The 69921-nt window shown below is 48.2% G+C and overlaps 4 protein-coding genes across 12 annotated transcripts in view; 2 read left to right on the forward strand and 2 right to left on the reverse strand.

Annotated features, from left to right (window-relative positions):
• Window positions 1-7815: 7815 nt before the first annotated feature.
• On the reverse strand, window positions 7816-19391 carry Prss55 (serine protease 55). Of its 3 annotated transcripts, XM_048421966.3 has the most exons (5): window positions 19270-19391; window positions 15520-15712; window positions 11754-12001; window positions 9657-9799; window positions 7816-8437 (listed from the first exon to the last, which is right to left on the reverse strand). In XM_048421966.3, the coding sequence occupies exons 1-5, from the start codon at window positions 19322-19324 to the stop codon at window positions 8111-8113; spliced, it is 966 nt and encodes a 321-aa protein (XP_048277923.1). In that variant the 5' UTR covers window positions 19325-19391; the 3' UTR covers window positions 7816-8110. The 3 variants fall into 3 exon arrangements, with proteins under 3 accessions (XP_048277923.1, XP_085554768.1, XP_085554769.1); XM_085698642.2 differs by lacking the exon at window positions 19270-19391 and having other exon boundaries at window positions 15638-15713; XM_085698643.2 differs by lacking the exon at window positions 19270-19391 and having other exon boundaries at window positions 11754-11937; window positions 15520-15631.
• Window positions 19392-25705: 6314 nt separating this feature from the next.
• Window positions 25706-29506, forward strand: Prss51 (serine protease 51). Of its 2 annotated transcripts, none has more exons than XM_048422194.3 (5): window positions 25706-25812; window positions 26955-27046; window positions 27769-28028; window positions 28896-29038; window positions 29202-29506. In XM_048422194.3, exons 1-5 carry the CDS (start codon window positions 25795-25797, stop codon window positions 29496-29498), a joined length of 810 nt encoding a protein of 269 aa, XP_048278151.1. In that variant the 5' UTR covers window positions 25706-25794; the 3' UTR covers window positions 29499-29506. The 2 variants fall into 2 exon arrangements, with proteins under 2 accessions (XP_048278151.1, XP_048278150.1); XM_048422193.3 differs by having other exon boundaries at window positions 25712-25812; window positions 26955-27141.
• A 9601-nt stretch (window positions 29507-39107) lies between these two features.
• On the forward strand, window positions 39108-53559 carry LOC125392429 (serine protease 52-like). 4 transcript variants are annotated; one of them, XM_087912179.1, is made up of 5 exons: window positions 39108-39249; window positions 44257-44455; window positions 45518-45768; window positions 46931-47073; window positions 52986-53559. In XM_087912179.1, exons 1-5 carry the CDS (start codon window positions 39168-39170, stop codon window positions 53031-53033), a joined length of 723 nt encoding a protein of 240 aa, XP_087768305.1. In that variant the 5' UTR covers window positions 39108-39167; the 3' UTR covers window positions 53034-53559. The 4 variants fall into 4 exon arrangements, with proteins under 4 accessions (XP_087768305.1, XP_087768304.1, XP_087768307.1 ...); XM_087912178.1 differs by lacking the exon at window positions 52986-53559 and adding an exon at window positions 47871-48158; XM_087912181.1 differs by lacking the exons at window positions 44257-44455; window positions 52986-53559 and adding an exon at window positions 47871-48158 and having other exon boundaries at window positions 39137-39249.
• Window positions 53560-55522: 1963 nt separating this feature from the next.
• The window catches only part of Msra (methionine sulfoxide reductase A), a 313151-nt gene continuing 298752 nt past the window's right edge, over window positions 55523-69921 (reverse strand). For all 3 annotated transcript variants that reach the window (XM_048421858.3, XM_048421857.3, XM_048421859.3), the window contains one exon: window positions 55523-56288. In XM_048421858.3, coding sequence (XP_048277815.2) covers window positions 56124-56288 — 165 coding nt within the window. In that variant the 3' untranslated portion in view covers window positions 55523-56123. The remainder of the gene's footprint in view (window positions 56289-69921) is intronic.

Here is a 69921-nt window from a genome sequence, read left to right on the forward strand (position 1 = left end):
GGTAGGGGGTGGGGCTGGCAACTGTTCCTCACAGGTTACATACTTTTCTGCTATAACCCTGATAAGTTGTGCTTCCACAAAGTCGGTGTGGACCATGCAGGTTGCCAGAGATTGGGACAAAGTTACTCCCCTTTGTGAATTTCAGAGTTAGCCAGGACATACAATCAGAACCTTCCCATGCATGTGCTGGGAAGCTTGGGTGGAGACATTCTGTATAGCTTGGCAAGGGGAACCCAAGGTTCGCTTTCTGATGCCAACTGCAACTCAACCACCCTGCTAAGGATCTCTGGGTCACCTGGTTGCTCTATTTTTTTGTCATTTGTATTACTACTACTACTACTACCACTACTACTACTACTACTAGTACTACTACTACTATTATTATTATTATTATTATTATTACTACTATTACAGTGCTGTGGATCAAACAACCCAGGACCTCATGCATGTTAAATAAGCATCCTACCCCTGAACTACAACCCCGGTTTCTATTTTATATTTTTGAGGACCCTCCATGCTGTTTTCCACATTTGTGAAACTAGTCTACATTCCTATCAACATTGTACGTGGTGTCTGTTTCTCCACATCCTCGCCAACACTTACAATCTCCAGAAGCCATCATTCTGGATAGATGGAGGTGTTAGCTCATGTGGCCTTGACGTATTTTGCCCTGGTAACTAGTGATGCCGAGTTTTCTCAAATATACATTGGCTGTCTTTTTATTTTCTCAGAAATGTATATGCAGACACTGCTCACTTTAAAAATCAGGTTGTCCTTTTGCTATTGAGTTGTTTCTTCCTTAAATACTTGGGTAATGGTCAATGTCATTTGTGAACTGGACAAAATCTACACTCACCTGGGCAAGGGGTCTCCATAAGGGATTGTCTGGATTAGGGAGGCCTGTGGGTGTGCCTCTAAGGATGTTATTAATTGGGCCCATTGAAATGGGAACTTCTACCTGACTGTGAGTGGTACCATAAAGGAGAAAGAGAGACAAGCATTCGTGATTCTCTGGTCCCTGACTTCATCACGCTCCTGCCACTGTGACTCCCTTGCAGTGATTAGCTGGAACTTGGAACTGCATACCCTTCCTGCCCTGGGCTTTGCTTTTTTTTTTTTTCTTATCACAGCAATGGGAAAGAAAAGAAATCTGGGCAGCTAGTAACCTCTGGCTGGAGATTTGCCAACGCTTCTCATGGCTTCTTCACTGGGTGCGTGTTTTTCCCTGTCTGGTCAGAGCGTGTCTGTGTGGTGGAATTCTCTTTGGTCTGTCTGCTTGGATTGCCTGAGCCTCTTGACTCCAATGCAGGCTTGATTTTTTCATACAGTGCACAGTGGTCTAGAAGGAGGTTCTCCCCAGAGTCTCCTGCTGTCTCTTTGTGTTTATCAATAGGATGTCTCTCTCAAGGACTTCCACTCCAGAGACAAAGATTAGAATCTTTATCAAATAGTCCCAGCTTTACTCTAAGGGGACCAAGAGGTTCTTCATGACCATTGGCTCCCACTGCTCTTCCCTGCAAGATATAAGGAGCTGTCTCTTGAAGTGAAGTTGTTAAGCCTCGCCGAGGTAGGCAGGGCATGCAGCTATCTCCTCAGGGACCTCAACATCTTTTGAAGCATTTTGAAATACCTAGTGACCTTGTCTAGCTGCTATTTAATGAAGGGTGAAAGCCTATTATTCATCTATCCCTTTGGGTAGGAGCACCCGAAGGCAGGGGCTTCTTAAAGGTACTACTCTGAGAAATGGTTGGTTGGCACAGGCCATGCCAAGGGCATCATGGCGAGGACAGCAGGTCCCTACTCAAAACTCCCTCACACTCAAGAACACTAGGTCACTGCAGACCAGAAGACCCTGCACCGTCTCCCAACCCCGCTGTTCCTCCTAGTTCATACCCTGGACTCAGATGCCAGCATTGCCTGGAAGAGGAAGTCCCTTTGTAGGACAAGGTGTTCCAGTATAGTCACAGGACTGCTTATCCTTGGTCTTTGGGGACACAGTGGCCCTTGGTTTGTACCTCTGATGGCACTGCATGCACAGATAAGAAAATTGGCAGGTATTGAGTTACCCTAAGACTGAAACTAGGAGCCACCTGTCTGTCCTCTGTTTCCTAATACAGAAACGGACACACGTACCACTCCTCTGACTTAACGCAGCACAAGGAAGAGAAGGAAGGAGGGAGGGTGTGAGCATTTCTTAAAGTCAAGGTGCGCTCCGTTTCCCAGGGCAAGCAGGCTGGAAGGGGTCAGGGAGAAGCTCGAAGTGTCCCAACTGTTTCCTGTACCTCTTGACCTCTGGCTAGGAGGCACGACCTTTACCACTTGTTGAGCACAGATGGCTTCTAAAGGATATCCTCCCACAGCCCTCCCAGAGGGACAGTGTCCCAAGCCCTCGCTCTCAGGATCTGGGACCCATGCTCTGAAATAAGAATGCACTACCAAACAATGACAAGAGCAAGGCCTTTAAGGTGGCCTTGGGAGAAGGCGGGGTCATTTCTGGCTGTGGGGGCCTTAGCAGGAAAAGGTGTTAGTAGGAATCGCTGTGATTTAATGGCCTGAATGTGACAGAGAGAGGACCACTGAGGCCACACTCCTACTGCCTGGCGTCCCTCACTTCATACATGGCCCCGCACATATGCACACACGCACACCCACCCTCTTCTTTGAAGCGCTCTGTGTGGCCTGCACATACATGGCATGGAAATTGCTTTTGGGGAAGGGTATGCGGAGGAACCTCAATGCCTCATCCCCATCCAGCTAAGGTCCCCGTGTTCTCATGAGGCAGGCAGGGAAGTGCAAGGCAGGCAAGTGGGGAAACCACAGGAAACCCTGACTCCACACAGTGGGAAGCAGGGTTGGGTAGCTGTGCTCAGACACCAAAGGGGTTCAGGCTGGGGAAGTCCTAGAAGCTACATTAGCATTCCCAGCACAAGTCACAGAACCCAGAACATCTTGGCATTTTTCTTTTCTTTCTTCTTTTGAAACATGGCAGTTAGCGGGGAAATCGTGGTTCAGCCTTCCAGAGGTTGAAAGAACCAAGTTCAAGGTCAGAGCAAACAACATAGTTAACACCCATTTAAAAACAAAACCAAGAAACCTCACACCATGAACAACAAAACCCCCTAAGACCCACAGTTAGTGACTGCCACCAAGTGGTGGTGAGCAGAACAGCAGACCCTGTATCCGAGGCGCCTGGATTATCTTTTGGTGCCTCTGCTGCAGCCCTGCCTGTATGTGGAGGCCTTATGTTCTCCACTCCACGCTGACCTTGTGGTGACTCTGACCTGACAGTTCCTCTCAGAGCCATGTGCCTCTGAGGATCTGGGATGCCTGGAGGTTACTGCTATACTCCTTCTCACCGGCACAAAGCTGGGGCCAGGCTGCGCCGACCTCTCTATCCTACAGGAAAGAAGCATGCAGTTCACAGACTTGCTGAGAACGAGCTTCTGGCCGCCATATCCTGCTCTTTTCTGGCTCTAGCATGCTAGTTTTCTTTTCTTCACTGATCTGAGACACTCCAAGTGGACACAGGCTTGAGATCAAGGGCATTGAGGTCAAGCCAGAGGTGAAAAGGTTGGGTACTTGCTGGGCCTGGCCCCATCAACCCAGGACTTCAACCTCCAGGGGCAGTATCCCTATGAAAGCAGAGAGAAACCTCTGCGTTAAGGATGACACCAGCTGAGATGCAGTTCAGCTACAATGGAACAGGGCCGGCGCTGGCTTGTGGGATTGAGTGGAGGCTGCTGCAAAGCTCCCAGCAATTGCCCGGCACAGCATAGGACCTCCTAATTCCTTTTTTACTCCAGGGCGGGTCTGTCACCCCTTGGGTGTCCTGTCACTCAGAGAGAGTCCTCATTGATAGGAACCAGAGTTCTTCCCAAGTAGGCTGGAGAAGACTGCCTGTCTTGAAGCACTCTGCCATCTCGTGGCCTCTTTTGGAAATGACAGCCCCGCCAGGCCGGTCTTGGCAGCTTGTTGGCCTAGTCTGTCCTTAACTTCCCCCAGACTCCCCTCTCTTTGTGAGCTCTCTCTAAGAACCACTACAAAGGAGTTGTCCAGCCCAGGCCCAGCCTTTCTCCCCTCTCCTGTGCTGTCTCTACCTGTCACCCGCAGTGACATTTTTGCAATATGTCTGTCCCCCTAGCAACATGGAGGGCAAGCATCCTGCTCCCGGCTTCATCCAGGTGGCTGGCACAGAGGGACCTGATTCAGCAAATGTTTGATGACTGACTCACGGCCATCAGATATGTTTTCTCTAGACAGTTACTATTTGCTGTAACTGCTTATGCTGTCTCGTGGGCAGTTTTACTGTGTATATCTCTATTCTTGCCTTACCAAAACAGAAGCTCAATAGGCTACCATCATTAATACTCTATAATACACACACACACACACACACACACACACACACACACACAAGGCCCCGTTTGGTCTCCTCTGCCTTTGTATGGCAGATTAGCAAACAGATGTGTTCATTCTATTTTGGGGGCTCAGAAACTCAGTAAAATAAGAGACTTTTTAAAGATCAGCTCCTGAGTGGGGACACTCTGCAGAGGGTGCTTCTGGCTTCACACTGAACAGTTGTCTTATGCTTTCTCTTCTGGGCACCCGAGAGGCCAGGAGACCATCCCAATGACATGTTTTGGGAATGGTGACAATGCAGTGTGGGCAGAGGGAACAGTGCCATGAGCCTATGGTCTAGAGAATCATCAGTTCTCAGCACTGTCCTCTTGCTGCCTGTCAGCTGGGCAGCCAGACTGGGGGATGACATTGTGAGTAGGGTCATAAGATCCCAAGCTCTTAAATTGGGGCTTCAACTGCAAATTCACTCCTGCAAGTCTGAGCTCTTGGTCTTCCCTCTCTCCCTGTCTGGGTCCAGATTTCCTCTTTAAGGACAAGAGCCACACTAGACTTGGTCTCCTTCGTGACCTCTTTTCACCTTAATGGCATTCTTAAAGACCCATGCGCTGGTACGGAAGATCCGACAGAAAGGGACTTAGGGAGGGTTAATTCTGGCTCAGAGTTTAAGGGCATAGTTATCATGGCTAGACGGGCACAGGGGCAGGAGGAGCGGGAGGCAGCTGGTCACATGGCATCCACTGTGAAGAAACAGCAATGGATGCTGGTGCTCGGCTCACTCTCCTTTTTACTCAGACAGGCCTCCAGCACTTGGATCTGAGCCATCCATATTCAGGCTGGGTCTTCCCATCTCAGTTAGTGAATGTGAAAGCTTCCTCACTGACCTGTTCAGAAGTCTGCCTCCCAGGGATTGTTTGATTAGCCACACCCCCAATCAGACACATGCCACCTTTCTGCACCTGCCACCTTCTTTCTCCACTTGCCTGTTCACTCTTTGGAGAACCTGAGATCTGCCAGCCCAGAATACGTCCCTGGGGTCATTGGCCAGGAAGGCAGAGAAACCCAAGGTGCTCTGGAGTCCTCTGCAGACAGAGAAGCCCACAGGTGCAAAGGTCCCCGGGCTGCACAGTGTTATTTCTGCTGATGCATCAGCAGACTCCTAAAGTGAGGACTGCCTGTCTACGGCTGGGTCCCCACTGAGTGACAGGAGGGTTTCCTCAGAGAGCTGACTGAAGCCCGTGGGAAGCTCAGTAGTTATCACAGGCTCCAAGTCGTCTTCACTCATTTAGAGCGAGTCTCTTCCCAATCCCAAACCTCAGTTTCTTAACCAGATGAACAGGGGGTTGAGATTAAAGCCACCAGTTAGATGTAAAAGCCATGTGACCTCGGTCAAGTCACTTTACTCCTTTGTGACTTATTCTCCCATTTCATAAATAAACATTTCTAAATTCCCTTTGGTTTGACTTTTAAAAAAAAGTCTATGTGTGTGTGCCTGAGCGTCTGAATGTGTACCCATAGTGTGCAGGAGCACACAGAGGCCAGAAGGGGGCATTTGATCCCCTGGAGCTAGAGTTACAGGTAGTTATGAGCAGCCCCGGGGAATACGGGAACTGGACCAGGGTCTTCAGCAAGAGCAGCTGGCACTCTTCACCGCAGAAAGATATTATTGGGCATGAATACTTTTACCACCCAAACAGAGGAAGAAATTATAGACATATGTGGATAAGGTTTCTAATTTGATTCTAAAAGGAAAATTAAGACTTTGTCAACTGACAGGAATGGACCCTGCAGAAAGTACCTTTTACTAAAGAGAAAATTTCCTCTTTATGGGCAGAAAATGAAAACTGGCAAAGAGCTTGCAGTATTTTTTGGGGAGAGATTAACAACAAGTATCCCCAAAGCGAGAGACTTAAGCTCATAAAAAGAACCAGTTTGGTCCTTCCTCACGTTATATGGGGAACACCAATCTCTGGAGGTGCTATGTTCTATAGTGATGCAAATCAATCAGGAAAGGCAGTTTACAAATCAGAAAACGTAAGTAGAGAGGCGTACATCCCCTATGATTCTGTGAAAAAGTCAGAATTGTATGCCATTCTCATGGTACTAATGGATTTTACAGAACCTCTCAATATAGTTACTGACTCTCAATATGCAGAAAGAGTTGTCTTACATATTGAAACTGCTGAACTTATTTCTGATGAGTCAGAATTAGTTTTATTATTTATACAATTACAAGAAATCGTCAGGAATATGAATCATTCCATAACGACTAGACCTGGTCCACAATAATGTCATTAAACTGATAAACACCTCTCGAAGATTAGCTTTGGACAACAAACTATCCGTGTGGGACTGCCCAACTGCTCAGGACAGTTATAAGGTGACTAGCTGAGATGGTCCACCTTCTTCCAACACTCTAGCCAGAACTCCAGATAAGACTTACCTGTTAATCATTACTCAGAGACTGGCTACAAATGTTACAGCTAGTCCTCATGAGACTTAACCATTATTTTAGGTTTTTTTTTTTTTTTTTTTGTTTTTTTTTTTTTTACAGGACCCCAAACCATTATTTTAGTTTTTTTTTCCAGGATCGCAAAGAGATATAATCACCCCCTAGACAACTGGAAGTAATTCTAAGAATATGACACCCCCCTCTCCCAACAGTTTCTGATTTCTCTCAAGGTTGGATAATTGTTATCTGTAAGGGTAACTTATAAGTTCTTATAGGGTTGGAGGTGGAACAATACAAATTATACTCAGGAATCTCATTTGGTATAGAAAAAGGGGGATTAGATAGGATAGGATAATAAGGTATTGTATCTACTTGTAAACTATATTAATAACTATTGATTTTAGATAATTTGCATTGGTATGGATTTTTGTATATCCATACAAATGTATATTTTTGTATTCCTGTTTAAGATAATTTGTATATTGATACAAATTCAAAATTATATTTGTCATATTGTATATGTTTCTACTTCTGTTTATAACATTTTTGTATATTGATACAAATGTAAATTTATTTTGTCATATATGTTTCTACTTCTATTTATAATATTTTGTTTATTGGTACATATTAAGGACATTTTTGTCGTATTGCACTATACATTTCTACCTCTGATTAAGATTTTTTATATATTCTCACAATTCTGAGATCATTGTCCTTATGCTGCACATCTGTCTGAAGAGTGTTTGTTTTTATAATGTGAAGCTTTAGTCTTTAAGCTATATAGCTTATTAAGAATTACAGGTTAATAGTCACTGGTGGCATCTAATCTATTCTGTACCAGTGTTTATCCCCACTTTATACCAAAATACCCTGATTTTATATCTGAATAAATTCTTGAGATCTTTTAACAAACTCAGGTGAGTTCACATTACGTGGTTGAGCCATTTCTTCAGCCTCCAAAGGTGATGGGTAGAAAGGGACTTCAGAATGAAAAGTCTCACAGTTACTATCTGAACAAATCTAGAGATTTATTTGTTCTAGCTAGAGATGGTCCCTCCCACCAGAAGTTACCTGGAACCTGACAGGTGACCAAGAGTGAGAACCAGGTTCACCAGAGTGAGCTGTCACTAGTATATTCCATCTGGCTGTATCTGCATTCAGTCCCTGAACCAGGGCTCTAGCCTATCTTTGGGGTCCTCCTCTTTCTGTCCTCCCCCCAAGCTTCTTGATGTCAGCTCAGGTTTGTAGCCAACCCCAAAGCATAGTCTCACATACATGCCAGGGGTTAGAGACTGCATCTCTCTATTCCCAGTTGGACAGGGCTCTGAGCAACACACATGACAGAAGATAGGGCAGAAGCCAACTTTGGGGATAGCTCAATGCTGGACATTTGGAGAATTGACTGTGATTTCCGGCTTTCTTCTTGACAGAGACCCTCCAAGGCTCACTATTCAGGGGCTTCCCCTCTATTTGGGCTATTTTCTCAATCCACTGGGTGTAGTTCGACAGCACGGTGTATATTCCTGGGGAGCCTTTTTGTCCACAGCTCCTGCCCCAGCTGATGATGCCCACCTGGTACCACCTACTGCCAGGCTCTGCACTGCAGACAAGCGGTCCCCCACTGTCTCCCTGTGGGCAGAGAACACAGCGCACTATTAAGTCCACCTTAAGTTGTCCATTGAGGCCAGGCACAGCTCCATTGGCTTTGCCTACTCAAATTTGTCAGATAAATTTTGTTACCACTGACCAAGGTAACTACTCCATCCTGTGTTACCACTGACCAAGGTAACTACTTCATCCTGGCCCCGTGGGAGAGATGTGCTGCTCACGAGTACCTTATGGAGTCATGGGGGCACCATCTAAGGCCAGCAGTGTGCAGGGTCCAGGAAAGAGGACTTGATGAGAAAGAAACTCCAGAGAGTCCAAAAGATAGGCAGAAGGAAAAGTGGTTCAGGGATGTGAGTTTTTTCAAAGCGGGCTCTGGAAAGGGCAGAGAAGCAAGCACACGCACGCTGTGGGGAGGGCTGTGTCAGGACAAGACTAGACTTTGACTCCCAGATTCTACATTAAGAAAGCGAGGCATGGTGGCATAAGTCTGCAACTCCAGTGTCAGGGAGGCAGAGACAGGTGGAAATGGTGGAGTCCTGTGACTTAGTGACCCTGAAACCTGAAATCGTCTGTGGACTTGTTGCGTGCTGACACGCAGGTGGGCGTCAACAGTGTCAGGGCTTACTGCGTGCACAGCCTTCACTCAAAGACTCTAAGTCCCTGTGGCTCAAGGCCCCATGTCCATGTGTTTTTCAGACTCTGTGTGTGTGTGTGTGTGTGTGTGTGTGCATGCATGCATGCATGTGAATGTGTGTGCATGCATGTGCATGTGTGTGCATATAAGTACTTCTGAGTGTACACATAGGCTCAAGCGTGTACAGAGGCCAGAGAACAACCTCAGCTCTGGTCTCTCAGACATCGTGTCCACTAACTACTGTCGGACTTTTTGTTTTGGTTTCAGTGTGTTTGTTTTGCTTGGTTTTGTTTGTTTGTTTTGTTTTGAGATAGATCGTTCTCTCGGTAGCCTGGAGTTGCTTGTTAGGTTGGCTGGCCTGGGAATCCTAGGGAGTCTCTTACCTTCTCCGTACTGAGAATACAAGTGTGTGTAACCATGTCTGTCTTGTTTTCCATGGGTTTGGGGGACCGCACTTAGGTCCTCATGCTTGCTTTACTGACTGAGCCCTTTCCGGAGCCTACAGTCTAGAATCTTAATCTATTCCCAGGGGAGGGAGACACTCTTGCAAGGAAGACACCTATGGGCTGTAGGTTGAGGGAGGGGCTGCTGGCAGGTTATGATTACCTGGCAAGCATCATAGCTCTCGTTATCATACGCAGCACACAGCATGTTGTTGGTCAGCATTGGAAACACCTTCGTGCATTCCTTCCAGTCCGTAATACGCATTGGCACCTTCATCAAGTCGGTTGTCATAGATGATTTGTCGTCTGGCATAGAGAGAAAGCACATCGGGAAAGCCACCAGGTGTGTGTGGGGTCCTTATGCAGACAATGAAGCTGATTTGGTCTGGGGAGAGCCACATACCCTCCTGAACCAGCCCCAAACACTCTCCTTCACGCTAATCATAGACTCAGTATTCACAGCCTTCGGATAACCTATACCTGAACTTTATCTACCATCACCTAAGCTGTTCTACTTAACCCTGCCTCCTGCCTCCTCTCATTTAGAATCTGAGTCCTCTTCCGGATCATCTCCACCCAGCTCCGGGATTTGACAACCCCAGGAAATTTCCATCCCAATCATTTATTGCGTAAGTACAACCCTCCATTCCTAGTCACCATCTCTGCTACCAGGCCATTGAGAACACATTTTTACCATAGTGAAAAAAATTATGATTATGATTTCCAGCACTGATAGATTGGTTGGATTGTCTTTTGCAAAGATCTAAACTATATATATACACACACATATATATATATATATATATATATGTGTGTGTGTATATATATATGTAGTGTGTATGTACATATGTATGTATGTGTGTATCTGTATCTGTGTGTGCACAAGCACAAGAGTGAGTGCCCACAGGGGCCAGGAAAGGGCATCAGATCCCCTGGAGCTGAAGTTCCAGGCAGTTGTGAACCTCTCAGCATAGGTGCTGGGAACTGAACTCAACCCTCTACCCCACCCCTCACCCCACAAGAGCAGTCTGTAACTTACCCACTGAACCATCTCTCTAGCTCCTGGCTGGATCTTTAGGAGGTGCACAGTTTAAATATGAACTGTGTCTCAGAATAGACCCACACCTGAACATTTGTTTCTCAGCAGATGGGGCTGATTTTGGAGGCTGTGGAACCTTTATGGGGCTGGGCCTAGCCGGTAGAAGTAGGTCTCTTGGGCCAGGCCTTTGATGGTGATTCTTGCTCCCTGGTTCTGTCCTGTTCTCTTCTCCCTGGGCTTATGGCACTGTACCCCATGCTTCCTATCACCCCTGGGCTCAGAGCTGCTATGCCCAGCCTTTCCCAAATAACGGACCAAGACTCCTAAAACCCTGAGACAAAATAGCCCTTTCTTCTCACACATTTCTGGGTGATATTTTGGTTCCACACAAAAATTATTAGAGCAGAAGGGGTGACAGGAACCAGTGTCTTGGCCTCCAGGAGCAGGAATTTGCCTGAATGTCTCAACTCTCACCACAGAAATTCACAGTTGCTTCCCTCCCAGGGGCCTATAACCTTGTAGGTCACCATCTACCTCCTTCCCTACTTCTAAGTCTTGTCTGGAACCAGCAGCCATGTTCTACCTGTCTCCCTCTGCTAAACTGCTGAGAGAAGCCAAATTCCAGGCTCAGTTCATGGGAGGCATCGTCGCGGGCCTGAGGCTTGCTTCAGCTGTAGGCTGTGTGGTTCCGATCTCCTACTCACTGCTTGACTTTTGTAGGGGTTTCTTACAGGGACAGTCAAGTGGGGTTTTCCTCACACATTCCTGCTCCACACGTTTCCTATTTTGACTAAGTAGCAGCCTGACCTGTCGCAAATGTTAACATTAACTTCTAAGAGTGACTGGACAACATTTGAGTAGCATTAGAAGCCTAGCCTGGGGTCGGGCATCATGAAAACCTGTAGGAACCAGGTAGGAGACATTACTATGTGAGAACTAAGGATAGAACACAGGGGCCTTTGGACAACTATGGTGGTTGAAATTCCATTAAACAGGACCATTCTGTGTTGGCTGACCACACCCAGGGATTGGTCCAGAGCCGGCATCTCAGCCACAGCATCTCTCTAGCACCCAGAGGAGACTGAGCCAAGGCTCCCAAGAGCCCAGGGTGTGGAGATTTCCTTCCCTGAAAGCCTCTCCACCACCCTCTCATCTTTCTTGTCCTATATCACAGCTCCCCCAGATCCTGTAGTTCCCATGAAGCCCCGGGCAGTCACATACCTGAGTTGGTTATGCCCCATCCTGCCACCCAACATTCATGCCAGCTGGAAGGGGCAGGATGGAGAGGCAGGCAGATGGGCACTGTCAGGTCGTTGAAATGGATAGGGCTGGCCAGCAGCAACAAGGCAATATCGTTGTCCATGTTGGCTCTTTTAAAGTTTTTGTGGCGAATTATGTTGGCAACCTGTATTTCCATGGGTGAGGCAGCTAAGTCATTGGTTCCCATTTTGACCGTCAGTTCTATCGGGCTGGGGGCACAGAACAAGAGGGAAGGAAGAAGAAGAAAGGAAGCCCGAATGAACAGAAGTCAAGGGGTCCAAAACCTCTACACCCACTGTAGTTCTAGAAGCCTCCAAGGCCTTGTCCTACTGGGGCAGCTGCTCAGCAGGTTTAAAGATTGAAAGAATGCAGAAAGGGCGCGTTGTCTACTTTCCTTGCTGTTGTGATTAAGTATTTGACAAGAAACTCTGAGAGGGGAAGCTGATTTGGCCTCAGTTTAAGATTTGGATCACAATCCCTGACTTCAAACTCTACTACAGAGCTACAGCACTGAAAACAGCCTGGTATTGGCATAAGAACAGACAGGAGGACCAATGGAGCTGAATAGAAGACCCAGATATTAATCCACACACCTACAAACATCTGATTTTTGACAAAGATGCAAAAAGTATCATGCATGGAAAAAAGAAAGCATATTTAATGGTGCTGGCATAACTGGATATCAACAGGTAGAAGAATGAAAATAGATCCATATCTGTCACCATGCACAAACTCAAGTCCAAATGGATCAAAGACCTCAACAGAAAGCCAACCACACTGAACCTCATAGAAGAGAACGTGGGAAGTACACTTGAACGCATTGGCACAGGAGATCACTTCCTAAATAGAACCCCAGCAGCGCAGACACTGAGATAAACAATTAATAAATGGGACCTCCTGAAACTGAAAGGCTTCTGTAAAGCAAAAGGCATGGTCAACAAGACAAAATGACAGCCTACAGAATGGGAGAAGATCTTCACCAACCCCACATCAGAGAGAGGTCTGATCTCCAAAATATACAAGAACTCAAGAAATTGGTTATCAAAAAAACAAATAATACAATAAAAAATGGAGTACAGACCTAAACAGAGAACTCTCAAAAGAGGAATATAAAATGGCTGAAAAACACTTATGGAAATGCTCAACATCCTTAGCCACCAGAGAAATGCAAATCAAAACAACTCTGAGATTCCATTTTACACCTGTAAGAATGGCCAAGATCAAAAACACTGATGACAACTTATGCTGGAGAGGATGTGGGGTAAAGGGAACACGCCTCCATTGCTGGTGGGAGTGCAAATTGGTACAGCCCCTTTTGATATCAGAATGGCAATTTCTCAGAAAATTAGGAAACAACCTTCCTCAAGACCCAGCAATACCACTTTTGGATATATATCCAAAGGATGCTCAATCGTGCCACAAGGACATGTGCTGAACTATGTTCATAGCAGCATTGTTTGTCATAGCTAGAACCTGGAAACAACCTAAATGCCTCTTGACCAAAAAATGGATAAGAAAAATGTGACATATTTACACAATGGAGTACTACACAGCAGAAAAATATAATGGCATCTTGAAATTTGCTAGTAAACATCATATTGAGTGAGGTAACCCAGATCCAGAAAGACAAATATCCCACATACTCACTCACTCATAAGTGACTTTTAGACATAAATCAAAGAAAACCAACCTATAACTCACAATCCCAGAGAACCTAGACAACACTGAGGACCCTAAGAGAGACACACATGGATCTAATCTACATGGGAAGTAGAAAACGACAAGATCTTCTGAGTAAATTAGTAAATGGGGATTATGGGAGAGGGTTTAAAGAGAGGGGAAAGGAAGGGAGGGGACCAGAGAAAAATGTATAGCTCAATAAAATTAATTGACAAAAAGATTTGGTCCACTATGACAGAGAAGGCATGGCACGAGAGGGTGAGGCTACGTGCCTACATTTGTATTAAAGAGGAGCAGATGAGACTGTGGCTGGAAGTGGGCTGAGTTCTCAAGGTCCACCACCCAGTAACACACTTCTTCCATTTACTCTCCCATCTCCTAAAGGTTCCCCAATCTCCCAATACAGCACCACAGCCTGGATACCAAGTGTTCGGACACATAAACCCGCGGGTGACATGACACATCCAGACAGTAACACAGGGAGTAGACTTGTGACCTTCAGGTTTCCAGACCTGAATGAGATTTTTGTGTTTAACAGAACAGAAACAGATTTCAGTATGGGCTCTCTGAAGATTCCCCACCCCTCACTTTGCTGCCTAGTTTTATGTCACCTTGATAACAAGCAAAAGTCATCCAGAGGCAGGAACCTCAGTTAAGAAAATGCTTTCATAAGATCAGGCCGTAGGCATGCCTATAAAACACTTTCTTATTTATTGATAGGGGAGGGACAAGCCCATTATAGGCAGTGTCATCTCTGGGCTGGACCTAGGTTCTGTAAGAAAGCAGGTTGAGCAAGCCACGGGGAGCAAGCCAGTAAGCTACATGGCTTCTGCATCAGCTCCTGCCTCCAGATCCAGCCCTGTTTGAGTTCCTGTCCTGACTTCCTTCAGGGAAGGACTATGATGTGGAAGTGTAAGATAAATAAACCTTTTCCTCCCCAAGTTGCTTTTGATTGTGGTGCTTCAGTACAGCGAGAGTAACCCTAACTAAGACACCCCCAAAGCACCGATTGCTATAGAGCAAACCAGCTGTCAGAGTGCCAAGGTGCTGTCACGCAAATCAGCAATCACTGTTGATGTCATTAGATCCGCCGACCATTTAGAAATGAGGACCAGAGTTTCATCTGGAGCATGCACTGGCCACACAGAAAGGACTTCCTGAGCAAAGCAGCAATCAGGTGAGATGGTCCGGGTCTTTAGCTATCCTAACCAGTCTCTGAGTCTCCTTCAAGAGTGGGAGCTAGCATCCTTGGTTTTGGTGGGTCTCGAGATAGAACCCCTGAGATCAAACTTGTTTGGCAAAATCATGACCTCTGTACCGTCCTACATCCCATTCTGTATCTTATTTTATTATGTTGAGACAAGGCCTCTCTCACTTAGCTGCCTTAGCTGGCCTCAAGTGAGTGTTCCTCTTGCCTTGGGTTTCCAGTAGTTGGGATTACAAGCTATGCCTCCTTTTCCTGCAGTTTTCTTAACTTTATAAATGAGTTGAAGGTAAAAGCCAGAATTTCCTTCCTGCCTTTGTCTACTGGGTATGCACTTGGGCAAGCTATATACATTTATCAGACCTTGGTTCTCCTATCTACAACATAATGGTTTCTTTCACCACTTTTCAGAGGTCATTGTACAGTCAAATGAATTAGTATCAAAGAAAAGTTCAGGCAAAGACCTTGGTGCATGGGTAATTGCCAGTCAATCCTAGGTGCCCACTGATGGCCTAGGACAAATCAGTCTCCATAAGAACCAAGAAGGGGGCAACAGACAGCCAAAGAGACCAGATGGGAAGTGTTAGAACTTCCTTCTAGGAGCACTTGAATGCCTTCGGAGAGGTAAGGGGCCAAGCCATCTGACTCTGTCAGCTGCAGGGGTCCCTGAAAGGGACAGGGGGTGACCACAGGCACTGTCTCAGTTTGGTGTCCAGACTGATACTGGGGAGGAAGGGAGTCATTTTTGTCTGCCTAGGAAGTAATTGTACCAGGATTCTTCTCACAGCCCATGTGTGGCTGAGAATGTGCCACCCCCGGATGAGCTGGGCCCTCAATACTTACGAAACCTCCTCATCATAAAAGCAGTGGGCCACGGTGATGATCCACCACTCGCTGAGAATGGAGCCGCCACAGAAATGATGTCTCTTTTCTTGAATGCTCACCTGCCATGGAAACTCACCCACCTCAGCCTCCTGCCCTCCTATGATCCTGGAGTGTCGAGTTTTGCTGTCATACAGGGGTCTCGTACCACATTCTGCAGGAAACGAAAACCAAAGGTAAAACCATATCATCCGTCAACCTCTGTCAGGACTGGCTGGGTCTAGCTATGGGGGAGAAATCCCTGGGGATGGTCTGAGGCCAGGACACCAAGGTTTCCCCACTGTGATAGGAAGGAGCCCGTGGCTCTAGATGGAGTGGGGGTGAAGGTGTTGGCTGTGTCTACATTCTTCATGGGGTCTCAGGCTGGCAACTTTACCAAGCCTGCTTCTACCCAGTGAGCCTGGAAGAAAATGCTTTTAAAGGCCAACTCCAGTGTGGGGAGCAAAACGTGATGACCAGAGGGACACGCCAGGTCTAGTAGCCATGTCACAGGACTGGCAAATAGCTCCCCTGCCAACGCAACAGAGATTTGTGGGGTGAAATTAGTCTGCTGACCCTCACATGGCTAGTGACATGGTCTTGTCACCATAAAGGCCCTGAAGAAAATAGAGGCAGGGGTAGGGAGTTGGCAAAGTTCTCACCATGCAAGCACAAGGTCCTAAGTTGGAACCCCTAGAACGCATGTAAAAAAATCCAAGTATGGTGGTGTGTTTCTAATATCAGTGCTGGGGAGACAAAGATGGGCATAAACCTGGGGGATCACTGGCCAGCGAGCCCACCTACTTGGTGAGTTCTAGGCCAGTGATGATACCCTGTCACAAAAGACAAGGTGGACAGTACCTGAGGCACAACACTTGAGTTTGTCCATGACCTTTATACACATGTGCATACATGTGTGCGCTGCCCTGAACATACAAACACACACACACACACACACACACACACACACACACACAGGAGGGAGAGTCAATGAAGAGAGAGAGAGACTGCAAAGCCGGCTCCAATGAAGGAAGCAGAGGCCCAGACAAGCCACTCAATGTCAGGACACAGACAGGGGCAGTTCTACCCCAGTGCTCAGACAGGACACAGTCCCATCCACGGTTGCTTTCACCCTGGGATCCCCACACTGCACTTCTACCCTACAGAGCAGTGAGGCAAAATTGGTGTGACTTAAACCACTTAGCCTGTGTTGATGGGACAGAGTCCCGGGTAGGGAAGAGGTTCATAAGACCCCCAAGAAGTCATGAAAAGTGCTGGAACCCACTAGAAGCCTTCATTAGTGCCATCTGGTCCATGTTGTGCCACTCAGCAGCTGGGGACAGAGATGGCAACTACTGGGCTGTGTGAGGAAGCCTGGCTTCAGCAGTGCTTGTCCAGAGCCTTAAGCTGTCTGTAATACATAGATATTTTCTTGGGGCTTTGGGCCTCACCGTTCATTTTGGTCGCCAAACACGCTCGCGGTGCTCACCTTGTATCTGGCACTGTTCTAGGCACTGTAGGAAGATAAACTCAAAGTTCTTGTGATCACCCTGAAGCCGTGTGACCCCAGACATAGGCTACGTAACTCGTCTAAGGGCACCCAGCCTGGTCAGTAGCCTGACCGAGACCTAAAGCCAGGTCACTCTGCCTGGAATGTTCACGCCTCGACTGCCCGCTTGCTCTCGTTGTTTGGGCTTCCCCCGGAAGCATCATTTCTTCAGTGATGCCTCCTCCGGCCTGACCTCTGCCCTGGCCAACCTTTTCGTCTATGCAGCCTCAGGTGTTGCCGTTGCGTTACAATGATTGTGCAGTGCTTCTGTCTGCCACTGACCCCAGAATGCCAGATCCAAGTGGAGAAGGCAACATGCATGGCTTGGTGATGCTGTGTCTTGAGGATGGGCCATACTTGTGAGAGATGCACTCAACAATCAAAGGACTCGAGCCTCTGACTGAAGGATCCTATGCTAGAACTGTCTTAAGGGGAAAAATCTGCCTATTGGAAGATGTCCCTTCTGGGGGTTTCATTATAGCAACAGATGGGAGACAAGCTGATGTCATGGTATTTGTGCCCTGAACTATTTCTCAGCTGTGAAAATGAGGCTCGTGGCGAGTTTCTAATGATGTGGGGGAGGTACTTGGGATTAAAACGTGAATGAAAAGATCAGGATAAAAATCAGATTTGAGGGGGTCAGTGAGAAGGCTCAGTGGGTAAAACCACTGTTGCCGAGTCTTCCCATCTTAGTTCCACCCCAGGGGAAGACAGCGGATTCCCACAGCTGCTCTATAACTTCCACATGAGTACTATGAGACACAGCACACCACACACACACACACACACACACACACACACGCACACACACACACACACACACACATTAAAATGTAATAACTTAAAGAGAAATCCTATTTGAGCCTTATGTGATTTATCTTGATACAAATGTAGATGTGCGTGTGTGGGAGCCAATGTATCAGGATATCCCCACAGAGGGGCTTGCCTGACTACTGAGTGCCGATGCCAGGCCTCTCTCTGATGCAGCTACAGAACTCGCTAGGACCCTAGTTGCAGACAGCAGAGGCTGGTTTGTGATCTCCTTGTCCAACGACTCGAGGAGACACTCCTTAGCCCTGTTTATCTCCTCTCTTATCTCATCCCTAAAATGGGTCTGAAGCACTCCACCCATCAGGCTAGCCTACGGCTCAGATGTGACGATGGTATTTGAAGTGTCTGTCAAAGTGCTTGGCACAGAGCACAATCCTCAAGCCACAGTTGATTCAGAACTTCTTGGAACCACTTTGCGCCGAAGTCCCCATGGGACTGCCAGACAAACCCCACTTTCCACATCTTTGGTCCTGGGAACACCCCACGAGGCCAACATGGAAGTCGCCAGAACACAAAGCCTGAAGGTAATGTCAGCAGCTTCCACGGTGAGAAGTCATTTGGCAACTTGGAGTCTTTTCCCATTGGACTCCGGAGGGACAAGTTCTGCCAAAGGTGTCCCATGCCTTATTCCATGATGTGTTCCCAGGCCACTCTGAAGGCTGGGGAGAGACAGGTTGTCTCAGCTCAGAGGCAGTGTAAAGAGCACCAGAAGGAAGTCTGGGTGTTGCTCAGACTGGTGCAAGTCAACGCTGTGTCCCTGTGGTTGTGGCTTTGGGCTAATTTCCTCCACCCTGAAGTTGTAAAATAAATCTGGATTGTCTAAGAGGAGAACGGGGTTAGTTAGCAGCATGCTCTCATTCTCTTGGACTTCTCTCTGCAGGTGTGGTATGACCAACTGCCCCAAGTTCCCAGCCCCTCGGCTTCCCATCCATGATAGTCTGTGCACCCTTGAACTGTGAACCAGAAGAAGCCCTTTCTCCCTTAAGTGGCTTTTGTCAGAGTATTTAAGCGTAGGGCGGGGAGTTAAGTCACTTGATTACTTCCTGGCCCAAGCTCTGGGAACTTCCTCATTCATTGGTATTGGTGGGGTAGAATTTTAATTTTCCAACCTAAAACTTGGAAACTCCAAGATTAGACAGGTATCCCCAAAAAGGGGTGGGTGAGGGGTCTGTGCTCTTGGAGGTGACCTCCTGGTGGCCCACTAACTAACTCATGGGTCATGGCCGCTGTTTCCTTTGTCCTTAATGCTCACCACATAGGATGACAGGATGAAGGAAGGTGAAGAGAGCAGGTGTCCTGGCTGGCCCTACTTGGGTCAGCAACTCTGGCCAGAGGGAGAGAAGTCCACGTACCAATATTTGCTCCTAGGGTGTGGGCAACAAGCAGCAGAATGGAGGGCAGGATCATGGCCCTGGCTGGGCTGTGTGCTGGATGTTAGGAGGCTGAGTCCATGGTGCCAGCTGGCTGCTCAGATTCCTTAAGCTGCCAGGCTATTGATGTCACAATGGCTGTGTTGGGACCTCACACGAAGTCACGAAGTCTCCTCTTAAGTCATAGTCTTTCTGTGATGCCTCACCGAGGACTTCACCCTTGAAGAATTTCCCCTTGGAACATCCCTTACAGTTGGCCTGATTCCCATCCTTACCACCCAGCCCTCTTCAGACACTTGGTGTTTGGTCCCGTTGTAACTGTTTCTTCTTAAGGTTCATGAACTTCTCTTTCTGGGGAGCCTACCACATTGGGGTATACCTGTAAAAAGTCAGGTGAGGCTTGCAAACTGGCCGCTAGACTGGGCACTAGATAAGCCTTGCTGAGACAGACATTCTTGTCGACTAAATAACTACCAGATTCTCAGCCTCTTTGGCATGCTGATAGCCGTTGTTGGGCTACACAGCCCACACTGTGTCAATCTAAGAAGTTCCAGTTTTGATACACATGTATTCATTTTTAATACACATGTATTCATTTTTGATACGCATGTATTCTATTGGTTATGTTCCTCTGAAACCCTGATACACCTACCACCCATGTCCACAACGTAGGAAATCTCCATCATCTCTCCATGTCCCAGGGAGCAGAGAGCCATGGGACCCAGTCCCATGGAACCCACACAGTCCCATAGAGTACAGTATCAATAAACCATAGCTTCTTAACCTGAGGGTCATGACCCCAGGTGGGGGTCACATGACTGAATGTGGGAGCTGTGAAAACTTGAGTAACAGTGAATGAAAATAAAAGAAGTTGTGATCAGAAGTCTTTCTGACAGAGCTTGTCTATGTGGCCCTGTGAGAGGTGGCCATGTCTGTGGTTTTCAACACATGACATGTATGCTTTGCACTGTGTGTGCCACGGTTCACAGCGTTAACATCAAGGCTACTACATGTCACGGACTGCGGTGTGTTTATTGCACCTACAGTTTTCAGTTCTCACAGAAACAGTTTTATGGTGGGGAGCTGAGAGCTTTGATATTTCCCTGCCATTGTTGTTCTGCATGTAAGTACCAAATTAGGATATCTTTGCATTGTATTGGGCGAGAGTATTTGACTTTTTAAAAATTGCTGTTGAAGTTAATGAGTTTGACGGGTTAGTCAGTGAACTTCGGCTTGGGGTTAAGGCAGAGTTTTTGGTGGTTTTCTGAAAAAACCCGTCTGCCATTTGTACTACAGGTTTACGTGAAGTTGCATTCTTAGCACTGGACATTACGCAACAAAAATGTTTATCAACCTTGAAAAACATTGAAGATAGTTTGTCAAATGTTCAGTCAAGATTTTTTTTTTTGAGGCTCAGTCTTGCTATACGACCCTGACTACCCTGAAACGCTTTCTGTAGACCAGACTACCCTTGAGTTCACAGATGTGCATCTGCCTCTGCCTCCTGAGAAATGGGATTAAAGATGGGTACCACCACACCAGGCAAGATTTAATTCTTTGTATGAAACTAAGCAAGCTCACCCACCTCTCTAGTATACAAATTTGCTTTCATCTTTAGTAAATGGGAAAATCATGTGTATCCCAGAGTCATTTTAAAATAAACATATTATGTATATTAATAAAGATTTGATTTGTATATGTTTTATATACTTTGGTGAAAAGATATCACAGATAAAAAATGCTTACAAAGTGTGGTGGTTGGATAAGCATGCCCCCTGTAGGCTCATATATTTCAATGTTTGGTTCCCAATTGATGGAACTGTTTGAGAAGGATTAGGAAGGAGGGCCTTGTCAGAGTAGGCATGGCCTTGATGGAAGAGGTGTTTCCCTGAGGGTGGACTTTGAGGTTTCTAAAGATGCCCATGCCAGAGGCCCAGTCTCCCTCCCTCTGCATGCTACCTTAGGATCAGGATGCAAGTTCTCAGCTTCTGCTCTAGTGTCATGCCTGCCTACCTGCCTGCCTGCTACCGCAATCCCACCATAATTGTCATGGACTCACCCTCTGAAACTGTAACAAGTCCCCAATTAAATGCTTTCTTCTATAAGTTGACTTGGCCATGGTGTCTTTTCATGGCAACAGAATAGCAACTAAGGCAAGAAGCCTGCGGTAACCTGTAGTGCACACCTTCCTCCTCCTCCCTAGAACTGGATGAGCATGAGGCTCAAAGTAGAGGAAGCAATCTTAGGGCCTGAAAGAACCTACAGAAACTCAAAAGAAGGTACAGGATAAGCCACATCACTTAGGGACCATTGTCTAGCTGATGCTCCAGAGGCAACTAGAATGACATCCTCCTGGCGGTGTCACCAAAGTCCTAGCCAGTGATCTTCTGACCTTTGAAGACCAGCTTGGGGCATTGAGAAGGATGTGGAGAGGAGTAAAAATTAGTGATGCCCTTTTCTTTTGCTTTTTTTTTTTTGATACAGAGTTTTCCTTTGTAGCCTAGATTTGCTTGAACCCACTAAGTAGCCCAGCCCATCTTGAACTCCCAGCAATCCTGCCTTAGCCTCCTGAGTGCTGGGATTATAGGTGTTAATCACAATTTAAAATGATGTGTTTTTTTTTTGTTGTTTTTTTTTTTACATTTAAGTACATCCCATGCATTGGTTAGGACATTCAAATAGAAAAAAAAAAGTTACTACTGAAATTCACATTTAGCTGATGATCCATGTTTTATTTGGGAATCCTTGTGTGCAAACTTCCAGGCTTAGCCTGCAGATTTTGACCCAGTGAGTTTAGAGGAGTGGAGCGGGGCAAGCATCAGGGCTAAGCATTTCCTGAAGCTCTTTCTGAATGTCTATAGTACCATCCCAGGGCTGGATGCTGGCTTATTCCTGAGAAATCCAGAGTATGACAGGCTGAGTTAAAAGGGTTGTAGCTGGGTAGGGTCTTCTCTTAGCTTCTGGTTTGTTTGGGGACCCAGTGGGTGCTGGTAGGGGAGAGACACTTGCGATAGTCTTAGGATGGATCCATAAATCTAGGAAGATGCAGGGAATCTTTAGAAGAAGAACACAGGGGATTCACAATAGACACTTGGAGCCTGAGAGGAGAATGGGACCTTGGCACCACGAAAGCTTCTCCTTGGCCTGCCTGAAAGAGTGAGAATCTCACGCACATGCCCACCTGCAAGAATCAGCCATAAGTGGTCTTCAGACCCAGAGAACATGGGTCTACTGTGTAGGCTAGCTCACCTGCCAGCATTCTTCCACAGCTTTGGCCCTTGGAGAAGAGGGAGCAGAGCCAGCACTGAAAAGGAATTGGGCCTTGGAACTTTGTCTGAGGAGGGAGCGGAACATTCACCCAATCAGAATAAAAGTTCTGACTCTGACCAGGGAAAACTGAAGCTGGGTTTGGGTACAATGCCTGTAGGACCTTTGCGTGAGACTGGTGGAGAAGCCATGAGGCACCTCAAACATTTGTCAGAGCACAGCAAGTCATTCCCCTGTATGGTGTATAAACAGAGCAGGAAGCTCAGAGCTGTGGTTGATCATGGTCCTAAGCTGCTCTGTGCAAACACTGCCATATGATTACCCTCCCTTTGCTGGTGCCTTTGGAGCACGGTTGGGATTTCTTATCTAGTGCTGGGGGAAATATGAGCTGAACAAGTGACCTGATGTAGGGAGGCAGACATCAAGTAGGAGTGACATGTTCCATTCATGCCCAAGCTCTTATGGCATGTGGCCACCTGGTCACATGGAGCTTCCAACGGAGCTAGAAATTGGCCCCACTGTTCACAGTGCCCATGACTAATGGACAGGTTACAAAAAACCGACTCTGCTGTCAGATATGCAAACCACCCACCTTCAAAGGCAGCTTCTACCATGCCCATAAGGGACTGGGGATACTTCATCTCTGAGGGATTTTCCAGAAACAGCCCTCTCAACTGGTGAGAGGGTGGCTGTGGTCACAGTGACCACATTCACTGTGACAATGACAAGGAAGAACAGAGGATGTAAGAGCAAAAAAAAAGGAAACGACCCTTGCCCTCACCAGAGTGATAATCTAACAGGGGAACAAAGTGATAATGCTGAGGATGTGTACTGTGTTGATATCCATTGGAGATAAGACAGGGCAGGCAGAGGATGGAGGGGGGGGGAGGAGGGAGGGAGGCTTGGGCAAAGGCAGTGTGATAGCTAATGCTGTCTCAATGACAGGATCTGAAATCACCTAGGAGACAGCTTCCAGGAATTATCTAGATTCAGTTAACTGAGGTATGAAAAGCCACATCAACTATGGGCAGCACCATCCCTTAGGCTGTGATCCTAGACGGAATACAAAGGAGAAAGCAAGCTTCAGCCAGTGTCCATCTCTCTCTGCTTCCCAACCACGGCCATGTGGCCAGCTACCCCACCTTCTTACCACTATGATTTCCTCCCCATGATGGACTGTACCTGCAAACTGTGAGCCAAAAGAAACAAGTTTTCTTTACATTGCAGTTAGTAGGGGCATCTCTTTATAGTAAGAGAGTAATTATCCGGGCAGGACTCTTTGACCAAGCAACTGGAACCTCGAGGAAGTTGAGAGGCTTCTAGATGACTTAGGAACCTCGTACACGCCACTGCTTCTGATGCAGGAACTTCATCTCTGCAGTCAGTGTGCACTCCTTCCCTGAGAGACAGGACAGCTGATGAAGAGCAGGTATGGCAGCATCTTCCAGGAAGCTGAAGGTGCATCCTGGAGCTGCTTATTCTGCCAGCTTCAAGTTAGGGATGACTAGCATCTTAAAATGCTCATGAAGAGATAGAGGATGTGGAGAAGGTAATGATGGATGATGGACAGGTGGCAAGACGGAGAGGGGGGGGGAGATTCAGAACTCCCAGAATGCTATTCCCACACATGCTAATCCTCTCTCCCCGCCTCTCACCCAGTACCACCTCTGACTCTTCTCTGCTCCCTTGCCATCTCCAGGTTCCTGCTGGTACACATCAAGGTAGACAGGCCATTGCCGCTCAGTCCTCCTTTATCTCTGCGTGCTTCCCCTGGCATCGTTTTCATCCTAGGACCTCAGAGATGGACCCTTTCCCAGGTTATCTATTCCCTGAACTTCCGATCTGCACTGTTTTCAGACATGCATGCTGTGGAGCCAGTGGCCATGGCACTTCAGTTGTTATTCTGTGTCTCAGCAGTCAGGACACCAGCATCCCTCACCTGGATGACTTCCTATGTGATAGTCTCTGTTCTGGTTTTACCTGCCCCCCAAATAACATCCATGTTTCCATGGTGTATTTAGAGCTCTCTCTCCCCCCCCCTTTCTCTCTCTCTCTCTCTCTCTCTCTCTCTCTCCCTCCCTCCCTCCCTCCCTCCCTCTTTACCTCCCTCCCGCCTTCCCTCCTCTTGCTCTCTCTATTCTTGTGCGAGTGTGTGTGTGAGGTACACATGCAGGTGCATGTGGAGACTAGTGCATAAGCTTTGGGCAAACTTGGGTTTCATTTCTCAGGCTCTATTCATCATTTTAAAGTATGTATTTCTTTTCATTTTATGTATATGAAGGTTCTGTCTGCATGCGCAAATGTGTACCATGTGATGCATGGTGTTCCTGGAGGTCAGAAGAAGGTGTCAGATACCCTGGAACTTTACAGATATTGTGAGCCAACGTGTAGGTGCTGGGATTTGAACCCATGTCCTCTATAAGAGCACCAAGTGCTCTTAATTGATGAGTCACTTGTGCCAGGACCCACCCCTGACTATGCATATCTTCTTAAACATAAGGTCTCCAGCTGTCCTGGGAGTTGTCAAATAGGCTAGGCTGACTACTCAGAAAGCCCCAAGGACCTGCCTATCTCTGCCTCTCTAGTGCTGAAAGCATGTACCGCCATGCCCCCACCCTTGTAATAAAACACAGCTTCTAGAGATTGAACTCAAGCCCTTGCACTTGCAAAGCAAGCAAGTTCTCTACTAACTGAACTATCTCTGCAACCCGCTCCAGAGTGATCTTTTAATGTAGGCAACATTTTAATGTAACATCAACACCCACTTTGGCTCTTCTCCAACCCATGATAGGGTTAAAATTTTCCTGTAGAGGCACATGAAAATTTTGAGACCCAATTCCAGAGAGGATAAAATCTCACCCAGAGACTCAAAACTCATTATTGCCAAAGGTGGCTGAAGAACAAATGGCTCCCCCACATGCTCAGAGTCAAGGGCAGGGCCAGAACACATGGGCAGATAGATGATTGTCGGCAGGAAGCACCCAAAGGGACTTTGGTAACCAGAAAGACCTGGGAGAGGGACATGGCTCAATCAGGCTGGGCCTGCTCCTCCTCTCTAATCTCCACATTTACTGTGATGTCACCAGGCCAGGCTCTGCCATGCATTTGTGATGCCCAACTATGGCAGCTGCAGCTGCTGTTGTATCAGTGTGGGCAGGGTGTCGAGGTGGGCAACACCGGACTGGAATGGCAACACGATGCTCTCCCTTCTGATTGCACTGCTCATGACATCTAGGGGACATGCCCAGGACAACCAAGGTTAGTGTCTGACTAGCCCAGAATTAAAGGAAGGAAAAGCCTGCCACTTCACCCCTCCATCCCCTAGAGTGGATGGGGAGGGGCTCCAGGGTGTGTGTGTGCAGAGTTAGAGGTCTCGAACCCAGATCCAGAGAGCATAAAATCTCACCCAGAGAGACCCGGAGCTCTTTACCCCCAGAGGTGGCAGTAGATGGAATTTGATTCAGGAAACGAGGAGGTTATGACTGATTGGTCAAAGCAGATGTACTGGACTGGTTGAAGATGTTACCTACAGTGAATCCCCTAGGATGTGTGCCCAGAGTTCCAGAAGCACAGGAGACTTGGGGCAAGATCAACTACTGGCCTTATTTCTCCCACTCAACTCCCTGTCTGTAAATGAACTGAGGCTCTCTCTAGGTTCAGACCCTGAAAGAGGCAGCAGAAAGGTGTGGGATCGAATAGGGATGCATTTAATTTAGAAAATATTTATCAGGCCACATTGCTGTAAGAAGTCGGTTCCTGTAACATTTGCTCTGTGGTCCTGGGAGGTGCCCTATAGAGAAAGTTCTATGGGTAGACCAGATGTGCAACTGTTTGGTACTCTTTCTGAAGAATTACAGCAGGACCCCACACAAAAGGATGCTGACATGCATGGTTCATAAAGTGACTTTGCTATATTTGATCTCATCTCCCTACCTTTCCTCTCCCCTCTCTCCCTCCCTCCCTATCTATCTATCTATCTATCTATCTATCTATCTATCTATCTATCTATCTACTCATTTCTCTCTCTGTGGGGGGGCGAGGAAGAGGGAGAGGGAGGTGTATTCAACTTTCTCAGTCACTCACAGCTATTTTACAATTCTATCAAGCAACAGCATTAACTGTTACATTTTTGTTACTTTTCTTCCCATTGGTCTACACCCTTTAAACATAGAATACGTGCTTACGATTTCTGTGGCAGGTCCATTTTTGTTAGTTTGCATTTTCCTACACTGATCATTTTCAGTTTGGAGGACTTTCTAAGATCTGTTCTGTGGGCCCTCTCATTTGATTTCCCTCAGATGCCACCCTGAGCTTAGCCGGAAAGGTTCTGAGAATGTGAAGTGAGGATTCCTTGGGTGTCTCGTGTACCAATGTCTCTTTGCTTTCTCTCTCAAAATCAGTCCTGTGTGGCCACAGACCTGCCTTCCCAAACTCATCATGGTTGCCGTTCCGTGAACTGCTGGAAGTCCAGAATGGTGAATTCCCGTGGCAAGTGAGTATCCAGATGCTTGGGAAACACCTGTGTGGCGGCTCCATCATCCATCAGTGGTGGGTTCTGACGGCAGCACATTGCTTCCCAAGAACCCTGTAAGTGTCTGGGCATCGCCGTCATTTATGTCGCTTGTAGTATACATGTAGTCTGGGCTAGGCACTTGGTTGGTTGGTACATGAAGCTTTGGAAGCCACAGGCATCGTATTCAGTGACTTTGGACCCAAGTCTGCTCCTGTATCCTGTACTGTAGTCCCTCTTGGCTTGATCAACTATATCACAAGTTGGCTGCTTCTTGTAGCTCAGCACCAGTGTTGGAGAAAATTAGTATAGGCTTCCTTTTCTTGCCCACCACTTATATACTAAGACACGCTAGATTCATTCATTCATTGTGCATGCATTGAGTGCCTACTGGGTACAGTTTCAACAGAGAAAGTTGTAGTAGCCAATAAGAGAGCCAAATTCCTGTCCCTAAGGCGTTTACATCCTCTTTTCTCAATGGGTACATTACACTTCTGTTGGTGAGAGCTTCCCCTGAGCTAATGGTTCACCTGTTCAGAGATCCATCTGGGTCTGGTCCCTGACTCTGACCTCCCTGGTCTCTCTAGCCCCTGCCCCTGCACTCCCTCCCATTCTATACTACTTAGTGGCTTGGAAATGTGTCTGTAGATACAAAGTGCCCCACGATCATTATCAGCTGTGGTGCTTTTGTTTTCATCCTTCAGATTGGAAGTGGTAGCGGTGAACATCTCTGTAGTCATGGGAACCAAGACCTTCAGCGACATCAACTTGGAGAGGAAACAAGTGCAGAAGATCATTGCTCACAAAGATTACAAGCCGCCCCACCTTGACAGTGACCTCTGCCTGCTTCTGCTTGCCACGCCAGTCCAATTCAATAAGGTCAAAATGCCCATCTGCCTGCCGCAGCAGGAGAGCTCCTGGGATCGGTGCTGGATGGCAGAGTGGGCATCGACTCATAGCCATGGTATGCACCTCACCTTCATGCTATATGAAGCTCACTTGTGGGCTGCCTTCTGCTGAGCAGAATGATGGTTTAGTTGGGGACAACTCAGGTTTGAATTTGTGGTAGCATCCATCACCTTCTTTCTCATCATCTTTTCCCACCTATAGAACAACAGCAATGCCTCCCTCGACTAAATCATGTAGGTGAAATCACGGAGGTAAAGTCCCTTCTCCCCCGCAAATTCGCGGGATATAGAAGAGTCTCAAAACTTTAAAGCAGTGATCATTTCTATGGATTCCATCCAAAGTGTTTGGCTCACACATCTGTTAGCCTTACAAAGAGTCCACCATTTGCTGATATTATCAAACCAGTGGTTTCCCTGAGGCGGTGAGCACCAACGACTCCACTCCTCTTCCTGCAGAGCACCCATGGACCACGAACAGTGAGAAAGCCAGAATTTCCTTTAGCAATGTGGTTATTTTTCCCCTTCAAAATGGTACATCCTGGATGTGCCTATTCTTTCAAGTGTCTCTATTCATCTCTCCAAAGACGAGATGTGTGCCGCTCTAAACTTCAACATTAGGACAAAGAGTAGCTTCAGAGCAAGGATAAGGCCATGGAGAAATCTCCATATCGTGCCCCTGGTGAGGGACTGGTTTGCTACTGGAGAGAGCCTGCATGGTCTAGGCATAGACATTAGTAGAGGTACTACTTGTTGGGACACCTAGATAGCGGGGTTTTGCAATAAATCATCCTCACTAGGGAAACTGTGAATCTGACTTGCTGGGCACAGAAACCCTCCAGGGATTTCACTTTGATGCGTGTAGACTGGTCCCTGTCAGTGGTCAGTGCATGCTCATTCTCAGACTGGCTTCGTTACTTTGCTAGGCTCAACCAGAGGCTTAAACATGCACCTGACGAAGCTGCGGGTGGTTCGGATTAGCTGGAGAGCATGTGCCAAGAGGGTGACTCAGCTCTCTAGGAACATGCTTTGTGCCTGGAAGGAAGGAGGCACCAACGGCAAGTGCCAGGTACTCGGCCGCTGCCACGCCCCACCCCTTCACACCCCACAATTCTTAGGCTCCCAGAAGGAGTCCAGGAGGGGGGCCCTTGCACATTCCACCAGCCACCCCTTCATATCCTCTTGCTGGATGGCCTCTCACACATAGTGCTTTTTGCTTTTCTCATTCTTAGGGAGACAGTGGAGCACCCATGGTCTGTGCTAACTGGGAGACTCGGAGGCTCTTTCAAGTGGGTGTCTTCAGCTGGGCCATAACCTCTGGCTCCAGGGGGAGGCCTGGGATGTTTGTGTCTGTGGCTCAGTTTATCCCATGGATCCTGGAGGAGACGCAAAGGGAAGGAAGAGCCCTCAACCTCTCCAAAGCCTCGCGAAGCCCCTTGACTTGCGTTTCAACATGCCCCATATTGCTAAGCTTGGGATTTCAAATACTGCTTGCTACCATGTTTGCCGGGGATAAATCAAATTGCTAAGCTCAGAACGCTCTTACTGTTTGTCAAGTCTATTCTCTCCCATCTTCTCTCAAGCATCTGAGGAACGCTGACTACGGCTTGGTCTCTGCACTGATGAGTTAACCACAGACTTATTACCTTGTCTCACACTCTAATGTAGGAATATTGAACTCCATGCCGAGAGAAGTATTCCAGAGGCAAACATCATGTCCTCTGACAAAGGAGGGTCAGGAGGGCGTGATTCAGGAAGTCTTTGAAAATCTCTCATGAGAAGTCTCCCCGCCCTTCCCTATGAAGGGGGCTCCACCTGCATTGTGAGTGTTTGCTCTGACATTCTGAATTGCTTCTTTTCTGGTGACATGATCAAACTCAGCCACAGACCAGCCTTGTTCTGTCAGTCCAGCACCCAGGTCCGCAACCAGGGAACTCCCAACCCAGCCTGCAGATGCCTCCATGGCCTGGCCATGCAGAAAGATCTCTGTGTGTGTGGCAGGTAGGGCAAGGGCTCTCGGACCCAATTTCAATCTGAAAGTGGGAGATTATGGCTCAGGACATGGAGACCACACCTTTCCTTTCGTTTTTTAATTTATTCAAAAAGTACTTCCGGATAACCAATTGTGGTAGATAGGCATTGATGTCTATCTACTTCTCCAACACATGGAGACCGAGACTTCCCAGCAACCAAAGTTACTGCCCATTGTATGTGAGAGTGGATTGCACTAAACCAGGGACATCAGAGCCAACGTGTCCTTCCACCAGAGACAACTAATAGAGGAGCTTTCTGCTGGTCATGAGACAAAGGACAAGAGTCTGGGCTTAGAAAACCATGAGACCATGTTTGAAGGCCAGTGCCATACCATACATCCAGGGACTAATGGTGGTTACATCTCTATATCTTTGCTTGGTCAAGTCTATAGGGCATAGATATAAAGGAGACAACCAATTATATGAACAAGGAGTTTATTTTCCCCATTCATTCATTTGAATACTTTGTGATATAAATTTTATATAACTTCATTCTATCCTCTATTTCCATCTATTTTCTAAGAATCACGGGGAGTGGGTAGTCTAACATCTGTAGAAGAGGCACTAGACCATGACAGGGATTACAAGGTATGGTGGTATCTCATAACTTACAGGAAGAAACACACCCTACCTTGTGCCTTGGTACACACACAAATATACACCTTGAGCTAACAATGCATAAAGCAATACACCCTTCTCCGCTACTGGATGAGCAAGGACTTTGATATGCGTGACCAAGGCAAACTGCGGCTATCTTTTGGTAGATCCATCTTCTGAAGGTCAAGACACTCCTATGTGATTAAACATCCCTGAAGATGCAGCTAGGATGTGCCCTTTTAAGAAACCATGGTGCCAGGGCACGTTCTCAGATGCTACTTGTTCACACTAAGGAAAGACAGGTGACATCAAAGGGCCTTAAGTTCATTCTTACGTTGCTTTCACTTAAGGACTTTTCAAGAGGATCATGAGAGAACAAAAAGTACCCTGAAAGGAAGCCCCATCCACCATGATTTTGGAGGGAGAACGGGTCACCCTATCTCATGAATGTGCCACCCATCTCAAAATATTCACATAGCCTTCAGATTCACAATGCAGGACCCCTGTACTGATATCCGACCTGGGGGCAGCCCACTCCTATTTCTCCTTGTTTGGTCAAATACATTTCTGCTTAAATCATTCGTGTCTCCTGATTGAATTCTTTCCTTTGAGAAAACAGGAGCTGAGAGCGTCCACCACAACAGTAAGTGGCCTTGGCTTACTAAGGTGTCAGGATCTAACAGTGGGGTGCAAAGTGGGAATCACTCTTTGGGAGCACTTGATGGAGGTGAATCCCAACCCTCAGACTGTGTTTAAGGAAGCTGATGCAGCTGAACCAGCCAGGACTGGAACTCCATCGCTTGGTTCTCAGATCGATTCACTGCCTGGCATTCTTTTCAAGTCTGTGAAAGGGAACGGAGGGAGATGCTGCCGAAGTGAAGTGGGCTCGAGAAGATGCCTTAACCAATCCTTTAGGAAACGCCGCGAATAAAGAAAGGGTTAGGGAAAGCAGGGCCATAAGCCCGCAAGGAAAGCTCTGGTATTCAGAAACAGTCTGATTTTTTTTTTTTGATACACTGGAAAAAAATCTTTTGGAATCAATTGTAGAAGCTTCTTAGGCTGTTTGAATACCTCTTGACGTTGAAAATTTAAAGCTCCAAAATGTTGGGGGTGTTGCCATTTTGCTCGTATTTTTTTTTTTTTAAAAAAAACTTTCTACTGCATTTAGTAATTGCAACCCTTATAGTAGCTTTGTAGTAGAGCCACGTGGTTCCCTTTCACTGATAACTGAGCTTAAGGAGGACACTGAAATCTTGACTCAGGGACAGCCTACCACAGACTACCGCAATCTGTTTCCCACTAGCAATGACGCCACTCTTGCCTTCAAACAAGCCAGGCTGAAGCCACACCTAAGAGTCCCATCTTTGACACGTTGTTTCCTCGAATGTTCAATGGCAAAGCCTGTATGAGTTAGACATGCGTCAAGGAAACAGAAAGCGCTCTGTGTGCTTAGGCAGAAAAGCAGGCAGGACACGGAAATGAAGGCTTGGGAAGCCCATGCAGAGGGCCAGAGGGGGGATGGGAGCATCCTGCCTTGGCTTGGCCAACTGCAGGAGTCCGCAGACCACTCCCGCTGGTCATCTCTTGTTATCCTCAGTATCAGGGAGGATTGGACTTTGCGGCTAAATTTCATGGCCACCGCCTAACGGTGTTTGTATGTCTGCCTACAACCGCTCTGAGAAAACTAATTCAGCGTGTGATAGCCGGTGTTGTCAACTGAATCTAGAATCGCCTGGGAGATGGGCCTCTGGACATCCTGTGGGGGGACTCTCTTGTGCTAACTGAGGTGGGAAGACCTGCCCGCTGTGGGCGGCACCATTCCCTGGCTGGGATCCTGGATCGTGTAAGTAGAGAAGGGGGTGAGCAACGGCACACGTACATCAGTCTTTGTTCCAAGCTGAGCTTGTGACCAGCTCCTGCTGCTGTGACTGCCCACCACCCTGGGCTGTATCCTTAAACTCTGAGCCAAAACAAACCCTTGCATCCTTAAATTGCTTTTTGTCAGAGTGTTTTATTGTAGCAATGGAAAGGGGAGCTAAGACACACCCCTTATTTGGCTTCATTTCAAAGCACTCTGGGCATCTGAGAAACACAGCCTGTCAGGGCCCAGCGGCTAGCTTCCCTCCGCGAATATGGCAGAGGTGACACTGAGTTAAAATGCTGTCTCTGATGTGGGGACCAACTAACTAACTGGCAAAAAGTGGCCAGGAGGGTTCAGTTCACACTCCCTAGACCCAGGCACAGCACACTGCATACGATGAGGCTTTAATCGCAGGTAGCTTGCTAGTCCCGAAATCAGAATGTCACAGCGATCAACTCATCCTCCGCAAGAAAGGTCTCCAAGATGCTGACCCTTTATTTCCCCCATTTGACTCGGTTCTCCCACTACAGGTCTGTCTGCAGCTCCTGCTGCCTCCTAAGGCCTGGGCCACCTACTGTCCCAGATGCTGCTAGGCTTCCCCTCAGAAAGCACTGACCAGAGTACTAAAGCAGAGCGTGAGATGGCCAAGGGGTGTCTCTTTTCTGTCCCCTTCCTGCTTAGGTCACAGTGGTGCCACTGGCCAGTTCCCCTTGATGACCCTCTTTCTGCACCACTGTGGCTTTCCCTGGGTCTAGGGAGAAAAGAGTCCCTCTTCCCTCCACGGTTGACTGCTTTGGCTACTCTGTTTAATTGCTAAAATGTCCACCATGTTCATGCAACCTCAGAATGTCTCCATTCAAGTTTTCAGAGTGGAATTCCAACACCTCGCTAACTGAGCTCAGCTTGCTCTCTTAACTCTTATGATTTTGGAACTATCACCCTCCTTAATTCCACCTCAAAGGGCCAGGTGGGAATTTGGACAGTCATGAGAGGCTCCAGAGAAGGGTTACTGAACCCTCAGACAAGGCCCACCGTTCTTAGCTGTCCTGGCAATTACATATCCAAGTGGATGAACAATCATCAGGCAAATTCCTTATGGAAGGGCAAGGTCAGCCCCCACCCACCTCACACCCCATCCTAAAGTCACCAGATCTGGGATTGGACTTCTATAGCATTGCACACGGTGATCCAACTGCTCTCAAACAAGAAAGAATCGGGACAGAGCTGAAATCCAAAAGGGAAAAAAAGGCACTCTGCAATCCGCAGGGAGCAATGTCTGTTTCCTAATCTGTCTCCTGCCCCAAATAGCGCTGCTCTCCTCCCCCAACTTGTGTTGATGTGTTTCCTGCCTGGGCAGCAGATGCCACCAAGACTTAAACTGGGTCATGGAAGGCGGTGACGGGCTGACACAAGCCCGTAAGCCATGTCCTCCTCTGACTTGGCTCCCCAGGTTCTTGGCCTACAGTTCAGGGCACAGACCTCACAAGGACACACAGCTCCCGGGGCATCTGAACAGGGCCTTCGCTTCCTAGAGCCACAGAGCAGAGCCCTCTGGGTAGCCAGAAATTGGAAGGGCCTGTCCTCTTGGTGGGGACAGGAGCCTCGGAAGACTACAGACCCTTGTCTCTTCCTGACCCCCTTTCTCAGGGTCAGCTGAAGATCTGCTTGCTGAGAGAGCTTTGGGGCTGCCTTCCAGGAGAACCCTGGGCTTCCAGCAGCACCCAGATAGTGGGGTAGCTGAGAGTATAATGTAAATCACAGCATCAAAACCCGGACTTGCGCCTGATTTCAAATCCTGCCCACTGAGGCAAAGCAAGGTGAATGTCACCTGGCTAGACGCCTTCAGCCATAACCACCTGCTCCCATCAGGATCTGCGTCTGTCCCAAGTTCTCTGTCCAGCAGTATGCTCAGTATATCCCTCCCCTGTGTTATTCAGACTGCCACCAGCATCACCTGAGCAGGGCTGTGTGTGCATTCTGAGTGAGGTGCACTTCCTGACCTCCTGTGTAGCTGGTTTGGGAGGCGGAGCCATGAAGGGCGACATCATTTAGAGTTAAATGAGGTCAGAGGGCGGGGTCCGGGTCTACAGGATAGTGTCCTAAGAGCACCTTTGTAAGAGTCACACACACACACACACACACACACACACACACACACACTCACACCTAGACACAGGAATGAGGAAGGGCAATGTGAGGACACAAGAAACTGCCTGACTCAGTAGAGGAGGACAGTATTAAAGACTGATCTCTGCTCACATGGTGGACCTCGGAATTCCACTGAAGGTGCTGTCCGCTAGTGGGGTGTGTTGATTAACTTCTTCAGAGTAGAGAAGCGGACTCAGCGGGTTTATACAGTCCATCGCGGGAACTAGGGGCTGGCTGCTCTCGTGGCAACATCACGGCACATTATGGCCACTTCACGGCTGCAGGATGAGGAAGCAGGCCCATGACATGGGGTCTGAAGCAGTGGCTAAGAGCACTTGTTGTGCAAGCAGGAGATCTGGAGTTTGAATCCTCTCAGCATCCACCTCATGTCTGGGTATGGCTGCACATGCGCATGGCCCCAGCAGGGGAGGGTGGTAGCGACAGGAAGATCCTCATAGCCTGCTGGCCAACCATCCTAACCCAAGCAGCAAGGTTCAGGTGCAGTAAGAGGCTCTGTCTCAAGAGAATAAGGCAGAGCAATAAGACCCAACTCTCTACATATACATACATACACATGACAAACACACACACACACACACACACACACACACACACACACACATAGAGAGAGAGAGAGAGAGAGAGAGAGAGAGAGAGAGAGAGAGAGAAGTGGGCCAGCTATAACCTTCAGTCCCCACCCCTACTAGGTTATGTCACTGACACAGGCCCTAAGGTCCAAAGATCCCATCCCTCCTACCCAAGACAGTACCAGCAGCTGCAGTGTTCACACACAGGAGCCTGGAGGGGACATTTCATACTCAAACCGCAGCAGGGTAACCACTCCTATTGTTTACATCAGTGGATCTGTTTGTGTACAAAGTGCGGTGATATTTTAAGCCTGGCTTTCACATCGTGCGTCTATGGCGCCAGCGTACAAAGTGCGGTGATATTTTAAGCCTGGCTTTCACATCGTGCGTCTATGGCGCCAGCGTACTGTTTTAAGGCTCTGTGAACGGAAAGTCATGCACATGGCTGCACAGTAAGATGTCAAACTTACTCCTCTTCCCAGTTCATCCTCTACGTGACTTCCAGCCCCCGGCAACGGCAGGTGTCTTCACTATGCTTGTGGTTTTGTCTTTCCAGAATGTCATTAGATCGCAAACATGGCAAGGGACCATTTGCGTCTGACTTTATCATTGACCTAACTCACTTGTATTTGGGGTGCTGGTTGGTTCAGTAATGGCTTCTCTTCACTACTGGGTGATCTTACTGTAGGTATGCCACTTTGTGTAACCAGGCCCCTAAGCACGGCCGTGTAGGTTGTTCCTAGAGTTTAGCTATAAATAAAGCCACTACAAATGCTAGAAAAAGTTTTTGGTATAGAGATGCATTTTTTTTCCTTTCCTCCCCCCCCTTTTTATCACAGAATACGGCTTTGAACTCAGAACCTCTCACGTGCTAGGCCAGTGTTGCACACAAACCATACCTCCAGCCCTCATTTATTTGTCTTCCTATTTTGAAATAAGATCTAAATTACTCAAGCTGGCCTTGAACTCACACTGTAGTCCAGACTGGCCTTGCGTCTATGATCTTCTCGCCTCTGCCTCCTGTTTCAGTAGCTGGGATTACAGGCCTGGGCCACCAGCTCTGGCCCAACACTGTTTTGGAGATTGTTTTTGGTATAAATGAGGATAATGTATACGCGTCCCCACTGTTTCTAAACAGTGTGAGCCACAGGTTCTGTTACTAAGAAACAGGGAAAAGAGACTTCCCCCTCATTTCTGGTCCCCACCTGGCAGTGAAAGGGTAGGAGCTTGCATGATGAATTCCAAAACTCAGCTTATAGCTGGCGGTGGTGGTACTCATTCTCTATAGGACAAATATATCCAATGACAAACTGTTTAACATTTCATGAGGCTTTCAGTCATTCTGATGGGACATTCAAAATAACTTTTAAAAATTTACATATGTTGATTTAGGGTATGTGTGTGTGTGTGTGTATGTGTGTGTGCCACAGAGTGCTGGTAGAGGTCAGAACCTCTTCTTTCCCATAACTTTGTGGGTCCTGGGGATTGAACACAGGCTTAGCCTCAAGTCTCTTTCCCTGCTGAGCTGGCCCACTTGCAAGAGTTTTGAGAAATTTTAAAGCCTCAGAGCATCTTGGAACCAGGCAGTGGTGGTGTACAACTTTAATTCCAGTGTTCCAAAGGCAGAGGCAAGCAAATATCTAAATTCAAGCCCAGTCTGGTCTACAGAGCCAGTTCCAGGGACAGCCAGGGCTAAACAGAGAAACTATGTCTCAAAAAACAAAACAAAACGAAATGAAAGAAAGAAAGAGGGAGAGAGAGAGAGAGAAAGAGAGCAAGCAAGACTTGGAAATTGACCACACCTGTAGTTCCCAGCCAACCCTCAGTAAAAATGACTGCTTACACATCTGTCACCCCTTGGGACTTTCTTTGGGGAATTGTTTGATGATCACAGAGCTGGGGAGACGGTTTATTCAGATCTGACCTTTATTCAGCCAATTGGCCCCACATAATTAGTCTGACAATACTTTAGTTTGAGTTAAGCACAGTTGCCACTGTCTGCTGCTTTCACGTTACCAAGAGGATAGTTCTACAGCTTTTGTCTTTTCTGCACCTCGATTTAGGTTTTCCCTACCTGTAATGTTGTGTTCTCTTCCATGGACTGCTGAGCCTGGGTTCCACAAGTGGGTAGCCTAGAATACCAGCAAGTTACTGCCAGGAGTCCCGCGGCCGGGGAAAGGGGAAGAAGAGGTCCAAACCCACAGTGCCAGCATGACTTCCCACACCATCTCAGACTGTGTCAGGCTCTGCTGTGGGCTCCCCTCTAGCTCCTGGTGGTCACCTGATTCTGACAGCGCACCTCCAGTCTTCACGTGGGGTTCTCACGGGTTGAGTGTCTGAAGATTGCCAAGTTCTGATGGAGCATGAACTAGCCTGGTCCAGCAATACATCACTGTCACTAACTCATCTGCTGTGTGTGACTCGATTTCCCAAGGAATCCTACCTTCTGAGTTTGGGGACACGAGAATGTGTGTGTGTGTGTGTGTGTGTGTGTGTGTGTGTGTGTGTGTGTGTGTGTGTGTTTTGGTATGTGGACGTGCACACGTGTGTAGAGGCCAGTGGATAACCTTGGGTGTCATTCCTGAGAAGGATACCATCCGTCTGTTTTGAAACAGAGTTTGCCATTGGGCTGGAACTCACCAAGCAGACTAAGTTTACTAGCTAGGAAGCCCAGAGGCACCTGCCTGTCTCTGTGTCCCGCCCCCTGAGATTATAAGGGTACTACACCTGGCTTTTATTTTTATGTGGGTTTGGGGGATCAAATTCACCCTTGTGCTTAGAAGCTTTTTATGAACTAAGTTGTCTCCCCAGCCAAATTCCAATGGGAATTTTGAGGGTCAGAATTCAACTTACAACAAATTCCTGCTGCTCTTCCTCCAGGCCCCTGCTAGACTCAGCGTTTTCCTCTGAGAACTCTGCCTCATCGCCACTTCTGCACTGTGACCCCTGCCCTACCCTCCAGGGACACCCTTATTCCATTCACCTGGCACTGTGACCCCGCTCTGACCCCAGTGACACACCGTTACTCCACGGTCTCTTCTGGTCTTTCTCCCGGCATGGGAGTTCCCAGAGCTCAGAGAACATCCACTGTTCTCGACTTCATCCTCCAGGGCTAGGAGACAACACAGATGGGAAGAAAGTACAGACAGGACCCACCCCAGCACCCCATAAAGGATGTACCCACATTGTCCGATGCTGTATCACCTGAGCTTTTTGGGAGGAGCTGCTGTTCAAGGTACTGCCCTTGCAGGGAGACAGGAGCGGGAAACCCAAGGGATTGCCTCAGAGGCTTGTAATCCTACAGATGCTAGGATACAGGCCTTAGTGCCGTGGTCCTCAAGGTGTTGGTGGCGACCCCTCTGCGGCTGAATCGCCCTTTCACAGGGGTCACCTGAGACCCTCAGAAAACACAGATATTTACAATACTATTTATAGCAGTAGCAAAATTAGTTATGAAGTAACCACAAAAAATTTATCGTTGGAGGTCACCACAACATGAACTATGTTAAGGGGTTTTAGCATTTAGGAAGGTTGAGAACCAGTGTCTAGGTGTATTAACCCTCTCAGCCCCACAGGGATGCGCTATCATCCTTTTCTAGATAAATATGGGCGTCCATGTTGAATGATTTCTGCTGGTGACATGAGCTACTCCCATGGAGTGTGTGTTGGTGTCTCTGCTGTGTCCTCTGGTTTCCTTGAACAACACACCTCAGCTTCCTTCTCATTAGCAAAGGCCAGGCCTTCAGCCATTGTGTTCTGGGGCATCCCCAAACCACCTAGTCTTTGGGAGCACCACTGTTTATGGAGCTCCCCTATTCCACCTCCTGTCACCCGCATCATCGCCCTCTCCCCATCCTCCTCTGCTCAGGATGGCCCACCCAGGCCTATTGTGACCTCAGTGGTCATCTAGGCCCCGCCCTCCATCCACTTGCCTCAGCTGAAGTTCCCCTGTGCTGATGTGCAGGCAAGCCAATGAAAAGATGGAAGGATGGAAGAGCAGGGATGTTGCTGCCAATGGTCTTCCTGCTACCCTGGGCACATAGTTCACTGGCACGTAGGTCTCTGGGGACCCCAAGGCTTAGTCCCTAGGGGGTGGTAGAATCATCTGGGAGCTAGCTCCAAAGGCAAGTTCCCAGGGTACTGATTCAGTAGTTGGAGGGGCAGGATTTAGGAATCTGAGGTAAATGATCGCTGAGATTCTTATAATACCTGCTCTTTAAAGATGCTGGGGAGGGGGAGAGCCTGGTGTGTGTGTGTGTGTGTGTGTGTGTGTGTGTGTGTGTGTGTGTGTGTGGTAATTGTAAGTACAAGAGTTTCCTAGGGTTAGTGGCTGCACCAGTACATTTTTCAGAAAAGGCAGCCAGCTTCTAGGGCAGTGATGCCTACTGGCTACATCAGGAAGGCTTAAGTCTAGAAAGATCTTTCTAGAATTTCTTTCTTCTGCCACCATGCTGAAAACCTTCTGAAGGGTCTAATGGAAAGCCACCATGTTACAGCACTCAAGCAAGGTGGGACATCAGTGTTCCCAGCGATGAGTGCAGAGAATGTATGCAGTTGGGGTCAATGGGTTGCTCACCAAATTTCAAACCCCTGCCACAGGCTGGGATGTTTCAGAAACTGTATTTACAGCAGAGAAGACATAGATTTTTCTCCCCTCAAGGTTTTTGGGCTATCTGGTGGTGGGGATGGTACCTTAAACATAAACGCAGGAGCTAGACGGTTGGTTCAGGCCTCTAATCCAGCTACCAAAGAGAATGAGTCAAGAGGATCTCAAGTTCAAGCCTAGCCTAGGCTATAAGAGTGAGTTCAAGGCTAGCCTGGACAACTTAATGAGACCCCTTTTCCAATATAAAAAGTGAAAGAAGGCCAGGGAATGTTTGCTTACAGGTAGAATGCTCCCTATCTGTAACATGAGGGCCGGCTTGTTGGGGTATCTGTTCCCGCCCGGTAACCCACATCCGGCAAATCCCAGAGAAAATCAATCACACAGAGATCTCTATAAGTTATAAAGCTGATTGGCCCATTAGCTAAGGCTTCTTGTTAACTCTTATAGCTTATATCAACCCATTATTCTCATCTATGCTAGCCATATGGCTTGGTACCTTTTTCAGCTGGGCAAGTTACATGCTGCCTCTTCGGTGGTCTGTGCAGCAGTGCGGAGGGAGCTTCCTGCTTTCCAGAATATTCCTGTTCTCATCACCCCGCCTCTACTTCCTGTCTGGTTGACCCACCTATACTTCCTGCCTGACCAATCAGCGTTTTATGAAAATATGATTGACAGAATACAGATAATTCTCCCGCACCACCTATCCCCCCGCCCCCCTGTACAACAGCAACAAAATCCTTGAGTAAACCCTGTTGACTGTGTCCTTGTACAATGATGGAAAACAGACAAGACAGACTTGTGGAAAAGCTGGGAGGAGCAGATGAAATCAGCCAGTCATCTAAGGGCTTTCTGTACCCATCACACTTGATTTTCTGATGGGGAGGGCTCATATTTGCAAGCCCTGTGCAAAGGCCCTGCAAGGGAAAGAGCTTAATACATTGCCAAGGCAGACAGGCCAACAAGTGGGTTGGAGTGAGGGGGAAGAGGACTCGGGGCAGAGATAAGAGACCCACAGGGCCCAGATATGCCAACCTTCATCAAAATGTTGAACTTGGAGCTCCTGGTTCCCCTATACTGGCTGGTCAGCAAGTCCCAGGGAACTGCCCATCTCCACCTCCAGTTTTTTTACATGGCTTCTGGGGAAGCAAACCCTGGTTTTTGCGCTTGCATGACAAGTCCTTTACCAACTGAGCAATCTCCCCAGCCCTGCCTGTTTGTCCTGACGGCGATACTGATGGGTCAATCACAGGGTTAAAAACTGGCAAGATCATGTCTGTCCACAATGCAATGTGCACTACCATTAATCGTGACTCAGTTCTGCAACTGCATGGCTGTGCACTCCCATCCCAAGACTTCAGATGATCCTTCCATTTGCTTTTGAGAGGCATTTCTAAGGGCTGTGGGACTCAGAATCCCACCAGACTCCTGGCACTGCCCACCTGCCAGCAGAAACTGCTGGCGCTTCTGCTAAGCTTAGACGTACCATCAGATTTGATTGTCCAGCAGTCAATAATAGTCACCACCTACTCATCAGACCTGGCTCTTTAGGGAAGCCTCTCTCCCACATCAGTCCTCAACAGGGTGAACAGGTTTCCAACTATCAGTGTTGGACTGGAACATCTCAGGTTCACCCCCACAAAGCGGTCATCTGAAACACATGCTGTCAGTCCAGTTAAGGCTTGAACCACATGCTATCGGTTCAGTTAAGACTTTTAAAGATTGGGCGGGTTGGGCAGTGTGTGAACTTCAGAAACCTTGAGCAAGAAGGGAGCAGCTGGGTTTAGTCACCCTTGGCTGAGAGTCTCTTTCTGTAGCCTTCTCCCGTGTTCAGCTCCTTTCTTTGCCCCTAAGGTGGGACTGCAGACACACCACCGAAGCTTGTTGGGCTTCTTAAGAATCTGTTGCTCCTCCGTGTTACAGAATAGCTGGCTCCGGGAAGACACTCAAGAGGTGGCAGGTGTCACCATGTTTCAAAAAGCTAAGACTGAAAGTTATTTTGTGAACGCAGCCTGACTTCCCGCTATGTCATTTTGCATACATATTCACAAATCATTGTTTCAAATAAGGTTTAATTTCTCCCATCCCTGACCAACGTGCTGTAGGATTTCTAAGGGTCCCTAGCCAGAATACCAGATGTTTCCATTCAAGATTATATCGTAGGTGCTTTCTAGTGTGCTGGCTCCCCCTCCCCCACCAGAGAAGGGTCAAATATACCTCCTTGACATGAACAAGGCAGAGGAGACAGGGATTTCCGGATTTCCTCTTCACATCTTCAAATGCAATGACCCTTTTGGTGATCACCCACTCTCCCACAAACGGGACGATACTTCTGTTGTCACCCACTCCCTCTCTACTCTGAACTCTTGATTTGGGAACTCAAAGGGTTGAAGCCTTTGAACAAAGGCTCCTGAATCCTCAACTACCCGCTCATGCCACTGGTGGGTCAAGGAATTTTACCACTGATACCAAGATCGTTCATAATTATTCAGCCATCCATACACTCATCCTGTCAACTACCGAACCACACATCTACCCACCTACTCCGTCTCTGCAGCCAGCAGCTTATATACCCCCAATACGTCAATTTATTCCATTACTGTGCATTATTGGGTTCCTGCATCATACCGGCCTCTTTGCCTAAGTGCCGTGGCCATAAGAATGTTGCATATGGCTCCTGCCCTCATGGAGATCAGACTAAAGAGAGAAGCAGACGTCAAGAGTTTACGAACACTTGTTAACTGTTGCTGGCATCCTGAGGAGAATACCTAATACAAATATGATACCGCAATAAAGGCAATGTAAATTTACACCCCCAATACTCCTGTAGCCCAGGTTAGCCTCAAACTGCAGTTTCTCCTGCCTCAGTTTTGCCCAGCTCAGCAAAAATTGCTTTATGATTGAGCTAAGATGCCCAGGATAGACAGGATCACAGATCAGAGGGGAGACAGGGGAAGGGCCCTGAGGCAGGACGCTGTTGATTACTGAAAGAAGGCCAGTGGTACTGGGATAGGAGTGGAAAGATTGAGATGCAGTGGCTGGTAGTGGGGTGGTGATGTGTGGTGGTGACACAGGTGTTGGGGTGTTGGCAAACAGTGGGCGTGTGGTATGCATGTGTGGCAGTGGTTTGTGGTGTTGGGGTGTGCATATATGGAGGTAGGCTCCTGTGGTGATATGGTTCTTTGGTGACAGAGCTCTTCGGTGAAGGCCTGTATGGTGGTGGGGTGTGCAGAGAGATGGTGTAGATGGAGTGTGCGGTGTGATTGTGCGGTAGGGCGGTATAGTGGCAGGGGATGTGGCGGAGGTCTATGGGGGTTGGCTTATGTTAGTGGGGTGTATGTGGTGGAGGTAGTAGTGTGTCAAAGAGCATTCTGCGTGGCGGGATGGTGGTTATGACAACCTGCGGGTGTGGGATTGTGACTAGAGGAAACGGGAATCAAAATATTGCTATGCTTTCCTGCAAGAATTGCGTGAATGCCATTGCCATTGGACCATCACCCGCGCTCCCAGCTCAGCTCTGCTGGCTAGGAGCTGTCCGACCTCAGCTCGGCCTCAGGCTCTGTTCTTTAAAACAGGGCAGCAATAACCTTAGGCCAAACAGGACGGTGCTGTGCAAACAGTGAGTACTCAGTACTGTAGATGGCATTGCGTTGATTTCTCTCTTAACTGGGATAATACTGGAAGGGTGTGGGTGGACTGAGCGGTAGAGCGGTGGCCTAGCATGCACCAGGCCAGGGGTTGACCCACAGTACCAGGAAGGAGGAAGAAGAGGTGGAAAGGGAAGAGGAAAAAAGAGGAAGAAGCAAGGAAGACAGGAAACTAGGAGAGGAGAAGAGGAGACAAAAAATGAAATAATCCTGGAAAGACAGCAAAAGCTGTAAAAAAAAAAAACCCTTTCATATAGGAAACATCAAACTGGGGAGAATTGAAACGATCCTTGGAATTAAAGTTGTGTGAAGACGTGTTTTCTAATCATAGTAGGAAAATCAGGACAGGACTAGGAGAGCGGGTTGGGCCCATCTTGTTCCGACTGCTGGTTTGATGATGTCTGGGAGGTCCAGGAAAACGCACATTCACTCTGTCCAGCCCTACAGCATCTCATCAGGGACAATGAGACAAAATTTAAAAAAAAGAATACTACACAAACTGGGGGGATATAGCAAGATCCAGCTGCAGGCCTGGTGGTTTTGAGTCTCCCTTCTCACGGGCCTCACAGAATCATTCCCAGGAGCACATGACAGTGAAGGTGTCACCCAGAGCACTTCACATTCATGTAGCCGAACCCTTGAGAGACATACGGTGGACTTGGGTTAGTCTGTGGGACCCCTGCCAATGTCCCTTTGCCGAGCCCTGCTGCCTATGTGAGTGGGGAGAACAGGCTTGTTGTCAAGCCTCTTCCGAGACCCCCAGACACTTTTGGGCCCTAGAACTTTCCTCCCTCTCCCTCGTTTGTTTTAGTAACATGCGGCCAGAGGATAAGCGCCAGATCTCAGCAACACCATGAAGTCTCTGCTATTGTGGGAGGGAACCCCACACATATCTTGGATTTCCCATGGCACGTGGGGATTATGAGCCTTGGCAATCATGTCTGTGGGGGATCTATTCTCAGTGAGTGGTGGATTCTAACTGCATCCCATTGCTTCTTCCGAATCAACAAGCAAGTATTCTTGTAAATAATGTGGTGTGTGTGTGTGTGTGTGTACACGCATGTGCATGTGTGCGTGTGTGCATGTGTGTGTGTACATGCATGTGCGTGTGTGCGTGTGTGCATGTGTGTGTGTGTGCGTGTGTGTGTGTGTGTGTGTGTGTGTGTGTGCATGTGTGTGGTGGTAGTAGTACTAGGGATTGAACCTAGGGGCCCATATTTAATAATTCTCCTGCCTCAGCTTCCAAGTAGCTGACCCTGTAAGCCTGTGCCAACAAGCTTAGAATTTGCTTCATAACCAATGTAGTTGGGTGCTTGTCCCAGATGCTGATGACTCTGGAACTTCATTCAACCAGCCATGCGACACCATGATACTACAATGGCATGGGTGGTTGAGTATTCCACCTGACCAGTTCTCCTCCAGGGATTCTGTACATCTTGTTTTTGTCCCAGGCTTTGTATCTCGCTAAGTACCTGTGGACATGACCCAACCTAATAAACACCTTTCCAAGCTGGGGATGGCAGTAGCTGTCTCTCTCTCACTGAGCACTCTGAGGATGAGCCTGGGGGATGGCTTGTCAGGAGCCAGCCTAGGCTACATAAGGAAGACCTCGTCTTAAAGACAAGCAAACAGAAACAATAAATAGGCACCAAAAAAAAAAAAAAAGCACGTCACTAATTTGCTCTTGTTGGAGACACAGTGGGAGGTGAATGACCGCAGAGTAGGAGGGGCATCGAAGGCACTGGTATGTGAGGGTGAAGCTTCAGCCCCTGAGCATGTATCACCAGGTCCTTGAGTCTCAGGACTCTTCCCAGACTCCCACTCTATAATCCGTACAGCCCTTCCTGGGCACCAAGGATGATGCGTTGGTGTCCTCCAGCTTCCTAGATGCTGCTTTTCCAAGTAAGGCCATCAGGCTAGGTGCTGGAAGTCCAGCTGCCTCCTGCTGCTCAGATCCCTTTAGCCCCTCACTGCTTAGGACATGGCCCCTGATGGCAGAATGACCTTTCCCTCAGGGATCCCTCCTTTCCTCCTCTGTCGCTTACCTTTCTTCTCCTCTTATTTTAAACGAGCTCTAACTTGGAGATCATGCACGGGCAAGACGACTTCAACAACACGGAGAACTTGAAGTATAAGAAAGTGGACAAGTTAATCATGCACCCGAGGTTTGATAGCTGGCTGATGGACAATGACATAGCTTTGCTCTTGCTCGAATCCCCATTAAACCTGAGCATCGACACTGTGCCCATCTGTGTTTCAGAAGTCTCCAACATACTGGCATGGGATAACTGCTGGGTGACAGGATGGGGCATTACCAATACCAGTGAGTGACTCCGGGTTGGGTATGACAGGATGGCATGTGCCTGGTGTTCAGGAGGGTTAGAAAATTCTAGAAGCTCTGCTGGCCCTTGGCATTTTGCCTGGTGGACCCGGTGACATTAGTTCTCACTGAAGGCCCATGATGTACCTTCCCCTCCGTCCCTCATGCTGCCAGGCTTAGTGAGACTTCTGGGAGCCTAGAGCAAATTGTGTGCTTATACTATAGAACATGAAACCTGGGCAGCACCTCAGGGGAAACCCAGAGAGAAGTTTACTCAGTCGAGGGACCATGAAGGGTACTAGTGTCAGCTGCCTCTGCTCAAGATGATGGTGTCAGTGTTGATCTTCTAAGGCCAAGGCCTTTAACTATTTAAAAGCCAAGATCCAGGCCAAGGAAAAAATCCAGAATATAAAATATTCTTTGTAGACAGCAATCTGCAGCCCACTCCTAGACGCTTCCCAGTCACGCTTGCAAACTTGATCCCCTTTGTCCATTTTTCTTGGCAAACATGTCTTGTCCCATAAATCAATCAGCAGGGAACACTTTGCAATTCATGTTGTTCCTCCAGGTAATCCCTCACGTGGCTGAACCTTGTCCTGGTGCTGTATTCCAATCTGGGTGGGAGTCAGTCTTTCCTGATTTTTCTGAGTTTAAAAGAAACAACTCCAAAGTTCTTAACACCAAAGTCCACAAGTACCATGCAAGTATCACACAACACACATGCCTTGACTTTTTCTCTATTCTGGATTTGGCAATACCTAAAGAGAAAGAAAGCATCCATACCCTGGGAAGTGAGAGCTTCTCCCTGGTAAATGGCTCAGGGGATAGAGTGGTACAAGCCCACGTATCTACTTAGGTTCTGTTGGTCATCATGGATTCCAACAAAACACATTTTCAGGATTGCAGCTCGGGCTTGTGCCTACTGTAGGGTTGAAAGATGTTAGACTCAGGCTGAGATTAAGCTAGGACCTGGTCCTGGGGAACCTATGGATGCTTCGACAGTCTTCTGGGCATCTCTTCCTCTCTCACATTCACACCAAACTTTGTTTCTGGGTGAACAGAAGTTCTCGTGTCATTGGGGGTGATGTGGAAGGGAGCTGGCACTCAACTTAAAGGGACCATTTCGGCTGAGGCTCTCTCTCCCCCTGCTTCTCCTCTGGGTCAGGTTTAGTAAACATCCAACCCTCAAAGCTGCATAAAGTCGATGTGGAGCTGTTGAGATGGGACCAGTGCGGCCATCTTATGCCTCTAGTAACCAAGAATGTACTGTGTGCTGCGGCTCAAGATGCTGGGAAGGATGCCTGCCAGGTAATGGGTTGGGCTTTGCCTGGGGAGGGTGGTTGGTTTTTCTATCCAGTGGATGAGATTCCACTTCTGTTTCCTGGGACCACTGTAACAAATAACCACAATCTGCGTGGCTCTAATCAACATAGTGATTCTAAATCAATGTGTGGCAAAACCTGTTCCCTCCCCAGCTCTAGAATGGGAAGCATAGCCACCTCTCTAGCTCCTGATGTGGCCTGGCTCTAACCTCTGCCTCAGGCAGGAAGGGCTCCCTTATGGGTGAGTCTTCAAATTTATTCATTTATTCCTTAAGTAGTTTACAATGTGGTGTTTTAAGTATTAAATTTTATCATTTTTAGCAGAGTATTGCCCTTCTTGCATTTGCCACGTATCTCTCTATGTACCCAGTAGACCCAACCAATGGCTTTCTATGAGGCATGATGGATTTTTTTTTCTTATTCTCCATTTTTTGCAACTGTGAGCAAAAGAAAGAAAGCTGGGTTGGTAGAAAATGCAATCATGGGGAAGGCATAAGGTTTTGCTACAGAACCACCAAAACAGATGACACGTCACTCAATGGTGACATAGGTGGCAGTGGAAATCAGTTTTTTACCAAGCTGCCACTCATCCAATAGCTTTTGACTAAACTGTTTGTTACCTACGCGACAGTCACAGCCGTGTGGCCAGAGGACTGAATAAAAACCAGACACTTGCCATCACCAGGACTCTTCAGTATCTTCTGTCAAGAAAATCACACTTCAGCAGGCCATGGGAGTGGCTTCCTACTGCCCTTCCACTCCCCAATGACTTTTCTCTCCTAGGGTGACAGTGGAGGACCTCTGGTTTGCAACAAAAATAGAAACAGAACCACTTGGTACCAGTTGGGAATTGTCAGCTGGGGCACGGGCTGTGGCAGGAAGGACATTCCTGGAGTATACACCAAGGTGTCACACTACCTGAAGTGGATTAGAAAGAAGACAGCCGAGGCAGGGAAGCCTTATGTGTATGTGGAAGACTCTGCATGCCCTTCGCAGATCTCTTGCTGGACTATTGTATTCCTGTATTTCATGATGCTCTAACCTGGTGATTAAACGTGGCACGGTCCCCAAGTCAAGTGTCCTTTTCAGTGCATGAAATAAGGAGAAGGGTGGACTCAAACTTTGAGGAATGATTCTCAGGACATTTGTTTCACCAGAACTCATTGTACAGATAGAGGACGCCAGACAAGCCTGGGGACCACTGTGGAGTTTCAAATGGAACTGAAAAGTAGGAGGAATCCTCTCCAAGGGTTGAGAGTCTCTTCTAAAGGAGGTGATATTGGGGCTAGTCAGGAAGTGAGTAAATGTTGGCCAAGAGAGTATCTTAGTCAAACCAAACCACCCAACAACCCTGAGGAAAGCCAGTGCCACTCAACCCCAGGCAGTGTGACAGTCTTGTATGGACCCCACAGATCAGAAACTCCCAACCTCCCACATAGGAAGATTCTATGATACATGGATTGGGTTCCAGAAGTCCACATAATTACAGAGAAACATCAAACCATCCCACAAACCCAAAGATGTTAACCTGGTTAAAATCTGACCCTTGGGGCAGTTGCTCGTTCTTGAGCCTGCACTCATGTGTCAAGAAAGCACTTTCACTATGTTCATCTTTGATTTCTTCCTCAGAGGAGATCAAGAATCCCTGAGATTCGCCTTTCATCTCATAGAAAGAGGGGCAATCCAGGGACCCTTGAAGGGGGAGCCCATTCGCTCCTCTCATCCACATGTTCCCTTCTGTCTTTCCTTTGCTGTAAGACTAACCCACCACCTTGCAGCAAGCTGCTATCTAGCTGTCCTATGAGCCAGACTGCAGAAGAAGCAGTGTCTTCTCCATGGTGAACAGTGCTCACCCAAGGCATCAGGATCCCTGAAGGGAGAACAGGATTGTGTACACATACATGCGGAACTTCCCTAGAGTCTGCTGGGTCTGTGCCTCATGCTTTAAGCCAAGCTTTTGCCTCTGACTCTTTAAGACCAGGAGGGGCCTTGAACCAGGTGTAATAGAAAGTCTGTAAACTCAGAAGCATATAGAAGCTTTGTAGGTGTGTGTGTGTGTGTGTGTGTGTGTGTGTGTGTGTGTTGGGGGGAAATACATCTAGCTGTCCACGGTCATCCTCTGTTCCTTAAGTCACCTCTGATAAATTCATCTCATCCGTCAAAATGAACTGGGAGAATCATTCCTTGGGTTGTGCTGTCCTTCACAAATTAGAGACAGACACTGAGTTTTATGTCTCTCTGGAAAAAGTCACACAGCGGGTAACTCATGAAAGAAACACCCTTCGTTCCCTTCTCTCTGTATTTGTAGCTTCAGCCAACCTGGTTTCTAGAAAGTTCCCTAGAATTTCTTTCCCCCTGTGATGGCTATTCTTGGTTGTCAACTTGACTACATCTGGCATTAACTGGAGCCCAAGTGGTTGGGCACAACCCTGAGAGATTTTTCTTGAATGGATCATTCGAGGTGGAAAGACCCATTCTAAGCACAAACCTTTTGAAGTAGGAAGATCCATTCTAAATCTGGACCACACCTTCTGGTGGCAGGCCTCTATAAAGGGGCATGGAAGAAGGACGTTTCTGCTCTTTGCTCGTTTGACATCACTCTTGATGGCAAATTCATTCCTCCACTGGTATTAGAGCCTACTTCCTTGGGATTCTGGTGGATACTGAAGACTAGTTGAGATACCCAGCCCATGGACCAAATTCAGATTCTTATTCAGTCCTATTCAGATTCTTGGACTTTCCATTGGGAGGCAGCCATTGTTGGGATAGTCAGACCATAGCTTGTAATTAATACACTCTAATAAACCACACACACACACACACACACACACACAGAGAGAGAGAGAGAGAGAGAGAGAGAGAGAGAGAGAGAGAGAGAGAGAGAGACTCTATCAGTTCTGTTTCTCTAGAGAGCTCTAACACATCACCTTTGTTTTCACAGCTGCCATCTGGTACTGAGCCGCAGTAAAGGTGCCTTGGCTTCTGGCGATCACGATTAGCATGCTAAGATTCAGGACTCAGGAAATGCCTGAGGCCAAATGGTTTGGTTATTTGGGAGTGTATCATTACGCCTACCTCTGTTTTTGTTTGGTTGGTTCATTTTTGTTTCTAATGTGTATGGGTGCTTTGCCTGCCTGCATGCTTGTACACTATGAGTTCATGAGCATGCCCATGTCTTCAGAGACAGAAGAGGGTATTGCATGCCCTGGGACTGGAAACACAGAGGGCTGTGGGTTCATGTGAGTGCTGGGAATCAAACCCAGTCCTCTGGAAAACAGCACTCTACACTGCTGATTCTAGCTGGGACCACGGATCTGCCTCTCTAGCCCTCATGCTAAGCTTTTAAAACTCCAACAAGAAAGGCAGATGCTCCCTCCCAAGTCCACTGTGCTCACCTGGACCTTTGCTTCAATACTCCCGAGGGAGCCTTTTGTATAATAACATTTCTCTCTCAAACACTAGACGTAGTCGACCTTGTCTGTTCTCTTGGACATCTTGAGGAAAAGAAAAGGCTTGCACTTAAATTATCAACCGCATGTAAGGACACAGTGGGATTGTGGGCATTACAAGCTTTACCTAGGACAGAAAAGGCAACCCCCAGCTCTGGGGCAGTCTGACCCTGAAATCCACCACACACCCAGTTCCACACTGAACAATCCGCTGACTTTTCCTTCATGTCTTTCCTTGGAACAAGGTTTGTTTAACCTGAAGACTTGTCCTCCATACAGCACAGCTCGGCAGTCTCAGTTGTCCTAGGAGCCCTGACCTGGATTTTGTCTGCTTTAAATTTGTTGTTTAGCATTTTTATTTATTTTTTAAAGATGGTTTCATGCTGCGGTGCAACTTGCCTGGAACCTGCTATGTGGCCCAGACTAGCCACAAGCTTGTGGAAATCCTCCTGCCTCGGACTCCGGGGTGCTGGAATGACAGGCATGGACCATCATTTCAGGTCTGTATTTGGCACTGGAGATTGAGTCTCAGACTTCATGCATGGTAGGGTAAACAGTCTATTGCTGAGCTGTGTCCCAAGACCTGAGCCCCCCAAACCTGAGCTTATAGGTTTGAAATAGGCCCTTCATGTGATGAGCATCCTAGAAAACCAGTGTGTCTTTCTGGCTGCTGTTCTGATACTGTTTTGCTAGTGCTGTGGTGTAATGACGAGAAGGGACTGAGACTCTGAGAGGCAAAGGGCTGAGGACAGTCAAGGACTTCCTGTCTCCTTCCAGCTAGGGATCTGAGAATCTTGTTCTAGAGAGATGAACCCAGGGGCTGAGCAGGTGACTCCCTGAGCCCATTGGTTCTGGGGAGCAGGGATCACCCTCATATGCCACAGAAGGTCTGCTAGGCCTGAAGGCAGGCAGAGCCAGGGGCTGTGTCTCCCCACCACACTCTCTCTGACCTACTTCAGGACCACCAGACTGTCGGCATCTGCCACAAGAGGGAGAAAGGTAACACACAAACACGAGCCGGGGGAGGAAAGCCGAGCTATTTGGGCCAGGAGACAGATGAAGAAGCAGAAAGCTCTCCCTGTGGATCTCAGCCCATTTCTTTTTCCTCTGCTGCATTTGAGCTGTGCCCTAATTCTTCCTTGTTACAAGTCTGCTAGGGTATTGGAGCACGCGATGACAGAGACTCAGTTCCAATGTCATTAATTTCATCTGGGACAGAGGGCTAAGGGCAGGTCCTGGGTGTGTGCCTTCAAACAGGCGTGAGGGCACACTCGCTGACTGTTAAAAAAGAATAGCAAACTGGAGCCTTCCGAGAGGCATACTGCTCCTTCCCACACCAGCCTGTTCCTATAACACATGTTTAAAGCATCCACACGGGACTGTGAATCTCTACCCACCCTCTGGGTCAGGACCAAAGAGGCTGAAGCCCTAATGCCTCATAACAGGGCGAGTGTGGTAGGTGACTTAATCGTGGCCCAGAGAGGCCAGGCCAGATTAACTGGTTAGAGTTAACTGAGGAAAGAGATGGGATGGGGGTGGGTGGGTGTTGGACTTGTGAAAATTGTTCTACCAACCAGAAGGTTTTGAGGACTTGTGTCCTAGTTTGCTTTCCGTTGCTGCAATAAGCACCGTGGCCAAAAACAACGTGAGGAGGAAAGGGTTTAGTTCAGCTTATGGCTGACACTCCCTCCTGAAGGGAAGTCAGGGCAGGAATCTGGAGGCGGAAACTGATGGAGAAATCTTGCTTACCCACCTGTTCCTGATGACTCGCCCAGTCTGTTTTCTTCTATAGCCCTGGACCACCTTGTCCAGAGGTGGCACTTTCTACTGTGGGCTGTGCCCTCCCCTATCAATAATCAATAAAAAAAAATACGTCCTACAGACTCATCTATAGGTCAATTTAATGGAGACATTTTTTTTCTCAATTGAGGTTCCCTCTTCCCAGCATGAGTCAAGTTAGAAGAAGGGGCCAACAGAGAGAAACTACAAATGCGTATTTCTGCAACAGCCTGATTTTTAAATAATGCGCTATCTTGTAGCAGCACAGTTTCCCTCAGTATGATCAAATTACTTGATTGAGAAAAATCATAAAAGCAACAGATGGGTGAGAAAATTATGCACATCGCATACAGAGGAGCAGAGAAAGGAAGGCAGCAGATTGCCCTGGAAACTGTGCACAGCAGAGGAGAGGAAAAGACGGCGGAAAACGCCTACAAATTACTGACCAGAAAAGAATTTTATATCAGGCAAAAATACATTTGATAAAGTTAAGGGAAGACTTCCCCAGTTGTACGAAGGCAGAGCAAACGTATCAGTGTACTTTAGGAAGGACCAAACAGTGCAAGCAGAGGGGTGTAAGCAGAAAGAAGGACCAACTAAAGCACAGAGACCAGGGGAAGTGTTATCTATAGGGAAATGTAATTCACCTAACCATAAAAATTCCTTACAGGTCCTTGGGAGCTTGCTTCTTGGTGGCCTCTACATCAGGTCAAGCTGATAACCACACCTGTGAACACTCCTAAAGCAGGGTCGCTGTGCGCCAAAGAGGACTTCTAAAAAAACAATGGGTATTTGCTGCTAGGATGAATGAATGACGAGCATCAAGAAACATCATGGCATCAAGAAGAAGCGAGAACCTTAACTGTTCCTGTACCTAGGGACGGAATCTTCAAATGCACAAGGCGAACTCGGGGAAACTATATGAAGAAACAGAAACGCCCACCGTGAAAGCTGGGGGTTTCCACACCCCTGTGAGCTGATGAAGCAGGCAGGTGGATCGCCGGTAAGGAGCGAGAAGGCCTGGACCACGCACGCCATCCACTGACTCCACCGGCATCTGTAGACTGTTCCACCAGCAACCAGGAAATAGGCACCACTCTCCTGGTGACCATGAGACACCACCGCAGATGATATGCGGGTCCACCGAAGAGGTCTTGGTACATTCGAATACCCTCAAGATCTACGTGTGGGGCACTTACACATGCAAGCAGTCGCACGCATAAAATCAAGATAAAATCTTAACAAAACAAAAACGGCAACTTTTCAGCTGGGTGTGGTGATGTGTGCCTTTAATCCTGGCAGAGGTAGGCCAATGTCTTTGAATCTGCAGTCAGCCTAGTCGACATAGTGAGTTCTAGGCCAGCCAGGGCTACCTAGTGAGATCCTGTTCCCATTAAAAAGATAGCTCATTGTGTGTCGGTTCTAGATTAGGCATGAGGACTTGCCTAGAGAAGCCCTGGGGCCGTCCTGAGGCAGAGGAGGCTTTACTGCAGGTTCTATGGGAAGAGATGAACCCGTCAGGACAAGCAGACTGCACAGCTGTGGGAAGAGTTAGAATATTGCTGTAGGTCCTGTGGTATCAGGGCACCTAGAAAGTGGCTAGGAATGTTAGAATCCAGTAAAAGGAGGTGATTGGGCATGTGAACTCTATGTTTGTTTATGTATGGACAAGAACACTCTCAGGGGAAGGTCAAGAGGAGTGAGGGTATAGCAGAAGTTCGAGTCAAGGAGACTAAGTTGGGCCAGTGGGTTTTCTAGAACAAGACATGCCAATATATGTACATAAGGTAGATCTTGTAGTGTAGTGCTTACAGAACTAAAGACTTGGTGGGTGCTTGGGTGTCTCCTGGGAGTGGGGAAGAACCTTGGATATGAGAGTCAGATGCCCCAGGTCCCACAAGACTGACTTGAATAAAGATCCCACTTACCTTTGGGATTCTATCTGGTGCCCCTCCTGGGACTCATGTCCTCTACCTGTGGTTTGCATCTCTAAGGGTGCCTGGGTCAGCCCAGAGCAGGGTCACCTTGGTAAAAACCCCAGTTCCTTCTGTGGAAGGCTTAGGGCAAGGTTCAAAGAGTGCTCCCTTGGAATGCTTTGAGGGCCCTGTGCCTTCTTCCTGGGGGACATCGTTCCTTCACAGCCAGCCTCAAGTGTCACTTTCAAGGTCTTCAGCTACTGCTTTGACCAGACATCTCCGGGCATCGTTAGAGGCTCCCACTCCCCAGTCTCCCCCACCTTCACCTCTCCCACGTGATCTCGGTGTTCCCACGGCATCTGTCTGCAGCTCATTCCCAAGCTTACCATGCTCAGATTTCTTCCAAGCCGAAGTTCTGCCCCTAACCTGCCTTACTCCACATCTCCACAGGGAGGCTAGGAGCATGCACCCTCCCTCAGCCCAGTTTGTGCCCTCATGGGCCAATAGCACCCTGCTCACTGTGCCCCAGTTAAAAGCCAGAGGGCTGTCAGAACTACCTAGTGCTCCATTCAGTAAAGGCTCATTCTCAGGTTTCTCAGTGATCCCCCTGAGCCAGACCATCTTCCGCAAACTCAAGTCCCACCGGCCTTTTGGTCTCTCCAACCCTGCCCTGAGCACTTGTACTTCTGGTCCTTTGCTTAACAACCTTTCCATCAGCTGGAGCATACAGGATGGAGGACCTGCCAGCTGTCGGTTGCTGCATTTGACCTTGAATTCTGAGTGCGTGCGTGCATGTGTGTGTGTGTGTGTGTGTGTGTGTGTGTGCGTTCCTGGCAGACTGTTGCATGTGATAGGCTATTCCACTCAAAGTTTGCCACCTTATGGGGGTTGCGATGACTCCACCTAGCTGGGATGACCCTGCACACAGCTCCATGACTCTCAGAGTCAGAATTTCTATCCTGCATCAAGACTTGAGGTTAAGTTTTAGCCACTCATTTATTTACATGGTGAAGGCTTCTTGTCTTGAAGAGACCGTTCTTCTCTTCAAGAGCAAAGACTGTCCTTGACATAACATGTGGCAGGCACCTTGAAAATGACTATGTGCTACTAAAGAGGGCCAGAGGGGTACACGCTTGTCAAAAAATGTAATATTATTTCCCATTTAGGGGATAATAATCAGGAAGGTTTCTTGTTGTTTTTGTTTTTCTTTTCTTCCCAGCTCTTAACGTGGCTTTCCAATACTTCAAATATCCTCCCTGAACCAGAAAAGACACACGCACACAGCAGGCAGTTGCTATTACCAAAGTGTAGATTTTTATTAGAACAAGCTTTTCCATAGCTGTAAGCACAATGTTAGATTTCATTAAGGTCACTCGTGTTTTTCCTCTACCAGAAGAGGAGGGAGGAGGGAGAGCAACCCCTTACACACATCTAGGGTCAGCTGAGCAAAGCATTATAGCAAATGATTCATGGAGCCTGCAGAATTAACGAGTCAGGCACCTGAGCGCAGGGGAGTGGGTGAGGTACGTCAGCATAGACCAAGGAGTCCCAGTATCCCACACCCTCCCAATCATCTCCCTGCTCAGAACCTGTAGCACCCCTTCGAGCCTAAGCAGGTGGACATGGGGCATTCATTATCTCCATTTAGATCCCAAATGAGCCACCAAAATATCATACTCTACCCCCACCCGGGCTGATCAGAAGACGAATTACAATCTGTCAGCTTGTCGTAGCACTTCCTGTAAATCAAACCCCAATGACGACCAGATTCCCGCAAATGCCTGTGTGGTGTGCGCTCTTGAGAAATTAACTGACGTGAATCGCAGCGGTACCGTTCCATCCAGCAGTCATGGTTTTGCTGGAGCCTCCAGGGCCAACTTCGGGGAGAGAAATTATTTTTTAATGCCCACTGGGCAGGACACCCCAGTACCCCCAAGACCGCAGTAGCCATCTGGGTTCTTGCTCAGGTATTGCTGGTGGTAGTCTTCGGCGTAGTAGAACTCCTGTCCTTCTTGGATGTCGGTGGTGATGGAGCCATAGCCGTGCTTTGAAAGAACCTGTGGAGAGAGAGGGAGAGACCTCAGGACCTAGTACTGAGCACAGGACTCCTGAGAAGGAGAGAGCATGGCCAGCAGGGGACACCTGGCTTAGGTCATGTGCTGGTCCTACCCTTCCCTGGTAGATAATTCTACATGGGTACTTACCAACCTGCCTTAGTGGGCTGGAACTTGAAATTGAGTGTGAATCAGAGTTTAAGATATTTTCTCTTTATTATGTGTGTGTATGCACGTATGCGTGCACCATAGCACGTGTGAAGGCCAGAGCACAACCTGTGAGCATCAGTGTTCTATTCCTACCATGGGCAGGCACTCTGATGATTGAACGTAGGCTTTCAGGCATGACAGTGAGTGTCCTGACCTGCTTTAGAGACTGTGAGTCAATTTTTTTGTTTGTGTGACTTATGTTCTGCCCACTACCCCACAACTGACAGGAGCCCTACTTTTAGAAGGCAGCTCCAAACCTCCCCCAGGATAGCAGCAGGACCCTGAGGCTCCTGATTTTCCAGGAGAAAAGAGGACCAGAGAGACAGGCAAGTCTGGGGCTATGTCCCCAGCTCAGGGACAGGCATCACCCACTCCCACTTCACAAAGAGGGTTGTACTCTATGGTTCCTGGATTCTGGGCTCTGAGCTCTCAGGAAGGAACCTGGAGATCCCAGTCAGAAGAGGACATGACCTGTGGGTCTGAGTCAGCCCATCACAGCCCTCTGCGACCCAGTTTAAGTCTTGGTGGCATCTGCTTCCCCAGGCAGGAAACACATCAACACAAGCCGCGGGAGGAGAGCAGCGCTATTTGGGGCAGGAGACGGATTAGGAAACAGATATTACTCCCTGCGGACTGCAGAGCGCCTTTTCCCTTTTGGATTTCAGCTGTGCTCCTATTCTAGCCTGTTGCCAGGTGCCCTGAAGTACTGGAGCAAAAGGCATTAGAAACGCTCTCAGTGCCGAGACCAGAGCACCCACGCCTGTGTGTTAGTGAGGGTGCTGGCTGGGTTACGGCTGATCTGTTGGAGATGAACTCTCAAACCTGCCAGGCAGGGGATCCCACCTCTGTTCCCAGTGTCACTCACTGCTTCAGGCCTTCTCTGCTTAGTCCCCTTAACCAGGAGGCAGATTCAGCATGTGCAGGCCAAGCAGGCCTGGAGAGAGCGAGGACCAGGGTCTTTGTCAAGGCATGCAGCTGGACCATCACAATGCAGAGGCAGCCAGGATTTTTGTTTTGTTTTGTTTTTGTAGGAGCTAAAAATGAGAACAAGGAACCATTCTAAACCAATTTAAACTTTTTCTTTTAAACCAGCAATTATTGAGAGTTTGCTGTATGCTCGACGCTGGGCAAAGACTTCATGTGCTAATTTCTCCTGCTCACTGCAGCCACCAAAGGAAAAGTCTTATTGTCATTAACCATATAAAAAGTGTGTAGGAGATCACGTGTCTCGATCCTGACATGCTTGGGTGGCCTGGGGACAACACTGCCCAGGTCCTAGTGCCAGCACCCGCCCACTTTCTGTCCCACTCGTGGCTGACACAAAGAATGGCGGAGACTTGCAAGGCGTAGTCCTTTGGATGGGTATGGGGGGCACTTTGCAGCGAGCTCACCTGTGACTCTGCCACAGTTCCTCCTGGCCACCTCGGAGGGACTTTTTGTTGAGGCTTCAAGGCAGTAAGTTTCTGGGGTTCAGGGATGACTCCAAATGCTAGAAACGAGAGCTTTGCCAGGCCTCTGCTCTAACTGCCTTCAAAGGTGTCCATGAACACCCAATTTCCTCTGTGAATGCCATCTCTGAGCTTCCTTGACAGTTCTCTGGTCCATGCTAGAACCCCTGTTAGCTCGTTCGCTGGTACCAGAGCCTTGGGAGTATGAACGCTTGTGACTGCAGCTGCTGGCATGGTGACTCTAGTCAGGGTGACCTCACCGCAAGGAGGATGGGCCCGTGTCCTGGGTGTGCAGTAATAACAGGCCATCAAACCACCGCCAGCATCTGGATGCACAGCTGGCTCTGGGACACAGGGTGGCGGTAAGGACGGAATATCACAGCCCTGAGCCGTGAATATGCTATCGGCTCCAGGTGGCAGAGAGCTTGCAGAAAGAAAAAGCCAAGTTCAGAGTTTGAATTCTTGGCCCAGGGCAAGAAAAGGGGATTAGATCGCTGTGGTTCTGACAGTTCTGCCTTCTGTGCCTGTGTCTACACACTTGAGTCAAAGGCCGAGCAAGTGACAGCCACACCTTCCTGGTCTCTGCCCAGAAATACACAGGCCTTGTCCCTCAGAGAGCTCTGTGCTCTCACTGTGGAGGTGTCTGCTTAGAGAGTGTTTGCCCCTCCCCCTGAACCTCCCTGTCCATATGGGCTTCATGTTCTGGGAAGGGGACTCCTGTTTTGGCCTCAATTATAAAGCCACGGTGTGATTGAAGGATCTTCTGCTTCCCTCCCCCTTCCCAGGTCACCCACGTGTCTGTTCTTTGCCTCCTTTGGGTGGGTCTGCTCTTGGGAAGGTGAACAGGGCCTGGCTCCTCCTACTGCCCACCCATAGCCTCTCTTTCACAGACGATGGTCCTGGTATGAACAAATGGCCATCCCAAACTCGGAACCTTCCAGAAGCTCGTTGAGGCTGGACTGTGAAGAGAGACCTCTCTGAAGCCTCCTGTTCTCATAGGCTACCCTTCCCACCTAGGGCATACCCACTGACAGTGCTGGGGAGAAGGGGAAAGACATCCGGAACGGGGCTCAAGCAGTACCAATTTACGCCACAAGATGGCAGGAGCTTCACTCATAAAACCTCTTGGAAGCAATAGAAAACTATCATGAAACAGACTGCCGGTCAGCTCCCTTTCCTGAACCCCACCCACCCCACGAGACTGGATCCTCCTTCAGGCACTGAAATGGGACCTGGCCAGAAAGACTGACGAGGTTGGCTCAAACCCGCCAGGCATAAGGCACCTGTGCTGGACAAACCCCTGTTCCTGACACTTAGGGAGCCCCAGCCTGGGTCACCAGGTGCAGCTCTTCCTTGGCCACTGGCCTCTGCCAGGACCAGTTCTCAGGAGGAGGGCGCCATCTGGCTGGACCGCTCCCTTCCCTCTCTCGTCTCACTGACTCTGATACAGTCTTAGCAGCTCAAGTGTCTACCTCCCCTCCGCTCCCCTCCCCTCCCCTCCCCTCCCCTCCCCTTTCTTCCCTTTCTGGTGTTGTTTGTATGTTTATGTATGTTGTAAGTGGGGGGGAATCTAACTAAAAGCCCCAGTTGGAGTGACATCTGGCAGGAAGGCATGGCTGCTACTTTTGCTACAAGCCTTCCCGCTCCCTTTTCTGCTGCGGCCCAGGGCACCTCCCAGGCCTTCCTTCTCTCGTGGGTCCCACTGGAAGAGGTTTTCCTGTCTGTCCAGTTGGCACTATGCCAGGCTCACTGCTCTCCTGAGGGGATGAAGAGACACAGGAAGTGTGTGGCCCTGCCGGAGAGTCTTCACCCTGGGAAAAAGCCAGCCCACCCCTCAGCCTCCTGAAGGATTTTCATCGACACCCCCCCCCCACCACGTACTCCCCTCTTTTGTGTCTGAAGAGATCCCTAGGCACAGGCGACCCCAGTGACCTCAGGCCCAGACAGATGGCCTCAGCCCCAGTTGCACCTGTGAGCACCACAGATGTAAGGAAGTGTCCAGCAGAGGCACAGCGGGCCCATCTGACCTTCAAGGCCTGCCGTTTAATAAAATTAACAAATATGCATGCTCATTCTGCTTACTGCCGCCATTCCAATAAACTCATCAGTAGTCACTGGTATTCCCCAAGTGCCCAGGATACCTGGGGCACTGCATGGAAACCACGCGCTCCTCCATCCCCAGGAAAGCAGACCAGGGACCCCTCAGCTCAGGCCATGTGGAGTAGCAGCAGGCCCAGCTAGAAATCAGCCCAGCCCCACAGCCAGCTCTGACCTCGAATGTGCAGGCTCATCTAATCACTGACAAGCGTTTTCCAAACAGATGACCCTAATCCTCCTCACAGTCTGAGGCGCTTATGAGGAGAAGCAGATGCCCTGGCTCTGAGGAGACTTGCCAGGAAAGAGAGAGAGGGTACCTGGGATTCAAACCTCCTTGTCCTTCTATTATTGAAGGTAGCATGAAATTAGATCCAAACCCCGTCTCTGCTGACCAAAAGAATTTAGGCTTAAGTGTTAGATTTTTATGTCATTATTTGTAATATCTATCTATCTATCTATCTATCCACCCATCCATCTATAATAGGTGTACACATAAAACATTTTAATAGCATAAAACCAGTCTTCTAGAACAGAAATTCGATTTGTGATCCTGTGTCCTCAGGAAATTGGGGTGCGGTTTCTAGGAGGCTGACCTCTCTGCTTAGCAGGACAAGAGGGAGGTGGGAGACTCGACTCTCCTAGTGGCACAGGGAGCTCGCACCAGGCACACTGCTGACCGACTCCCATCTTCCTTCCCCTTCTGGACCTAGAGATCACTTGGCTTTGCTTTCTTTCAGGTTCACTTCTGCTGAAATCTGTGCTATGGTGTATCCTTCACACACACACACACACACACACACACACACAGAGAGAGAGAGAGAGAGAGAGAGAGAGAGGCAGGCAGACATGCACACAGACAGACACACAGAGAGAGACTCAGAAACACACACACTCAGAAACATACACACATGAGACAGACAGACAAACAAAGGGATACACATACAAGATAGACAGACAGACACACAAACACACAGACACACACACAGAGACTCAGAAAGACACACATACACAAGGCCGACAGACAGACACACAGAGGGACACACACACAAGATAGGAAGACAGACAGACAGACAGACATATACACACATGTATGCACACATGCATACACACACTAAGCTTAGCAGAGTCAATGCCCCAGTCAATAATATTAGTCTCCAGGTGGCTTCCCAGAGACCAGAGCGCCACACATCAAAATGTCTGAAGAGCAGAGTGGGGAGATGGATTGGTGGATAAAACACTTGCCACATGGCATGAGGACCATGTTCTGATCCCAGAACCTGTAATGCTAGCACTAGGGAGAAAGACGGGATCCTGGAGCAAAATGGCCAGCGAGAGTAGCTGAGTGCCAAGTCCGGATTCAACCTGGAGACTATTTCAGTGAACAAAGTGGAGAGTGGTTGAAAAAGGCACCCGCACCCGATGTCAACTTCAGGCCCCCACACATATGCACACATGACACTACACACAGGGGAACTCATGTACATGCCACACGCAGACAACAGATGTCTGGAGGTTCTGAAGCAGTCAGAGTGTCCTTTCAGCCACACTACTAGAAACAAGCCAAGCAGCCACTGGCCACTTTGAGTCCAGCAGAGGGGTCCGCACGTCTGCGGGACAGCGTGGCACAGAGCAAGAAGGCCAGCCGGTTAGAGAGCAGGCTTGATTACCAGAGCGGTGCAGCCACAGGAGGGCGATGCTTTGCAGGGACAGGGAGTACACCAGAAGGGTGGCAACCGTGCGTGAGCGAAGCAATCGCCATGGCAAAGGCAAGGACAGGTCCCCAAGATCACAGGCAACGACAGGAAACTGCCGCTATCCAGGCAAGGCTGAGTTAGGGTACACTGACCCTTCTCTGCCTTTGGAGCCCTCGGTGTGGGGAGCAGAAAAGGAGGTGACACATTTACATCTAATTTTGTCTCAAATCTAAGGCTCGTCTTTGCCAATCGCCAGAGGACTTGGCTTCTGAGAACATGCTGCATTCTTGTGTGAAAGTTAAATGGCTTTCATGACTAATCCTCTGTCCTCTGCACCCTTGAGGTGACTCCAGAGTCAAGTGACAGATACTATGGGCTGAGCTCTGTGTCTGCACGAGGGAAGGGGAGGACGGGAGGATCACAGCTGTTCGCTTAGCCAGTGAGGATCTGAAGCACCAGCGTGTGAACTGTGGCCCCAACTTGCTCAAATCCTACATGTGTGCCTCTGCCAGACCTACTGAATTGGAAGCTGCATTTTAAAACGATCACCAGGGAGCTGGGAAGACAGCTGTTGGCAAAGTACCCTGCTACCACCTAAGCATGAGGACCTGAGTGTGATCCCTGAACCCACGTGAGGAAGTCTAGCGTAGTGGCCCATCCTGTCAATGCAGGCATTGAGCATGTAAGACAAATGGATCCGGGGAGCTCCCTGGCTAGCCAGCCATGCTTACTGGTGAGCTCCAAATTTGAGACCTTGTCTCAAATCTCAAGATGGATGGCACCCAAGAAATGATACTCAAGGCTGTCCTCTGGCTTCCACATGTACACCCGCACACATATACAAAGAAAAATGACCTGTAGGGACCCATGAGACAGGGACAACCTGAGAAACTCTGCCCTTGGGGAGGAGTACGGCAGACAGTGATGGGGTCTTCCAAACCCCTCACCCCGCTTCTGAACTCAGGCTGCCCATGATACTTGCATTGACCAATGAACTGAGGCAAAGTGCCTTCTGGTTTCCAGGTGGCACCTATAAGCAGCAGGGACTCTGACCATTTGCTCCACTTTGCCACAGTGACCAGCAGTGTTCCTGCTAGGGTCAGCTCTGCATGCTGGGGCCTGGGTGGAGACATCTGGGGGGCAGTTCCCTCAGGGTATCTTGCCTCCACTCTAGTCGTCCCCAGTAGGAGAGCTGCCGAAGTGCTGGGGAAGGCAGCAGCGCCTGGTCCTCTCTGTAAATGAGCTTTTGCCTCTCTAGCTTCACTTAGCTGGCTGCATAGCAGTTGTGGTGCATGGGCTGCAAGCAATGGGTGTGGTCACAGTAGGGCAACTGATGACCTGCATTTGAGGGCCCTCGGGGTTGCTGGTAGCTGCGGAGCCTCATTACTGTCACAGACTGTGCTAGGTGTAGGATACAGGACCAAGAAAGACAAAGTCCCCTGGTTAGGAAGGCATTGGACCATGTGATGAGGGCAAGATCAAGACTACCACTTATTAGCTGGAGTATAGCTAAACAGAGTGACAGAGATCTGAGAGCTTGCTGGGGCAGGTCTGTAATTCCACCCAGGATGGCCCCCACAACATCTAAGACCCCATGCCATCTTCTGGGTGTCCTGTTTATCAGGTCGGAGTCTCATGACCCTGAGGCAGAGGGCAAGTGCCAAATGTCTGAGATACAAAGAATATCCTCTGGGGGTATGGAGGTGGGAGAGGGTCATCCAGGTTGGAGGATGTGTCATAGAAGGAGGATTGAACTTGGACTCTGATGGGTGTGGCAGCCCTGATGGCTGGATAGGGAGAATGTTACGATCAAATGCAAGAAAGGTGATGGAGGGGTGGTGATCATGTGTTTACCGTGTTCTGGAAGATGGGGGGCGGAGGCAAGCTCTGGGTTGTGGAGGATAAACAGGAAATGGGTTGACCCAGGAGCCCCAGAAGAAGGCCTGGGAAAGTAGAGGAGATTGCCCTAGAGGTAGCAGATCTGCCAGTCTATTTCCACAAGCCCACCTGAGTACCCAGTGCCATCCTGAGCTCTCCCACCTCCCTACAACACAGGGACATGAAAGAGCATGCCACAGGAGCAAAGGGGTCACCTGAACTTAGGCCAAGGTGCTCCTTGCTTGTCTGCATCAAGGTCTGTAAGTGACTGAACTAAGGTGAAGACCCAGAAGACGAGGGTGGCCCTCTCGTGTTTCCCAGGGCTGTATCTCCCCACCCCTTCCAAATGCCAAATCTTCCTGGGGATCAAGATGTTCTGAGCCCCTTCTCTACTGTTTAAGCCCTGGGTCTGAAAAGGAGTGTCCTCCTGCTGGGTGGCAGAGGACAAGGCTCAGAGTTGGATGACGGGGGTCTTACAGGCTGTGCGTTACCATCTCTAACTGCTTGCACAATCGTGGGATCAAGCGTTGAAGACCTCTCTGGATTTGATCTGCCATTGACATCTGCTGGTTGGCACAAGGAACTCAAATGACTTCATCCCTGAGTCACGTTTCCTTTTGTGGCTTTCAGTTGTGTGCGAACTGCCCCCTCACCTCTCTCTCTCTCTCTCTCTCTCTCTCTGTGTGTGTGTGTGTGTGTGTGTGTGTATCCTCCCTCCCCTCCCTCCTTCTGCTTTATGTACCTTTAGGGGTTATGATCTGCTTTTCCATATCTGCAGTCAATTAAGAACCACCTCTGTTTCTGTGTGTTCCCGGCACTCACTACACAAAAGAAACCACTTCTCATTTTCCCAGAAGAGCCAAGGACACCGGTTTTCACCTTGGGGATGAAATGCAGATTTCGTTGAAAGGAAAGATCCTTCATCCCAAGAGACTGAATAGAAAAGGACTCAAAGCAACATGGCTACCGCCAGAGCTAAGAACGCTGCGTTCAGCAAAACTGGGAGCTTTTCTGAACTCTGTGTCACGCTCACATTAGAATCTCGGCAATTCCAGGACAGGTCCCAGTCTGTACAGTACACACTGGCCAACTGTGCCAGTTGTTCACAGGCCTTGGGGGTGTTCCCGGGATTCAGAACATTCAGTAGTAAAGTGAGGAGGGCCTCAGGTCACAGGACAGTTAAAGACTCTGCTGCTATGCACCTGAGTCTTTGTTGTCCGCAAGTATGAAGTCAGACAGTTAAACATGGAGAAACCCTCTTCAACCTTCTCTGACTCATGTCTTCCAAAACCCTAGAGCTTACAATTCAGTTAGTACTGCTATAGTTTACATCTTGAATAGTCTCCAAAGATTTTATGTTGAAGACCTGGTCCTCAGCCTAGAGGACTATGGACCTGATGGAACCTTTAGAAGGCAGGATCTACTGGGAGGAGCTCAGGCCATTGACAGATTACCCTGGACAGGGTGACAGCCTCTTCCTTTTATTTTATTTTTCCTTCCTGGACACCATGTGCCAGTGGCCCAAAGCAATAGACCAACCAGACCCGACTGAAAACTCTGAAACCATGAACCAGAGTAAACCTGCAGTATTTTACCTGGAATCTCTCTGGTATTTTGCTACAGTGATGGGAAACTGGTTATTCTTAGAGTCGTACAACCATCTTTGTCCATTCTTGCTTCTTTTTGAATCTTTGGCTAGAAATTCTCTGTTGACTTGACTTTTAGGTCACTCTTTTCTCTTGCCACCCCAGCCTCTCCTTCTAGAGAAGTTTTGCACTGAAGGTTGAAGCTTGGACTCCTCGCCTGGTTCTATTTACTTCCAAAATATCCATTTGGTTCTTTGTTTTGTTTTCTTTTTTCTCTTTACTTTCGAGACAGGGTCTCAATACATTACCTTTGCTGTCTTAGAATTTGCCATGTAGACCAGGCTGGTCTCAAACATACAGAGATCTGCCTACCTCTGCCTCTTGAGTGTTGAAATTAAAGGGGTGTGCCACCACCCCAACTATTTCATAATTTCCGTCTCTTCCTCTTTGATGAGCTATTGTTTCCATATTTTCCTTTAACTCTTCAGACTTGGTTTCTGTTGGTTTCTTTTCAGCACGTTTACAATAGTCAGGTTAAAGTCATACTTAGTAAGTTCTAATTTCATGTTTATTTGTTTCATAAATGTCTTCTGCAAAATGGACATGTGAAGTCATGTGTTGTGATCTGAGAGTAAAATGTCTGAACACTGGTTTCCAGCTGGAGGCATCATTTGGGAAGGCTGTGAAGCCTTTAGGAGGTGGAGCCTGGCTGGAGGAAGCATCTCACTGAGGATGGGCCTTGGGTTTTGCCCACCCAATCCCTCTTCCTGTTCAGTTCTTTACACATGATTTTGGAAAGAATGCGATCAGCAGCCTCCTGATCTTATTCGCTGAGACCTCCTCCCTCATCGTGGTGGACCATAGGTACTCCCCTCCTGGTACTGACGCTAGAACAAACCCTTCTTCCTTCTTTAAATTGCTTCTAGTCAGATACTTGGTGACGAGGCCATGGCAACGAGAAAAGTAATTGAGATATAACCTGAGAACACTACAATTGGGTCCCTCCACAGTGAATCCACACTGTTTATTTTAGGGGCCCTCTTCAGCCGTGACCCTTCTCCCTGTGGCCCTTGACCGGTCTCTGCCTGGGTGTTCAGAAGCCGTGAACCTTCTACCTCTGTGCTGTTTCTGTCTATGTGTTACAGCACAGGTGCTGTCCATGATGGAACAGTTTCCAACTTTACCGTTCCTCTGCTCTGTCCTTGACTTGGGGTCAAGGGAGAAGCTCCCCTCCATGGACACCAAGCATTGCATCATCCACACATGCATGCTCGTGGAAGTGCTGCAAGACAGAAACTCAAAGAAGGGCAGGAAGGTGGATGGAGTCTTCCCAGAGGGAAATGGAGCTGGTATTGGGGTGTTGGCTAATTTAGAGCTAAAATGAGTCTTCGGCGAAACGACTAAGCCCAGAGAGCGCACGATGGCCCGGGACAAAGTTCCTCTCCTGGGGGAGGCAGGTTAGAGCACGGTGAGGGACAGCATTGTACCTTGAACAAAGTTAACTTCTGACTGAGATAAAGTCTTTGGGTGACCTCTCGGAGATACCCTCAGAAGAACAGATCAAAGTCTGTCTGGGCTGGGGACTTTGAGTCTCTTTGCCAGTGGCTAATCTTTCCTGCTCTTTGATGCGATTCCTAGGAAGGGGGCTTAAGAGAATGACATTTCTTTTGCAAGAACTTTCCTCCCTCTGGTGAGGGAACTTCAGAGACAGCCCCTCCCTGGGTGCCTGGGGTGGGGACAAAAGAAGGTTAGAGAGTCCTTGCTTCTGAGGCAGCATCCACACCTCCAAATATCTTCAATTCCAAAGTGCAGGCACGCTAAAGCATTGCACTTCTGGACTTGTCTCCTGAACCCAACAGGGCTTCTTTAGGTGTCTGTGTCTTCAGGCCGCTTGCCCATTTCCGTTCTCTACAGTTTGGGTGGTTACCATGAAAGATGCTGCCACAAGTATTTGGGAGCACAAGCCATTTTTCTCTTGCATGGAAATGTGGGTGTGAGTCTGCTGAATCAGCGATGCTCATGTGTACTCAGTGAGGTCAAAAGTCCCCCAGTGGTTTTCCCGATCCGTGGTACTAGTTGGACTAAACCTAAAATGTTCACGAGAGATTCTGGCTCTCATGCTGGCCCCGGGAACTGTCAGAATTGCGAATGTATTCATTCTAACTGGGAGACAGGGAACACCAAGTTAGCTTTAGTTTTCTTTTTCTTAATAACAATTTTGGACACAGCTTTACTCTTTACCCTTTGTATACCTTCTTAGGTAAGCTGTTTTCTCAAATATTTGTGTGTGTGTGTGTGTGTGTGTGTGTGTGTGTGTGTGTGTGTGTGTGCGCGCGCGCGCGCGCATGGATGTGTCCAGGTGCACATGCATCTGTGTGTACACATACATGTGGAGGTCAGAGGACAGCCTTGCATGTCAGTCTGCAGGCTTTTTTTAAAAAAAAAATTAAGAGACAGGGTTTTCTTGTCGGCCTAGAAGTTACCAGGAGTCTAGGTTGGCTAGCCAGGGAGACCTAGGGACCCACCTTTCTCTGGTATTTATTACAAATGTCATCATCATGTCTAGCATTTTTAATGTGGGATCAAACTCAGGCGCTTGTGCATCTCTCTCCAGCTCTCTCAGCTCCTTCCTTCCTTTCTTCCTTTCTTGTTCTCAAGTCTGTGTTTCTCTGTGTAACTGTGGCTTTCTTGGAACTCACCGTAGACTAGGCTGGCCTTGGACTCAGAAACCTACCTGCCTCTGCTGGAATTAAAGGTATGCACCACCACACTTGGCTTTTGTCCATCATTTAACTGCTTGGTTCACTTGGTTGGCTTTCACTGTTGACCTTTTGACAGCTCTAGGTCTATTCTAAAGTTGTATGTTAATATCCATGCATAACATCTGGCCCTAAGACTCTAGTATGGTCCCATCAAGCTCCCTGCTTTTATAGCTAAAATACAATGCTTCTATTGTGCATAATAGCTTTATCTGTGTATACATCTATCTGCCTACATGCACACAAACACACACACAGAAATAGAGACACAGGGAGATACAGAGAGAGAGAGAGGAGAGGGGGTTAATTCAGGAGACATTTTTTCTGTCCCTTGTCAGCTAGTACTCATAATGTTAGGGAACCAGACTTGACCAATTTATAGTCCCAGAAACTCAGAAACTTGTTTTTTAATAGGTGTGGGTTAGAGATTAAATTAAGATATACATGAGAATTTTTAATAGGTGTGGGTTAGAGATTAAATTTAGATATACACGAGAATTTTTGAGTGGAAAACTAAACACATGTTTCTATAAGTTATCAAAAACTATGCCATTATGTTTTTTATAAAGTCTGTTCATTGTTATCAGTAAATTTCTCCTTCATTAAGAGCCAAAATGTTGCTCAGCATGGCCATTGTCTAACATGTCTGTGCTCTGAGGAACGCAACCTTCACCAGAAGGCTGAAAGGCCTGTGCAGCCTTCAGGTGGCATTTCTGTGCAGCAGATATGGAACGCAGTGAAGACCAAGTTCAGAGAAAATCATGCAGGGTGCAGTGCACACACACCCCTGCCCAGGGGTGCTGATCTGTGTTTTATTTAATGATGCTACAACTCCCTGTCTGCAGAACTGGAGTACACAGAATCAACTTTCAGTGGCAATGTGCGTGAAAAGCAATTGCAACTTCTTAAAATTCTCCTATGCCAAGCTAAAATTAAAAAAAAATGAAACTTGGTCCCTTAATTGTTTTTTTTTAATTCACTGATTAAGACAAAAAAAATTGTGCTCGTTTCCATATGAAGGAATTAAAACCTCCCTTGAGACTTCCTCTGCCCTGGGCGAGGGTCCATCTGCCCATCGCGACAGCCTGGCCAGCTTGCACACAGAGATTCCCCCATGAGCTGTGATCTGAATAACTTTACACTGCACTGGCCAGGGCCCAGAAAATGAGAGGCTTGGGCCTTTAAATCATTACCCAAGGAAACTAAAAATAGGACTGTCAATTAATACGTGAACGATAAGAGAAAACACATTTAAGATGTATAGCTGCTGAGCTTCTGACCTCGGCACAGTGAGGAAATAGGTGACAAACAGCAGCTTGGTCGGTCTCTCGGAAAGCTGAGGCCAGTGGCGTGGGCGGGCAGCACGGTCCGCGGTGTGAACACGCAGAGCACGGCTGTTTGACTGCAAGTCTGTGAGGCAGGCTGTGGCTGCTGCTCTCTGCTTTAGACAATAGCATCCTCCCCATACAGACCTCACTAGAAGATTCGGAAAGCATGTGTGGAGGTCAGATACCCAGGCCTCCTGCCGTCTGTCTAGGCTTCTCCGCAATGAAGTATGGGGGATTTACTTTTACTTATATTTCCATTTCTCTGCGTGTACATGGGTATGCTAATGTGTTCGTGAGTCTGTTCTGTGGAGACTGGTGGTTGGTGTCAGCCATTTTCCTCTGTTGTCTCAGTTTTAAGACAGGTCTCTCCCTAAACCCAGAGTCCACCCAGTAGGCTGTGCAGGCTGGTCAGTAAACCCCAGGGCCCCCCCTGGCTCCGCCTTCCCATGCTGCTATTATAAGAGTGTGCCACCGTGCCTGGCTCTTTGCATGGCTCCGGGGAGCAAGCTCAGGCCCTCCAGCTTGCATGGCAAGCACCTTTACTACCCGAGCCATCTGCCTAGACTCTAGATTTTTTAAAAAATTTAATCTTAATTTAAATTTTTTTGAGAGGAGGAATGGGGAGAGAAGGAAGGA

This window comes from Myodes glareolus, chromosome 12 (assembly GCF_982192425.1).
Source record: "Myodes glareolus chromosome 12, mMyoGla1.1, whole genome shotgun sequence".
Classification (NCBI taxonomy): domain Eukaryota; kingdom Metazoa; phylum Chordata; class Mammalia; order Rodentia; family Cricetidae; genus Myodes; species Myodes glareolus.

Excerpts from the sequence above, each read along its gene's own strand:
- LOC125392429 (XM_087912178.1), top strand. The coding sequence starts at position 39,168 with ATGAAAAGATGGAAGGATGGAAGAGCAGGGATGTTGCTGCCAATGGTC. Across the intron at positions 39,250-44,256 it reads GGCACATAGTTCACTGGCAC|TAACATGCGGCCAGAGGATA; the intron begins GTAGGTCTCTGG and ends CGTTTGTTTTAG. Across the intron at positions 45,769-46,930 it reads ATGGGGCATTACCAATACCA|GTTTAGTAAACATCCAACCC; the intron begins GTGAGTGACTCC and ends CCTCTGGGTCAG.
- Prss55 (XM_048421966.3), bottom strand. The coding sequence starts at position 19,324 with ATGATCCTGCCCTCCATTCTGCTGCTTGTTGCCCACACCCTAGGAGCA. Across the intron at positions 15,713-19,269 it reads CACCCTAGGAGCAAATATTG|AATGTGGTACGAGACCCCTG; the intron begins GTACGTGGACTT and ends CGTTTCCTGCAG. Across the intron at positions 8,438-9,656 it reads AGAGCTATGATGCTTGCCAG|GGAGACAGTGGGGGACCGCT; the intron begins GTAATCATAACC and ends CTCTGCCCACAG.
- Prss51 (XM_048422193.3), top strand. The coding sequence starts at position 25,752 with ATGCTCTCCCTTCTGATTGCACTGCTCATGACATCTAGGGGACATGCC. Across the intron at positions 25,813-26,954 it reads ACATGCCCAGGACAACCAAG|TCCTGTGTGGCCACAGACCT; the intron begins GTTAGTGTCTGA and ends TCTCAAAATCAG. Across the intron at positions 28,029-28,895 it reads GGCATCGACTCATAGCCATG|GCTCAACCAGAGGCTTAAAC; the intron begins GTATGCACCTCA and ends TTACTTTGCTAG.